Source organism: Epinephelus fuscoguttatus, linkage group LG9 (assembly GCF_011397635.1).
Source record: "Epinephelus fuscoguttatus linkage group LG9, E.fuscoguttatus.final_Chr_v1".
In the NCBI taxonomy this organism is placed as follows: Eukaryota; Metazoa; Chordata; class Actinopteri; order Perciformes; family Serranidae; genus Epinephelus; species Epinephelus fuscoguttatus.
In genome coordinates this window covers 37,743,957-37,807,820 of record NC_064760.1, presented here as the reverse complement: position 1 = coordinate 37,807,820, position 63,864 = coordinate 37,743,957, and the positions used below count along the sequence as shown (strand labels likewise).

Here is a 63,864-nt window from a genome sequence, read left to right as displayed (position 1 = left end):
CAACAGAACTGGAGAAAGCAAAACATAAACGGGATTAAGAGCTTAGAGGAGTAAGGTAAGCATCATACAAAGTAGGTCATGTAAAATGGAGGCAGGTAATACAATTAACAGACAATTGGGTTGTCATGTCATGATCTTTGGTTTCTTCCACTGTGGAGAACAAATGGTACCAAAGCCCTGCAAGAAACATTTTCTGTTCGTAAAATAATCAGTTATCAGTTTAATTTCTCATACCTGCTTTAGACACTTCAGACACTTTAACTATGATGAGTTTGTCAGTGCTCAGATTTTCCTACATCTTTTTGTATTTTCAGCCTTCTTCGCAACTTTTTGATAGGCTATTAAAATCACTTGTGCTCTGTTTCCAATCAGTTGTCCGTCTCTTGATAGCAGACTCGCCAAACCACATAATCCGCTCCAAGAATGTTCCCCCACACAATGGGCCTTTCTGGAATATCTCAACATAACTAAATTTATAACATGCCTCAAAACCCCCAAATTTGAATATCTTACCATATTCTCTAAGATGTCATGGCACACATTTTAAGACGTATTCAAAGACATCTGTAGATGCAGTTTGTCTCAGTGATGTTCTTTCACTGGTAGATCCAGAGGGTCAGTAAGACAAAGAAAATAATAATTTAATGAAAGGTTATCTCTCTGATCTCCTCACACACACAACATTCAGCTGCACTCATCTGCTACACCCATCAATGGATACATGATCAGCTTGAGAAGTTAATTTTCTTGCCAAAGACAAGAAACAAGCCACATGTTTGGAGACAGAGATGGAAAGGTGGAGACGAACAGTGAAACTGATGCAGAAAGTGTGATAGAGGAAGGCAAAGGAGGAAATTGAAATTATTAGGGGTCACTGAAATAAGGAAGCACTGACAGTGAGATATGAGACAGGCATGGAAGGACTTAAAGGGATAAACTATAGAAAGATTAGGACAGAAATAGAATGAAAGGGCAGGAGAAACAGTGACAAATGAAGGGTGAAATAAGATACAGGGCAGAGAGAAAAGAGAACGGAAAAACAGACATGAAATCTGAAGTTCCTGTGTGGGAGGGAAACCAGCTCTAACAGTAAATATCAGGACACATGGCCAAAACAGACATATAACTGAAAACTTCATCATGTTAATGCTTAGGGGGGTCATAATCTCAAAAGTTGACCTACGTTTAAGGATTCAGAGAAAAGTTTAGCGCAGAATGATTTAACTGGTCTCCAAAGAATGAGGATCTGAGTCAAGATAAGCTTCTTCAGCAGTTTTATCAGAAGTCCCTTTGTGAGATTGTAACAACAACAATGTTACATATGAAACATATAGAAGAAGACAATCTGATACAGTCCAAAACAATAAACTCACAGCCAGAAAACATTGTCATCTCAGATTTCACAATTATCATAAAATGATGACAACATCATAAAATCAAGTAACACCACTCTTAAGGCTTTTGTTAAAGGAGTAACTTGGTAATTTGACTTTCTATCTGAAATGGTTTGTAGTGTTGACTAGGTAGTATGTACTGCGTTATAAGGATGAGGGTGCGAATCCCCGTCGGCAAGCATCCATCGTGCTGAAGAGTTGTTGAGTAAGGGCTGCTGCTCTGTAGCTGACTGACCTCAAACTTCTGTGGGTTAAGCAAGCAAACAAAAATATATCCATTTTAACTCCATGTTATGTAGATTAACTGTTTTCCATAAAAATGGCAATAAAAATAGAGTTTAGCTATGGAGTTTAGACCTGCGTCAATCACGCAGGTTGCTACAGGTGGCCTCCTGGCACTGAACCCAGCCCCTTACAAAATAGGCGTTTGAAAAAACTTAACCTTAAAACTAAAAGTTGAGGAATAATATAAAAGCAGATAAAAACTCTTTTTAGTCGATAAAATTTAAAATTTGACTTGAGTTTAACTTGGCTTTTATGTACATTTTATATTTTCTGATGGGATTCATGTTGATCATTTTAAGGTCCAGTGTGTAGGATTTAGTGGCATCTAGTGGTGAAATTGCAGATTGCAACCAACTGAAACTTTTCCCGTGTGCCAAGTGTGTAGAAATAATTATAATGGCTGATGTGAAAATGCAAATGGCCCCATTTGCAGCCAGTGTTTGATTTGTTCGTTCTGGGCCACTGTGGAAACAACATGGCAAAATACATGGAAGAGGACCCACTTTGTATGTAGATATAAACGGTTCATTCTAAGGTAAGGAAAACAAAATGATTCTTAGCTTCAGCTGATTATACACAAATGAGAATATAGTTATAAATATTGCATTACATTTCTGCCAATATATTTCCTGAAATCCTACACACTGGACCTGTTTCAACATTTCATTTTTACAAAATTATTTCTGCAGTTAATCTTTTCTAATTGTGTTTTTTTTTTCTCATTCTATTTTTGCACCATTGCGCTCAATGTGACACCATAGACCTCCTCCTGTGGAGGGGAAAGGAAATGTCTCCACATACATTAGTAAATATTACATTATTAGAATTTTTACCAAGGGGTAAAGGGGTTAAAATGATCTTGAAATCAATGACAGGACAGTTTAAGTGAAAGCTGAAAATAGCTAGCTCACAATCTAGCCTGCACCAGCACTATTATATACATTACCTAATGGTTATGTGTATAACAGTTGCCAAAGGTAATGCATATAGCCAGTGTTCTCTGACTGAGGGAAACCCTGCTGATGTGTTGTACCCTGTAGCACTACAACGACCTCTTATTTTTATTACTGATTTATCTCACAACTATTTTAATCAATGAATCAGTTAAATGTTTGGTGTATAAAATGTGAAAAATAGTGAAATATGCCAATCACATTTTTGCAAAGCCCAAGTTGACTTATTTAAATGCCTTATTTTGCCATTTTGCCTGACCAACAGTTAAAGACACAAAGATGTTCAGTTTACTGTCATATATGACCAAGGAAAACATGTGAGAAGCTGAAACCAGAGAAAATTTTGGCATATTTGCTTGAAAAATCAATGAATCCATTATCAAAATAGTTCAAGGTTAATTTTCTGTCATTTGCTCTCTAGGACCATCAACAATTCATCAAGGTTATGATCTGATTTCACAAGGTCCCATTCCCCACATGGACATTTTTTAATGGCACATATAGGACCCTTTTCAACATTGTGAATTTTTGCAGATGAACAAAAATACCAGGGTAAATTCCAAAATGTCAAGGCATCCCTTTCAGAGCAAATATGGGTTATTAAAAAAGGCAACAAAAAAAAAACCTGCACCCCCTCCCTACCAAAAAAATACCCAATATCAATAATAACAACAAAAATAATAAATAAAAGAAAATACAAACAAACAAAAAAGCAAAAGATAACAAATAAAACATTGTATGTACAGTACAAGGAAACGGGAAGGCAAGCAAGCACACTGTACATTTGTATTCTTAACTTTTAGATCTGGATGAAATACGAATTGGACATGATTTCAAATGTTTCAAAAACAAAATTTAAGATGGAGCTTAATGTAATATATGAAATCATCGCTATAATTATGAGTAATAAATGACATTAAAGACTAACTGTTTACTACCTTTCTTTTTCTCCTTCAGTCACTTGAAACCAAATGTTATTTCTCTTCAGATCTGGAGAGAAAACAGGCATGTTCTTCTTTTTCCCCACAGCACATTTTTCTTCTTATTAGGCTAGTGCAGTCAGTAACTTCATTAGCCCGGTTATGCTAACTCAATGTTAAACAGAGCCAGACAAATGTTAACAGGTAAAGACTTGTAGGGTATACCTGCCCTTTCCCGTACCCCCCCCCCCCCCCCCCCCTCACAACCCTGAACAGTACAAGCAGTTCAGAAAATGGATGAATGAATGTTATCCTATTTTTCATGAGTTCTTTTGCCCAGCTTTTGTTTCAGCTATGGCTCTGGGTTCCATGCCACAGATTTCTCCATACATACACTAAGAATGACTAGAAATTTTCCTGGTACTTTACAGTAATGCTATTTCATTCACCTGTGACGGCTGCTTGATCCTGCTGCCTCTGATACAAACATGTTTGAAACTCAAGAATGTCTGAATAAAAATCAACAAAACCTGATACAGCTGAGACAATAGCCTTATGGATTTCATTAACTTCATCTTCACAGTGTTTAGGTTGCTCAGTGGAATATTAATTAGGTCATCAGACTGTCAGCTTGGAGGGAACACTGGTCTGAAATGCTCACTGATCTGAATTTTTTTACATATGGCATCCAAGTACATTAATAGGATTGCAAAAGTAGGCTACAGTGTTAAAATAGGGTAAGATATGGTGAAAGTGCTGCCGTAGCAAAGTGACAGCATTATGGTCAGACTTGTGAATTGATGCCTTATTACAAATGCTCCATAGCTTCAACACTGAGTCATGTACAGTGTTCTTCCATCCACAACCCAGCTGGAGCTCTCTGAATGTAAAACACTCTGCATCTCTGTGCACATTAAATAATGAATATGGCTTTCTACAATGTTTCATGCAGCCTGTGTCATCATGGACTCGTTCCCTTATACAGACACCAAGCTTAAAAGTCACTCATACTGTACCATACACCTGGGCTCAGGATGTGTCGCAGTATAAATGTATCCAGTATCCATACAGGGGTCACAGTTTTCTATCATGTTTCCTGTCCTCTCCGAGACTGGAGGCAGTGATATTGATGAGGAGAGCACATTGTCAAAGACAGACTGAAGGAAATCTCAGAACAATGTTTTGGGAGATTCAGTGAATCCAGCCATCTCAGTCACCAGAAGGAAATGTTGGCATTGTAAGTTTCTGCAAACCACAAATACGTTACATTTCAACATTTCATAAGTGACGTAGTTTATAAGCTGACTGTGTCATCAGGAGATGAAGGGAATGGTGGATGGCTTGACACTTAGGTGAGATGCCTGCAAAACGCTTGCCAAGCTGCAGACCACTGTTTGACACCAACAAAACCAGTTGTTTTTTAGCAAATCATCTGTTCAGCCACTAAACGTAGGTGTTTTTTAGTGACCCCTCCCTGTTTTTCCATCAGGGACAGTGACACAAAAAGCGGTTGTTTTTTACCGAGGTATCAACAGCTTCTTCAGCCCTGACTGTACCATCAAAACCAGTTTTTTAAGCCCCTACATGATCTTTACTTAACTAAAACTAATGTTTTTTGTTTGTTTTTTTTGCCTAAACCATAGACTGTAAAATGAATGGACGTAGCTGCCGTGATGTCATCCATTGGTTGTGGACTCCTGTTTTGAAGCCTTGAGTTTGGCTTTCAAGCTGTTTCGACAGTTTGCAGAAATGCACAATGGCAACATTTTTTTCTGGCAATTGGGTTGAGCCAGTGGATATCCAGGCCAAGACTTCCTCTTTCATGCACCGGCCATTTCATCTATTCTCTATCTGCATATGAATACAGACACATTTCTTAAAAAAGCTAATAAAATAAATCTTCATCAGACAATAGCTGCTGGGTTCAGAGATTGCATTTAGGCCAGTGCATTCCGCCTCTCCACACAAACTGTTAACCTGCAAGCAACTAAAGCTTGCTCAAACATGATTGGTCAATACTACTCCAGAATGTTTCTGATACCAAAATCTTGTACTGTTGTCTACAGATTCTGCATACACATGCAGATATATGTCTATACATAGTAAACAGAAGGCCTTTATTTTGAATAATGGTCATTACTCAGTATGGAATTGCTGTGGCTGACTGGCTGACTGGCTGTCTTGAGGTCACATATGGCAAAGACTGGATGTTTTTACATTTGCACACAAAGGGAAAGCTGGATAAGCCACTTTGCCAGAGGGTAGCATAGAGAAGATATGTTTACATCAGGATTAGATGAGAAAACGGAGCCTTGCTTTGATGGCTCTTCTTTGTAGGAGAGTGCATTTCTCCTGCATAAGGGTAAGAGGATCTTACAGCCTCTAAATCAATATGTGACATGCTGCCTGACAACCTCTAAATGCTCTGTTTTCAGGAAACCTTGTTGTCAAGGTCTTCCTGTGTAGGTCCTTTGAGCTCACCTACACTTTTCCCCCGTATTTCAGCCATAGTTTGTTTGAGAGGTGTTTTCTCATTTTTCCTATGTATTCTTGATCTCACAGTAATTTTAAGTCAACTTGTGAAGGACTGACCCAGATAGATATCTGGTACATTAAGATTCTGAGACAAAAAGAGTCTCATTCAACCTCTCAAGTACTTAGCCACTTAGGAGACAAGAGAGTGTTTGGTTGTTTGTACAAACCAAGATCATCTCAAGCAATTAAAATACTTAAAACCTCTCTGCTACTTTTGCCTGAATGAGTTCTTGAAACCAAGACAGATGTATCTTTTTAAGGCAGTAGAGAAGGGTTGGGAAATCTGGGTTCAGCTAGGATGTGGATGAAATCAATATGAATAAGGCAGCAAAAATAAGACTGCTCTAATATGTTGCCTCAGAATGTTCCTGATAGTAATGGCTGTCATAAACACCAAACCAGGGCAGGAAACAATAGCCTCTTACATCAAGACTGTTTGTTGTAGATCCCCAAATGACTCATCTCCTGTGTTTGCCTGTTCACTGGGCACACTGAATGTACTCTGTTTCTGTCTATATTTCAATAAATTGGACGAATCTACACTATGCTGCAGTTTAAAGACAACATTGTCTCATTTCTGAATTGTTAATAAATCTCTTGTCCTCTTTACTCTCCATCCTCACTCCTAATCCCTATCCTCATCCTTGAGAACAAGAATATTGATGATGTTTCAGCCCCCTTGAAAAACGTTGCTCTTAGTGTCAGCCTCAACCCCCCCATTCCTTCTCCTAAACCAGGAAAGTTGCACTTAATTTAAAAGACTCTTGTTGTAACCTCACTCTCCTATCATCCCTCTCCTCCTCTTCCTTGACATGTACAGCTACTCTTCTCTCTTCCCCTTCCATTATGCCTCCCACTTCTCCTTTTCCTCAACACGGACAATTACTCTTTGTTTCAGTCTCTTGTGTGAGCCGGACTCTCCCATCCTCTCTCTCCACGTCTCTGTAGAGGAGGGATTTCTGGGCTTTCAGACGGCAGGCCAGAGACATGAAGATGGAGTCAACGTTCTGACTCTCCCTCGGGTCTTTGGCCGACGTCTCAAACAGCAGCATGTTGTGGGAGTCGGCGAACTTCAAAGCTGTGTTGGAGGGCACCTGGGAAAGCACAGATGTTTGATAGTAAACCCTAATTAAATCTAAGGCAGTAAATATATTGTATTGTGGCCTTCACTTGAGTACACTCACCTGTATTTGGTCCACAAGGTCGCACTTGTTTCCCACCAGGACTCGAGGTACTGATGCCGAGACCCGATGGCCATTACACTCCTGAAACACAACAGAATATGGTTTTATAAACCTTATAAACTGTAGACATGTTTATGTGATATGTGACAATAAATATAAGCAGTTAAGTTGCTCTTAGCTGTAATTATGAGGAATTTATGACAACTACTATATTTACAACTTGTTGAAAAGATCTTATCAGTTCCAAAATGGCTGTGATTCAGGGGTGTCACTTTTTATTTGAAATTCAAACTATGGTACAAAACTAGAACTGAGTCAATTGCCAGCAATATCACTTTTGATGTCAGAGTTCAAAGGACCCCTCTGAAATGGCCATGCTAGTTGTTCCCTTGCTAAAATTTAACCTTTGGAGTATCATTTAGCCCCCTTCCCCACAAACTGTGCCAACATGCTTGGTACCAATGCCTTAGATTAGTCTAGTTTCACAAGACAGATGCGTTCCACAGCCTCTCGAAAACAGTAATGTCAGCCTCCAGTTATTTTCACCAGGATGCAGTGGGTTGGACAGCATTTATATTAGGGTGGCCTAGCCTCCCCTTAGGGCGTCGCTGTTGGCTCCGTGTTGACATGGATTTGTCAGCAGCTGGCACTTTCCATTGCATCTTTGTATCATTTGGCAACAATTCTGCAAAATGAACTACATTTCTTGGCAGAGAAATGATTATTAGTTAAAAATAAATGATTGCATTTTTATTTGCTGCATTTATGTTATGAAACATGCCAGATATATGTATCACCTGCTTTATAAAAGCAATAAGACACTTGAGGTTCAAGACACAAATCCCTTGGCTGTTCTACAGTTACTGTAAACCAAGGCCTCTCGTGGCTTATTGCTTAATCCAGCTAGTTACAGTGCCTCTGCAACCATTTGAAGTTGCATGTGGTCTAGGGGTGTCACTTTTATTTGAAATTCAAACTATGGTGTGACCTGGGAAGAAAACAAAATATCCGTCCATAATTATTATCATTTCAGTGGTGGGTGTTGGTTAATTAGTTAGTCAAAACACAGAGCCCATGTCCAGTTGTCCACAGCAAATTCAGCTTTTTTTTTTTTTTTTTTTTGAATTTTTTATATACTTTTAATAATCCCCCGAGGGGAAATTCAATTTTTTCACTCTGTTGTCATTAACACACAGGTCCAAAATACACACACATGCACAAACAGGACCTATACATGCACAAAGTGGAGAGATGTCAGAGTGAGGGGGCTGCCTTGGACAGGCGCCTCGAGCAGTTGGGGGGTTCGGTGCCTTGCTCAAGGGCACTGCCATTGCCATTCTCTTTCCTCACGCAATGACGGGGAAACTAGGTAGTCATAATGAACACACAATCATGACACTAAACATGTAAAAAATCATGTGTAAACATTTTGGATTCAGTATCATAAATGGAAAAGTCTTAGATAAAGGCCAGGCCATTTGCTGTCTTTTCGATGTGACTGCCTCAGAGTAGCATTACCACAACAACAAATCTTAAGTCACCTGATCGCGTGTGACTCAAGCGAAGGCTAACAGAATCAAATTTACAATGTAATATTACATTAAAGACACTATAAACTGTGTTGATGTCATTTTGACTCGTCATAGCAGGAAAAGCACAGGTTTAGCTGATAACATTAACAATGACTCACTTCCCAGTAGGGCCATAGTAAGCAACATGCACAATACCAGGATCCAGAAAGTGGCAAAATAAATGAAATGCAGCTGTTAATCACCATTATTAATAACAGCTGTTCTTTTATTGTCAAAATGTCTTTCATGAAAAAATGACTACTGACCATTTTTCATATTAATTGAAGGAATAGTAGTAGTAGGGCACACTGGGAAGAGTTTTCCTACATACACAACGACTTTGAATAATCCATTTTCTAAGTGAAGCCACAGTGCACCTCTTTGTTGGCTTGCTCACAGCAGTGGTTAACATTCATAGAAGCAAACCATGTTTTGTGATGGAAACATCACAGTGTCGACCCACAGTTAATAAATAGTCTTGGGGATGAACCAATGGGAACACCAGAAACTGTGAGATGCTGCTTATTAGGTAGTGCTTGTGAGAAAGATATGGGTAGTGCTCCATCAACCCCGTACTACACTGACTTAGACTAGTTGTATCACAATACAATGAGTCAGTTACCAACCTCTATCCATGTCTGTAGGTTGCGGAAGGAAGCCATCTTGGTGACATCGTACACAAAGACCACAGCATGAACATTGCGGTAATAGTGTTCCACCATGGATTTACGAAATCGCTCCTGGCCTGCTGTGTCCCATACCTGCACCTGTGGAGGTAGACATGATCAGACTGTGTTTAATATGACTGGGGAAAAGTGTATGGTTTGATTTTGTGGTTTTCAGAATATCCAGGCTCGTCATAAACATGTCATGCCGCAGCAGAGTGACAGAATCCAGATACCCAAACTTATTACGTAGGAAAATCTCAGTAAACTAGAAAAGAACTCCAAATATGAATCTGTCTACAATGAGTTGTCTAAGCCTATAAGAGTTTACAAGAACCAGTACATGGCACTGTACCACGCCAACAGGAGAGAGTGTTCACATATTCCTGTCTATAGGGTCTCAGGAGAGCACTGCTCTAAAGCACTGTGGGCTTTTCTGCTAAATTATAAACTACAAACTTAACAAATTACCATTATTATTACTAGTTGTTCTAATATTATCGTGTACTGCACCTCTGACTGTGGTTGGTGCAGGTGGTGTTGCCATACTCCAACAGAAGCTGTTGCTCAACTGCTATTGGTACAACCAGTGTCAAACACTGTACTGTCTATGTCGTTACTTTCACATGTATCAAGAAGTGGAAAACCATAATGTGATATGAGTGTAATGTAGGCTTTATCACTGTCAGCTGTTATAGTGTTTGTAAAGTGTTGGTATGTGATAAAAAAAAAAGTCATTAGAGTCATAGTATAGCACGTCATGTAAAAAGTCAATAAATTGTGTATGTCCTTTAAAGATAGTGAAAAAAATCATAGTGTATTCACTTTTCCTGTTCAGCCTTCAGTCATACGCTGGCTCCCTAAAATGGCACTCGAAAATGTTTTGTTTAAAAATGCTCTAAAATGGTCTGTTTAGCTTTAAAGTCTCTGAAGATTTGTCTTGGGGAGAACTGTCCCCACACCCGCCTGGAGGGTTGGGTCACAGAACATGAAGTCTGAAAATGGTCCCCCCTCACCCACCAATGATAACTACGTGATAAGGGCCCTGCTCTGTGCTGTATACATTTGATGTATGCCAAAATAAATGTAATGCCAAATACCCAATTGTAGGTTTAAATTGCCACAATGTACGCAGGCTGGGTAGCCAAGTTTATAAAATGTGTGTGTTATGCACTGCCATGGGCAAAAACGTCAAATAACTGACTGCATTTTGTACTGCCTGTTCTCAGTTTACGTCATACTTTGAGGAAATGTGTCAGATCACACTAGGACTCACATGCCAATATGTGTAATGGGGATGCAGGGGACACGTTGTGTGCCAAGAACATGTGCCATTGCCCCCCCCCCCCCCGGTAGAAACATGAAAGTAGCAGAGGACTGTGTCATAATAACTTGTTTGGTGACACTTGACTATTATGATTTGCGAAATTCAGATATAGTAACTACATAAAAGGGCTGGATGATCCTTCAGTTCTCACATCTATAAAATGGGGATAAGATGTCATGATTTACAGCTGTATGTGCCAATCAGTGTGCTGGTGATCAGTGGCACTGATGATGATCATGACTGATTCTGAATGACGTCACAAGCACAAGATGGCAGCAGCTGTATCTGAGATATTTTGTATACCTTCAGCTGTTTCTCCATGACTTTTTTTCACTCCTTGCCTTTACATCCTATTATTTTTTGGGCATTAAAATGGCAGCTACAACGATAACACCCTAAACTGATGCAGAAAATCGATGCATACAAAATCACCAACAGGAGAAAATGAAGTGTCAGACAAAATTTTCTGGCAGAGGACCCCCAAGCCCCCCCCCCCCCCTCAAACACAAACACACACACACACACAGACACACACACACACACACACACACACACCCTCTATCCCTCAGCCAGCACACATGTGCACCATGTGGAGCTGCTCTAAAGCCATGTAATTTCATAATTGCAGCATTTGATGGTCCAGATTTAACCAGATGGACAAGGAGGAAGTGAGCTTTATTTTCCTGCACAACAGAAGTACTAATATCGATTTCACCTAAAAATAAAATTCAGCCACATTAGAATGCAGACAGAGTAAAAAATGAGTAATGGCTTATGCTAGGTCATATATACCGTACTGTATATTGTGCTGTCAGCTTGCTGAATGTCTCTGTGTAATCAGTAGCACTTTGTGTATCAACATGGACATCTCCCAACACTCACCCCAGACCAATAATGAAAAAGCACCAGTGAATTATCTGCTTTTATCATTTGAAAGGACAAGCCTGGCTATTTAGCATCAGATGTTGGATGCTGCATTTAACACAGCTGGTAACAACATAGCTTAATCCATGATGAACACTGTGTGCCCCATAATTTGACAGCAAGTTCAGGAAACTGATAATGCACAAAACAGATCTTAGATAATGATAAGGCTTCTATGTATTTTATATAGAGTGTGACGGCCTCCTGCCTCTAGAGCCTGCTGTTGTGTTCTGTGTTCCCTCTTTTGTGTTGTCTTGTCTTTCCCTGCAGGTTGTAGGTGGGGCTTGCCACACCTGGGTGGACCTGGCCAGTCCACAGGTGTATAAGAGCTGGCACTACTCCTCACATTGGTTCTTTTCTTCTCTGCTCTGCTCCGTGACCAACCTGGCGCGGCTGCATCACTGCGCCCGTGATTCCTCAGCGCATTATGTTGGTTAGTTTATTTGTTAGTTCAGTTAGTATTTGATTATGTTGCCAATTACCTAATTTTATATTGTTTGTAATAAAATCATTTTGTTTTACTTTAAAAACCGTACATCTCCTCGTTTTTGTCATGGCTTTGAGCCAGGTCATGACAAGAGAAAATGTCTTTTTAAGTGACATGAAATAAATGGCAAAATTAAGTCAAATATAGACAAAATCATTGTAATATCTCTGCTTGTGGATTGAAGCCTGCCTGCCAATATTGATGAATCTTAAACTTGAGAATCATTATTTTGACACCTTGCTCTGTAATCTATACTTAGTGCTCTGCTATTTTTAGTCCTCTGCTGCTCATAGCATTTGTCGTTGCCAATCTGTGTGCTACTTTTATTCACCTGCCAGAGGAACAGTCACCCAGCTAGAGTAGATCTATGTACATTTAGTTTAATATATGATGATGATGATGATGATGATGAATTCTTCTATTGTATAATTATCCTGTTATATGTAAACTGTGAGTGAAATTTGACTTGTGCTGTTATGCAGTTGGTTCATAACCTGTTTTAAAGCCCTACTGCGCCAGTGAAGTAGCATAGTTTTTAATCCAAAAATAAAAAAATTATCCACTGCAGAAGTCATAAAATTACCATCTGGATGACACAAGAGTTTAGCTGCCTGTATCAGCTGAGGCAATAAATGATCCTGGAGCCTGCTGGATTTAAAACACCTGCCTGCTTGTAAACCTTCAGTTCTCACAGTACAACCACCAGTACTGACAAGATAAATCCTTGACTCAGAAGTGCCTATCTCTAAATACATACAGTACTCCAGCTTGTTGTTAACAGCCCTTGAAGCTGCAGTGTTAAACAACACGAAAACAGAATAATCAACACACTGACAAATATAATACTATTAAATGCCCTGCTGTAGTGGGGTGAAAAGTTTTCAGTTTGTCCTAAGAACTTCTGGGATCATTACATGAAAAGGACACACTCCCATGGCCAGTGGTAGTGGTAGGTGGGTGTACTGCTATTTAGATGGGTGAGTTCCTAAGGGGGAAATGGGTATACTCTCCTATATATTCCAGTGGCTTTTTGGTTGATAGGTGAGTACACTGTAAATGGCTAGAAAAAGAGGTGTATATACCCCGAATACCTGCATGCAAGACACCATTGCCCATGGCTGGCCCTAGACTTTTGGGGGCCCCAGGAAGGATTTCATTTTGGAGCCCTCATTGTAATGTGTTTAAATAGCATTGACCCAATTTCTGTATTGTAAATATCAGTTTCAGCACACTTAATGTACAAATAAGCATACAGACTAAAGTGAGAGTTATTAGCCGCAACACTATTTTTAAATAGACTACTGTTACTACAGAAGTTATCTATTAACCCCAAACCCTATGACTGTTTTTTTCCCACAAAATCCTAGGAGTTCGTGTTTGTAGGGAACAGTACATTTTTTACCAAGCCGTCTTAAATTGTTCATTTGGCCTGTCATTGAGCTTTTTGTTTAGTCAGTATCTGTTGGCAAAAACAGCACGATATGTTGTCTGCTTATATCACTTTATAGGTATGGCCAGCTTTGCGTATTGTTCCTGTGTGGGAGTAAATCTGACAATTAGATGGACAGTGTATATTCCTGATAGTTCTTCTGTGCAAGCAGAATTGTCTGCTGCATTAAAGGTCAGAAGGTCTGGGACCATATCCACAATGAGATAAATGAACAGTAGGCATTAAGATGTTTTGCTCTGGACCAAACGGATAAGCCAATTATTTTCTTAGAATACATTTTTTAAGGAGTATTAAGAAGAAGACGCTGCCTGCACTTCCAGCAACTACAGTAGAGCTGCAACAATTAATCGATTGATCAATTATTTGTCAGCTCTTAAATTAATTGCCAACTAATTTGATAATCAGTTAATTTGTTAGGTTCATTTAACAAAAAAAGTTAAAATCCTCTGATTCCAGCTTCATGTAAATATTTGCTTGGCTCCTGTCCTTTATGACAGTACACTGACTATCTTTAAGCAGTGGACAAAACAAGACATTTGATGACATCATCTTGGGCTTTGGTAAGCACTGGTCATTGATGATGATATTGCTATTTTCTGACATTTCATAACTGAACAACAAATCAATTAATGGAGAAAAATAATTGACAGACTAATCAACAGTGGAAATAATTGTTAGTTGTAGCTCTAAACTACAGCAAAGGGGTTAATTAATTGAGCAGGCTTCATCTAGATAACAAAATCTTTGCTTATTGCTCCACCTTGATGTATTCACCAGCATTACCTCACCACTTATTAAAGTAGAAACAGAGCCAGGTGCTTAAACAATGAACTTACAATGCTCACAATGCTGTATGTGTTTTAAAGAGAATTTCAATGATTCAGACATGCTGACCTAGTGTACAGTGTGTGAGTCAGCATTAGGGGGCATCTGGAGGTTGCAGACAGACTATTCCACCGAGACAGAGAGGGGGGAAACAAGCACACATGTGTATGTGTGACGTAGCTACCAGCTGAGTGAGGAGGAGGGGGAAGGTATGTACATTATTCAACAGACTAAGAGCTCTCCATAAAAAGCCTTTTATTCAGTCACAGCTCCTTCAAATTAATACATGATGATGTGACTCAGTGTTCAACAAATGAAGACTTGAATCTGATGGTATTTGTCATGATACAACTAGGCTGTTATAGTGTTGCACTAAATTTATGTTGCTACATCTGCCAATGAGTACTGTTAGAAGGATGTTGGAAATCATTAAATTTTAATTAAGCAATTACCAGGATACCATTACAGTACTATAGACTACATTTATAATGCTGTTGGTTGCACCTGTGTGGAATTTGTTAGGAAATGATATGATATGAAATGATATGATATGATATGATATGATATGATATGATATGATATGATTTGGGGTTGTAAGTTGTAACTTTTGGGGCTTTTCCCAAACATAGGGAGTCTGAAGGCATGCTCCCCCGGGGAGATGTGTTTCCCATTTACAGCAGCTACATGCACTAAATTCAAGCCATCTGAGATAATAGAATGTCTAAAAATCTCAACATCATTTGGAGAAAAACACAATAGTTGGCATGGAAAACACATCCTCCTGTAGCGCCTACATCCCATTTTCTATCTAACTGTTGTCCAACTGTCTTCATCATTCTGAAACAAAACATAGCAATGTTGAGGATGACTCATTTTCAGTCATCTTAAGAGGCAAAAATTTCTTGATGTAACTATTTTTTAGTTAGATAACATAGGCAGGGCAGAAATTAGGCGTAAACAGCAATACTTCTCTTGAAATTTGTTTTTTTTATACTATGCTGGAGTAGAGATAAGAGTATTAATGTACAAATCTGCTACATCTGAATCCATACCGTAATAATCTGGGCTGCTCTAACTCCCCAATAATGCCAAGTACATGTGGCCCCTAATACTCTGAATGACACAAAGTTGACGGTATTCTAAAAACCTTGAAAGATTTGAGGCTTTTCAGAGAACATTCAGAGCTCCTCCTGAATCAGTGATGCTTGAGCTGGACGGGGGCCCTAAAACATACCTGTAATAAGAGCTGCAACCGTCAGTTATTTTCATTCCTGATTCATCTGCTACCTTCTCAATTATGGCCATTAAGTCTGAGAAATGTCTAAAAATAGTGCCATCACAGCTTCCCTGAGTCCAAGGGGACATCTATAAGTTGCTTTTGTTGTCCAACCCACAGTCTAATACCCAAAGATGTTTACTTTACCATCATAACACAAAGAATAGCAGCATATGTTAACAACCGAAGAACCAGGTGATGTTTTAGCATTTCCTTGAAAACTTGTTCATAAAGATTGGATGATGAATGGACTATCAAAATAGCTTCAGATTAATTTTCCAGTCCTGTTGTCAGAAGAAAATGTTGGCACTGTACATTTCTACAAACCATGGATAGGTTACATTTGTGCATTTCATATGAATCATATCAATGTTTCTTAAGTGCCCTTAAATATGAATTGACATTGTCATCGGGAGGTGGAGGGGATGGTGGGTGGTGTGACACCTACACAAGACGCCTGCCAAACTGCAGACCAGTATTCGAGACCAACAACCAACAAAACCAGTTGTTTTTCAGCGTTTCCAGCAGCTTTTTAGCCACCAAATGTGAATGTTTTTTCATGACCTATTGCTGTGTTTCCATTGAGGTTAGTGCCAATGAAATGGTTGTTTTTTTTTACCAAGACGTGACTGCACATCCAGCCTGCGTAGTGTTATTAAAATAGGGTTTTGTTTTTTGAAGCCAAAACATGATCTTTTCCTAACCTTAACCAAGTGATTTTTGTGCCTAAACCTAACCGCAGTGTTGTTGAAATGTAAATGTAAAAATGTTTTAATGTGTCCACTACATAATAACACATGTAGGCTACATATCCATGGTTTGCAGAAATGTACAATAACAAGAATTATTCTGGCAACTGGGTTGACATTTTCTGTCACTAACAGATTAATCCACTAAACCTTTCAAATCTTCCCAGGATTTAATTGTTAATTGTTTTATTGTTATTTAATTTCATTTGAATGGATTTAATTGTTTTCTAAGTAACAAAGGTTAAAAGGTTTGCCAGGATCAGCTGAGATTTAATTAACACACCAAAAACATGTAACATTGAAACATCTGATGTCAAACTTGTACACTCATATTCTTTTTTTCCTCAAACAACCATTGGACTATACAAAAGACATTCATTGTTTTGTCTTCCTTTCAGCTACAGGGACGCACAAAACCAGTGTTGTCAAAACGTGTTACATTTCTCCAGCATGTGAAATGACATTTTGAATTGAAAATTATCCCTAAAGAAAAGTGCTATGATATTTATTCTGTGGTTTTGTGGGGATAAAATGAAAGAATAGGCCCTGTGTGATCCACTGGCAGACTTTGAGCTGCAGCTGATCAACAAAAAGAAAAGAGGAGGAGGAGGAAGAGGAGGAGGGGAGGGAGGGAGGAAACACCACTGATGAACATCCAGCCCCTCTGTTGCTTTTACCTTGATAGTCTCCCCTTCAATCTCCACCGCCTTCTCCCTGAAATCCACGCCGATAGTAGCTTCGGTCTTGTCGGGGAAGCTTCCCCCGGTGAAGCGGAAGGTGAGGCAGGTCTTCCCCACGTTGGAGTCCCCGATGACGATGATCTTAAAGATCCGCGTCTGGATGCTCAGCTCCAGAGAGGAGGTGCTCAGATCCACGGAGGATGTGATGCTCGGGGCGGGATCGTTGCTGCTGCTGGCTCGGCTCCGGCTGGCTCTGTGTAAATCCATGGAGGATGTCAGGATGGTCACATTGTCGTCCGCTCGGTTCCTTCGAGTGATTACTTTCCCACCTCCGACACCTCCTCCGCCGCTCGGGGCTCGGGTCTCCTCCTCCGGAGAATCGTTGGTCATTGTGCCGGAGGAGGCGATGCGCAAATCGGTGTGCGTGTGTGGAGAGGAGAGGGGGTGGACGGATGGATGGATGAGTGAAGGGAGGGGAAAGGAGGAGGGAGGAAGGAGGAGACCAGAGATGCAACAATACCAACGATGCTCTCCTTCAGCAGCTGAGTGTGGCCTTAAAGGGAGAAGCATTGTAAAAGAGAAAAATCAGTTTATGTAGAGTGAGTTTTATTTGTGTAGATGATAATAAATATAATATCGAAGCAATTTAAAATCATTATTTTATGAACTCCACATGAAAAAAATATGCTATAAGGGACAATAAAGTACCCATAGAAATCAAAGCAAATATTGCAGTGATACAATGGGAGGGCCAAAGTACCTTAGATTACCATAAACTCACCACTGACTCACACAGATATATAAATCTCTACAGAAATATGTAGAGTAATTTAAGTATCATAAAAAAAACATTAAGTTCAATAAGATCATTATTTTAGCACTCCTGTGTCCATCAGGCACACTAACAGTGGTGAAAAGTAACTGAGTATAATTACTCAAGTGCCGTAGGCTAATAGATATCATTTTGAGGCACTTGTATGTCATTTGAACAGGAGAGACTGTGTATGGTTGTAACAGCACCACCATCTCCAAAAAGGGAGACGCATGAGTCATGTAATAAATTTATTATATGACCACCTCCTTCCTGACCCTCACTGTGAAATTCCATCGCTGTGTGAAGAAATATACAGATTTTACAGCCAAAACACAGATTGGATTAATAATGATACTGATGAAAATAGAATTATGTAACTTGCATAAGGTTAGAGAATATTGTCTTAGGCAAATTGTGAGTCATTTAATTAAACCTTCTTGCTGCCACAGCAAGTTAAACAATGGCTGAAAGGGGTGGGGATGGTTGTATCACCATTTTAAAAAATGTTACAACTAACTTCAGTGACAACTAAAATCACATTTGTATCTGTGCTTCTTGTGTATGTGCACTCCCACTAAAGTTTGCATCACATGAGGTGAAGCAAAGAAAGACAGTAAGGTCTGTTGCCATGTAATACTCTATCTGCCATGTGACACTGAGCGGATGCTGCAAAAAATAAGAGAACTTTCACAAAAGAGGATCAACACAGCTGCCCTGTCTGGTTGTCACAGCGATCAGGAAGTCTTTGATGTCTTGACTTGTATTCTGGACTCACTCCAAGTGAGGTACTAAACATCTGACAGGTATAGATTAGCATGTCAGGAATTGGTTATTAGTGTATGTATAATTTTTTATGTGTATTTTTTGTGATTGTGTAATTTTTAATTCCCCACCCTTATTTATTTTACAAATGACCACTTCAAGAGTCATTTGTAAAAATAAGCTCCTTGTGTTTCACATCAGTTAATGAATTCTGTGCTGTCGTTGGAGAAGCTGAAAACATTCATATTTGCAGTAGACAAATGAGGTTATTTTGTACCAGAATTTAGAAGCTCTAACACAAAAAAATCAGCAAGTTGTAGCTGCCAAGATTAAAAAAAGAAAAAGAAAAAAAGTTACAACCACACCCGGTCTCCCTTATTTTAATCTTACGCTACATTTTTCTTCTACTCCACTGCGTTTCAGAGGGAAATATTGTCCTTTCTACTCCACTGTATTTATCCAAAAGCTATAATAACTGGTTACTTTTCAGATTAAGAAAAAACATGATGAGCGTATAAATATAATGCTTTGTGAAGATTAAACCAAAAGATTTCAACCTTTCTTGGTTGTGACCCCTTATAATGAAACTTAACATTGTTGTTGGGACCCTTTCCACCTTTTAGATCTATGAGATGTTTGCATTTCCACCAAAGAATGATTCCTCCTCCAGACTTCTTCACTGACTTCATTAAAATACAAAAAAATGAAGTCCAAAAAATGAATGAAAAGTAGTGTAGCAGGACTTTGTTTTATTCTCTCCTGTCCAGTTAACCATTAAACAATGCATCTGTCAACTTTGGTGCATCAGTACTGACAAAATGATAATGTTATAGCATATAGGCTAGTTACAGAGTTCATGTATTAAAAACTGATGCATCAGTCCTTTAGGCGTGATGTTCCTGAAACCTTTAAACTCACCAATAGCAGATTCTTACTCCAGATAAATAAACTAAAATATCCAAAGAGTGCATTTTTAACTATATTTCAGCTGATAATGATAAACCATTAAATCAATGTGACTGTAGCTTTCAGTGAGGGTTTTAACAAAGAGAGAGAAAGTGAAACAGATTTTCTCACACTATCCAGCCATGTGATCTGAGCAGCTGGTCATATTATCACATTCCATAAACCAACATGGCTGTAATGCAAGGGATTGCAGTGTCATCAGGAGGCCTGATTAGGAAAAAGAGAAAAAAAACATAATGCATATGTTTTTTTTCCAATAACAGCTGAGGAGTTTCTTGCACAGTTCCCTGACAGGATTTGTTTGTCCATTCTTATTTAATTTTATTTTTAGACCAAGCAGGTGTAGTGATGCAGAATCAATACCAGCTCGTCTGCGTGGCGACAGAGTGGGCTGCTGGGTAAAAGTGAATAAGAACTATAGAGGTCAAACAGCATATAGGGCTAACACATAATCTTATTAACATCTTATGTTAGGTTGTGCTGAGCAGCATAAAAGAAGGAAGACAACTACAGCTGAACCCAGAATGAATGACCTCCTAATATCTAGATTATGAAGAGTATGCTTGCCAGTGTGAGTTGGCTCATGAATGATGAACTCTTCTGCCGCTCAAAAGACAGCTATAAACATGAGTCTTACATACAAGTCTTGTAGATTTTAAGAGGAATTTACACAAAGTGACTGTTGGCATGTAAATGTCTGGAGTCAAACATCTGAATTATGAGTTATTCTTGGTTATAAAAGCAGCACAAAGTCTGTAAGGCTGTAATTTAATTAAATGATATTATGCTTACAATTAGTTTTGGGAAATAATTAATTCCATGCAATGGAATTGCGTAAATTAATTACTAAATAAATGTAAATGTAATCTGTCTGAGTTACTGGGAAAAAATATGTAATTAAATTACAGTTACTGATCAAAATGTTGGTGATTACAAAGGGGTTACATCCTAAAATATTATTTTCAGTAAACCTATTATGCAGAGTATAACATTCACTATGTTGCTTTGCATCTTTTACCCATGCAGGACTGTCTTCTTTTGGCAAAAATCTGGACAATGTGGGTCACAATACCATCAGTGGTCATATGGCTTACAAGGAGCTGTCTCTGCGTTCTGACAGGCTCCATTCATTTGGCAGTATGAATTCAGTGTTTATGATTGGTCCTCCTGATTGAATTTGCACCACCTCTTGTCTGCCAATCAAATCTAAATGCATTGCTCTGAGCAACCTGCCTTCAGTGCTGGAATTTCAACAATATTTTCCTTCTGCAACCAGAAAAGGGCTCAGACATGACTGTATGGTGTAAAGCTTGTTTATGAGAGGTGACAGTGCTGTCAACACTAAAATGCAAACCACAGGAAACAGATTTAGGTAAGTTAATGTGACCACAATCAGTCACATAAGAAAGAATTTAGAAAATAATCTTATGTAATAAGTTACATAACTTTGATGAAGTAATTATTATAGTTACATAATCAGTACATTTTTAATAGAGTGACTAGTAATCTGTAACTTATTACATTTTAAAAAAAACTCTGAGCAACACTACTCACAATGAAAGTTTAGCTGATGTTTGGCATAATGTTTACGATGTTCAGCATTTTAGATTAGCATGTAAGCACATTACCTTCTACTGAAAAGCACTGAACACAAAAACTGAAACTGATGGAAATGCCATTAGTTTTGCAGATATTTGGTCATAACCAAAAATATTGGACTAATTGAACATTTTAACCTGACGATGACAAGAGTAAAAGTGAGAGGATCACCAAAATTGATTGGATTCTTCTACCTCTGACCATGAATATCTGCACAACATTTTGTGGCAATCCACCAAATAGTTGTTGAGATATTTCATCCTCGACTGAAACTGCTGACAGACTGAAACTGCCTTCACAAGAGCAACGCTGCTAGCTCTGCTAAAAAATAATATTACAGCTGTAGCATTTGGCAGCTTCCTTCCTTGCAGCTTTCTTCCCACTCTCACTATTAGCATGTTTCTCCTTGTGATCACTATCTAAATGGCACACGGACAATTAGCCTCCACTCTTTCAGTGGTGCAGATTCCATCCATTGTGTTAATATTTGATTATGGGAGACATGTAATGTGGAATCAGACAGCCAAGTCATAATGCCTGAAAAGCTGATTTCGGAGGTAAGAAACGCAATGCAAGAAAACAAATCAGTGTTACTTACCGTATGAAATGTAGCCGTGCAAAGTGATGTCATGTGTTAGAGCTGCTTTGCTTCCATTTTGACTAACAACAGCAAAAAAACAACAACATAAAAAGCACACGCACACATTGACTTGTGCACTCACACAGACTGCACGTGTACACACACTCCCTGTCTGTTGATATCAGACTGAAATGCAGACAGAAATACCAAACACTTGTCCCGTTTTTCCTCTCTAAGTCAATGTCTCTCTTACATACACACACACACACACACACACACACACACACACACACACACACACACACACACACACAGTATCACAGTGACACACACACACATATATACACACACAGGCACGCCACTCACTGTGTTGAACAATCCTCCTCACACAGACACAATCTCTTCCTCACAGACATCCACACTGTCTCAAAGACACACACATAATCTCTTTCTCACACACACGCACAACAAACACACACACACTCGTGTTGTGTCAAACAGTCCCAACGTTTGTGTCTGACAAAGCTCCCTTCTTCCTCAGTCAAAGACCTGTTTGTCTGGAGGCGAGGCCAGTGGGACATTCACATTCTGGTGAATACAAACCAACAGTGAAATATAGCATGCATTTACATACATACACACATTTGGATGCATGTGTCCTACACACCAAAATCATGTCTTGGTTTCACACTTTATATGTGGTTCTAGCACTACGAATACGTGTGCCACATCCAGGCATAGGACAATAAGTGAAACTGTCATCATTGCTGTAACTTTTTCTAATTTGGGATCATCTTTGTTGACTTGATAGCAGGATGAAATATGTTTGTGATGTACTTCAGTAAGAGTGAAAATAAAAACTAATATGCTAATATATGTATTTAACACATTTAATATATTAAATATATTTTATAAATATATTAATATATGTATATTGGTCTTTGCAAAATATTTCATTCCACAAGCTTGGTGACGTGACTATGCTGTGCTAGTTGGTGAACTATGGCAGCAAGTGAGTTAATCATGAACACGCTAGCCAGCTGCGATCATGTAAGTCAGTCACAATAGCTTTCCAAGCTTCTCTCTACATTCTCTGCACTATACTGTTTACTCCACCCAGGCAGTTTGCTTAGGCTACCATTGTACACCATTTCCTTCAACAAAAAGTTTCCAGAAGTTTAAGAGCTAACGAGCGTTAGCAAGCTTGTTAGCTCATCAACTTTGTTCGGTCACTACAGGCAATAATTTAAAAAATGTATTTGCACTGTAGACTCTTGTCTTAGAACTATGTGTGAACATGTCTCTATTAGAGCAGTTGTATACCATTTTGGACTAGTAAAGTAATATGTTGGTCAAAGTTCGCTCAAGTTGGACTAGATGTGAAAAAATTTAAGTGGATTTCACCCCTTGACCCTAAGCAAATTGCGTGACTGTCAATGCTGGGGTAACAATTAATGTCTTTACAGCTCAGCTGAGCATTAGAGAAGCTTAATTTAAAATCTGTGAATACTCTTCCTGTCAGTATGAATTAGGTGTTTTTATACAACAAAAATGAGGCAACTGACGGTTAAAAAAACAAACACATACCTGTATGTTTATTTTTTACTTATAAATTATATACCTACATATTTTTTTGTTGCACCTTCGTTTTGTATTGTGTCCCTCAACGGTTAATAGCTTCTGTGAGCTTCAAACATAGATATTACAGGCTATTATTTTTCCACCATTATGAAGATGAATAAATGATATTGATACATACAGTCATTCATTCGATGATACACACTGCAGAGCAGCAATAGATGGTATTTGAGTCACCGCTCACTAAAAGTTCATAAAATATGGCACTTTATAAGCACATGAGTCGAATAGTTGATGATAAACTCACGTTCAATAATAAAGACACTCCACTACTTATTACTGTGTGTTGATAGATTGTAAGGTGGTAGAATTTTGCTGTGAAGTTCACAGGGAATAAAATCTATTACGTGTTTAATTAAGTATCTATTTTGTGATGTGAGCAATGTGCAATACAGCTCAGATCACTGCAAACTGTAATTCTACCAGCACATAAACAATAATAATCATATAAGGGGTACACATTATATATCAATCCAAAGAGAGAAGAGTCTTAAGTTATTTCAGGTGCAGAACAAGCATTGTCATGTTAAAGTAAAATTATACTGTGAGGTAAAATTTTACAGTTTGTATGGGGAATGTGAAATTACATCTACAGTGTAAGGCTGGAAAGCAGATTTGTGTTTCCTAGGATAGCAAAGGCATGACCTGCCCCACTCTCCTTCTGACTGGCAAGTACTCATTGCCTTCACTGGTGGGCTTTGTTAGGTTTAGGCAAGAGGAGCGAGATTGGTTAGAATGTCAGGGTAAGCCACTCAGAGACGGGTAAGGTGGATCACGCCTTTGCCATCTAAGGAAACGCAAATTGGTGACTAGAAAGGCAAAGCTTTGAGCAGTGAGTTAAACTGCACTTTAACAAGTGAAAATACACTTTAAGGTACAAAATGTAGAACTGAAGGACTTCTGCAACATCTGCACCATAAAACAGACACACAAACACAAAAATGGAGATAAAATCACAAAAGGTGAATGCTGTCCATGTTGTTTTGTCCACATATAAAATGTCACTGTTCAGTGGAAACTATTTTGCAAGGTGTGTCAATCCAAGCTGCCAGTCAGGCAGTTCTAGGTCTCTCTCCAGAGTATCTTTATTATGCAGAATATTCTTATCCTGATGGAAAAGTCCTTATCCTGTCTTAATTCTGCAATGACATTTTCTCAATAGAATAATTATAGCTGTCACTCAGACCACTTGTAGGTAAGTGGATTTAAAGTCTGTTCCGAGTGCATTTTTAGCATTGCATTTGTAAATGCCGGAGTTCATGAGCATAGGGTTCTGTATGACCAGACTGCCCTCCTCTGTCATGTGAATCCCTCCCTGTGCTGTGAACCGGTTATGCGGAACCAGCGTTGTGCGTCCAGGCAACGTCCATGAAATGTCTGGCTTGGGAATACCAGTTGCAATACAGTTTAACTTCACTGGTGATCCCCGGTTGACTCTTGTAATTGAGGTCAGCGTATTGGTGATACGTGGTGGGAAAACCATCACTGCAACTGGGTAGGACAGTGTTGACGAGCCAAAAGAGTTGGAGGCTTTACAGATGTATGTTCCTTTGTCAAAGGTGGCAACCTGCCTGAGTTGGAGGGTCCCATTGAGAAGAAAAGATACCCGGCCAATAGTTTGAGGTTTGTCCAAAACAAGACCATTAGGCAGGGTCCATGTGACTGATGCCTGCGGCCAGCCATCCACAGTGCAGGGCAAGTTAAGATTGAGGCCATAAGTGATCTGCATTCCACCTGGAAAAGCACAATCATAACAGTAAGTAGATTTCATGCAAGAAGTTTTGATACAACTAAAGATAGAATACAAGTGCATTGTGGCCAGATTTCCCATTGATTCTTCATATGTTTTAAGGTATTTTCAAACCTGGTGGTTAAATTGGACTCTGGTTTAATTTCCCTCCTTGGTACAATTAATTGGGCAGATCTGAACACAGATATCATCCTTGGGTGCACCAACTGCACCAAAGCCCTATAGAAGAAATGGTCTTGGACCAGTTACAAAATAATTCTGGAGCTGTTTGTCTGGGATGGAAATCTGGGAAGTTACAGTCTTCTGCAGGCACTTCTTGCGCCAGCTCAAGACACATTGAATCAGTGGGTGAAGTGAATGATCTTGACTTTTGGAGATGCATTTTTGGTTCACTTTTCTTGTATGAGGACCAAGGGGGAAAACAAACACAGTTTACCAACCCTTTCACTAATTTGAACCAGAGCACACTAAAGGTTTGAAAATGCCTTCAGTCACTTTATTGACCAAACCAAGGAAACTGCTGCTTCATTAGTTTGAGATGAAAAAACATACCTGTAGATCCTCTGATCACTGGCTTTCTGCCCGCCTCCAATGAGTAACGTTTCTCTGCTTGCCCTGCTACATTTTTTGCTATGCAGCGGTACACTCCCTTATCACTTGCAACTGGTTGAGAGATCTGCAGAGTACCGTTACCAAGATGATGTGTGAAGCGCTGAAGTCTAACACCAGGTGTTAACATCATTCCATTTGGTAAAATCCATGCAAACTCTGGGTTCGGCTTTCCTCGAGCAGGGCACTCCAGGATTAATGCTCCACTGTCTTGCTTTATCGGTATGATTTCAATATTGGGAACAGCAAAACTTGGTTTCTCAGCTATCGATGCGACGTCCAATTCAACCAAAAGTGAGGCTTCACCCAGATTGTTTTTAGCCAGACACATGTACCTCCCTTCATCTGTTTTCCTCACCCCTCTCAGCTCCAAGCTCCCGTTTCGGTGGACTTGGAAGCGACCGCCGAGATAGGGTGTTGGGAGGGAGTGGCCATAAGGAGTAACCCACCAGACTCTTGGTTCGGGTTTCCCTTCCACTTTGCAATCCAGGAGCGCTGTTTGGTAGGAAACAGCCAAAACCTTTGTGGTGCTCCTCCCTTTCATGCCATTGATAAAAGGTTCCTGGATCTCAGCTTCAAGTTTCATGTTTTTAACATCATCACCGGCAGAATTTCGTGCCACACATGCATATTTGCCTTCGTCAGCCAGTATTACTTTTTTCACCACTAGCGTCCCATCGCCCATGATCTGAAATTTGTCTGATGACACCGATATTACATCATTCCTTGGTGAGATCCACATGATTTTTGGTGTTGGTTCACCTGTTGCCTGACAACTCAGTTTGGCTGATTCTCCTAATTTTACTGTAACCAGTGATTGTGATTTAAATCCAATTTTTGGAGCATTCGGGCCCACTTTGACGCTCACTTTTCTTTCATCCTTGCCCAGTTTGTTCTTGGCATAACAAGTGTAGTCACCCTCATCTCTTTTGCCCATTTGCTGGAGAAGTAAAGTTCCATTGCCAAAAATAACATAGCGGCGATTGCGAAGGCCGCTATCGTCCGATTGAAGGGCATTGTTGATTAATGTTCCATCTGGGAGACTCCAGGTAACTTCTGGGTCAGGGAGGCCAGTTGCAACACAGTCCACCTACAAAAGGAAACAAAGGAAGAAAACCAAGTATAAGAATTAATCTGCACTCATTTCTGAATAAAGATCTTTTTGGTTAGGTGTTGTATTTTAAATATGAAATGTTCAGAAATTTTTATTTTTGCTCTAAGGTTATAAGGATGATTAGTTTTTTTTCTTTGAAAAAATGTTCTTGGATGTAAGAAAGTTAAGCTTTATATCGAGGGCAAACGCAATTGACACTAGAATCCTTTCAGTGGCTGTATGTTTATATACTTGTTCACTGTGTTTTTACTTTGATTTAAAGCTGCACAAATCCATATTTCTATATTGACATTTGGTTAAACTACTATGTGTAATTTTAAAGGGGTTGCTACTAGATTATTGTAACCCAACTCTGCAGTTCCCCTCAGCTTTACTGAGCCTTTAAAATATTGTCAGCTTATTTCTTTGTATAAAAGGTACAATCATGGAATAGGGGGGCAGAATTTTCTAAGCAGTAGTAACGCTGCCGAATCAACATCTCTGTAAAAGGGACAGCTGGCAGGACGGGATGGGTCTAACATTTTGATGCTGCGTTATGTGTGCAACGCACCACTGGGAGATTTAAAAAGCAGCTAGCCACAGTTTGCAACTAACTCAAAGATGAAGAACAGTGGCCGAAAATGTCAAATTGGGGAGACAATGAGGTGTGCAAGCTCCTCACCCTCCATGTGGAGGACAAGATCAGCCACCATATGACAGGGTGATGACATGATTGTTATTGCTATCTTATCTCATTGCTATTGTTTAGAAAGTGCTGCCTGATGCACTGTTGTGTTACACATTGCACCCATCACACCTCTTTTGCCTCTGGAACACTAGCATGCTATATAAAATCACACACTTGGAGGCATTATGCCTACGTTGTTTCTGTTCTTTATTAAAAAAAAGCTGGGGTAATAAAGTGTCTTCATTGTGACTCTATATTAGTATCTCTGTATAAAAAGGGCTTTTTGCTATACACACTTTATAGAGTGTTAATATGTCAACGTGGAGTATACTGCCCCCATGTGGCCAAAAAAAACAACAATCATCAATTAATACTGCTAAGGTGCTTTTGGGATATGAGACCCTATTGCCTTATCACAACATCAAATGTATTCATAGGTATAATATCATGAAATGTAAAATAATAAATACAATATGCAAGAAAACACAGGTGATATAAAAAAGGACTTATCCTACTTTATATAAACTTTAAGCTAGCTCCCCAAATGTACCTGGAAATTTTCTCCAAAGGTGACCCTGGCCTGTGCAGTCCTCACATGTTCGATTCTGGGAGGGGTCATTAACACCTCCACCTGTGGAAGCAAGAACTTTCAATGTGAAACAAAGTTTCATTGACAGCTTGGAAACTACAGAGACAGTCAAGTATTGAATGACCTGCTGCAGCAACTTTTCCCAGCCCATATACACAAAAATTAAAATCCTATTTTTAACTGGGAGCACAGACCATATCTTTGATTCTTGAAGGCAGGTGTAAAGACATGTAAGACATCTTAACAACAGTGTCTTTGACACTTAATAACAAAGCAGGGATTCTTAATGAACAAAAAGTGTTCTCAGCCAGAAATGAAATGAAGACTAATCGAAAAGAGTTGGCAGCTAAATGAACCTGCCTGAAGTCATTATCTGTCCTGTTCATACCTGGAAGAGCTCCATGTCCTCCCCATTGGGCCGCTGAAAGACACACAGATAATTTCCACCATCTAGCTCTGTTAGCTGAAGTATCCTCAGAGTCCCATTACGGAAAACTTTAATGGGTCTCTCTGGACTGAAGGCAGATGGGGGAGAGAAATGAGGCTGACATTAAAGGAGTCAGTGAAGTTTAATGGAAACTAAAACATTATAATGTATTTATACTATGGTCAGTATTGTACTGATTCATAAATGTATAAACATTAGTTACCTGTATCGATGTTCCATGATGGTTTTGGAAGGTAGCTGCCAGATGGTGCCTCTTGTGGATCCGGTAGACTCTGGACAGTGGAGGTAGACAGCAGAACCGTACATAGCTGAGATAGAGTGCTGTCGGGATGGCACACCATGGCGCTGGGTTGGAGGGATAGGAACAGGGGGAGGAGGAGGCTGGTGAGAGATGGAGGGGGAATCTGCCCTCACCTCCAGCTGGACGGTTCTTTTGGTAATACCAACAGCATTAGTGGCCAAACACTCGTACCTGTGGAAAGATTAACAGCAGCCTGCTGACTTTAAAAAAAAAGAAAGAAAACCTCACAGCTTAAGAACTCAGATCAGCAGTCAGAGAAGAATATTTCAAACGGCCTGATAACTTCGCTACTATCCTTTGCCATTGCTGCATCGGAGGCATCCCAGAGCAGGGTCCATGGCCACCCTGATACAATTGCTAGCCCAGTCCACTGCCTCCCTGGTGCAAATGATCGGAGGTCAATATTATTGTCTTTTAGAGGCTATGGCTCTTTTTAAGCTTTGAGCTGACACAAAGGTAGTGGTATCTTGTGAAACCAGACAACCCAAGGCATTAATTGGTACCAACCTTGTTGGCATAGCTTGTCCGGAGGGAGGATAAATAACACTCTAACTTTTTGTTAAAATTACAAATTACAAATAATGTACTCCTTTAAATTAAAAGTTAATGGTTCTCTTTGTAGGGAAAAGGGCAATCACCTTATCTGAATAACAATGAATCACCTAACATATATAGATACATAACAAAATACAACAGGATAGCTGTGGAACTCAAAATGCTAACTGTATGGGTATCAGTTTATACTCATCAGATTATTAGTAAACTTAATTGTAAAATAAGAGATGTAAATATATCAGTATGTTATTTCATAACTCTTATATTGACATTGTTTTCAAGTAGCCTATATAGTCCAACAGCATAATAGAATTCCTGAAATTCAGTGATGGCTTTGGTTTTGGTGTGCCACCACAAGATTTTCAGTAGTCCCATAAAGCCACCCCTATGAAAATTTCTGGAGGCATCAATAAAAATTTTCAGTTGGCAAGGTTGTAGATATTTGGTCAAAAACTAAAGTATGGGACTTACAAAACCCATAAAGGGGAATGGGAAATCAAACCTTAAGTGAGAGGAGTACTAGTCAAGGTTATAAGAATACATCCTGACTTCCCAAGTTAGGTCGACTAAAACCAGAACTTTGGCTTATGATAAAGGAAGTACACATATTCTGATCAGTGCAAAGAAAGAAAGACTTAATCATAGGGAAAAAATATAAAAGAAATGCACATCTCATACCTCCCAGCATCAGCTGGTGAAACATTCTTCACATACAGCGTCCCATTGGGGAAGACAAACAGCCTGCGTCCGAGAAACTGTGATGGCTTAACATGGACGCCTGCTGGGAGCGTCCATTTCACAGCAGGCACTGGTTCCCCCTTCACAGAGCAGTGGACATACACACTCCTGCCTGGTTAAATGTGATTTTATTAGCTTAGATTAAGAACAATTTATTGTCTTTTACCAGCCATGTCATGAGGAAGACTTTCAGTTACGGAAATTTTAGGGATGTTAAATTTCTGTACTCTACCTGGCTGAATGATCACAGTATCTGTTGCTCCTTCACTGATGCTTGGCGGCAGAGCTGCCACATGGAGATGGTAAGTAATTGTGTCAGCACCTGCTGCGTTGCTTGCAATACATTTATAGTCCCCTTTGCTTGAGAAATTGAGAGAGTGAATTTGAAGGGTTCCATTTTGAAGCAGAGATATCGGTGCAAGGGGAGAGTGAACAGTCCCAATGTCTCGTACAAACATCCTGTCTGGAAGAATCCAGGAAATTTGAGCAGGTGGTTTTCCTGAAGCAAGGCAGTCAAGAATCACACTTTTTCCGAAGTAGGCTGCTATCTCTGTGGACTTGGGCGGCTGGATCTTGGGTGCCTGAGTCTGTACAGCTAAGGTGATGACCATGCGATCTGATCCAAAGCTGTTCTGGGCCGTGCAGAGGTACTGGCCTCTATCCTGAAGCTGGATGTTTTTAATGACAAAAGTTCCATTTTTGAAGACCTCAAAACGGGGACCATGCTTGGTGTTGGCTGGGATGGTGGCACCTGAGAGGAGAACAAAAGGATATGAAGACAATGCGGAGGGACAGATTTAAATTCGGAATCATGATTCTCATGACTGATTATGCCACATTTGAAAATATCAGTGTCTGGCATTCCTCAGTGATATAAAAATAGACACAGCAGCAGGCAGATATGACCCAGGACAAGTGAGATGTATGAGCTAAAAGCACAACACATAGACCTGGGATTGTCTCATATTCCTACATTCTGTAATTATCTTATTGTGCTTTTTCCTTTTCATGTCTTCCTCTTTTTTAATCTCTTTCTCCCTTACCTGTGGAGACTTTGGTCCATGCAATGTTGGGTTCAGGATTCCCTGTTGCTTTACAAGGCAAGAACACATCACTCTCTGCCAGTACTGACACGCTAGCTGTGGTGACCGTGGTGATACGAGGCTTCTGCCCACCACTTCCAGCTCCCCACACCCATGGGAAAGGAGGGGCAGCTGTGGGCCGCCGAGAGCTGATTCGTCCTGCTACAAAGACACATTCAACCAGCAAAAAAAATCTATCATGATTACAGATTAAAATATTAATTAATATTTTAATATATCATTAAAATAAACTGCTCATTTTCCTTTAGAAATACTAGCACTTAGCCTATATTGTTGCGCTAGTGCACCTACCTCCAACAGGCCACTGACCTCCATACAGAACCCCAGGAGTGGTGTGTGGGTAAGGATGAGGGGTTGGGATGAAATCAGAGAATGACGATGAATGTTCAGCAGAGTTCGGAGGCTGAAGGGTGTAAGAGTTAGAAGCAGTAGGTGCTGGTGGTTTGGGGTTGTAGGGTCTTTGCGGAGAAGGAGGTTTGGGTTTAGGTGTGATAAGGGATGAGGGATTGTAGCTAACACGAGGTTTGGGTGTAACCATCTTCCCCAGCTGAGCAATGCGATCAAGCTGTGCCTGGAAATATCAGAATGATCTATTATTATAGTATTAAACCATTTACCTGGAATTAAATCCCATCTCTCAGAGCTGACTCATTATCATCACCATCATTAGTAACTGGGTTGCATACAACACAAGGAGATAATGATGACATGGATTATATTCTGCACTCCCCCCCCCCAAAAAAAAACACCCATCATCATACCTGTCTGTATCTGTTCCTCAGCCTTGATAGAAACAGTTGGTCTCTGGTTTGGGTCCTGCCATTCACATGATGATTTTGATGATGTTGATGATATGACAGATGGGAGTTAGAGGGTGTAACTCTGGAGCTTCCTGTTGTTCCAGACTCTGCAGGTGTGGGCTTCACTGTTTCAGCTGTGATCTCTGGTCGGTTGGTGACAACCGGGCTTTGAGCCCATGGGTGGGGGAGAGGCCAGGGTCTGTGTGTGGGCAGAGGGTGTGACCCAGGACCTAGGAGCAGAGAGAAAACATTTATTCAAAGACATATCCATGCATTCCAACCAGGATTAGGTTGACATGTCATAACCTAACACCAAGCCAACATAATATTGACCTTTTTTACCACCACCATCTGATCACTCAAACCACATGCTGAGGTGGACTGGCACGCGTTGACCACCTAACTTTGTAGTGTAAACACTAATACATCCTAATACGTCTCTGACAAGGTCAAGTCTTTACTACAGGACATGGTGGTTGTTTTGCTGACAGCACACTGACATTCTATAGCTCCACCTTTTTACGACAAGTTGGACAAAAGTGTTGCATGACTGTCCATTGTTTTGCCCTATGGAAAGAGACATGTTGAATTCTCAGCAATATCTCCACCTGTACCAACACAACTGCTAAGATGACTAGAGAGTATGCTAGCAAGCAACAAGCAAGAGTGTGGAGGTAATTCCTGAGCACAAGGCCCTTTGACCTCCTAGTGTAAGTAATGAAGGCAGTAATGGAATCTGAACACAAGTAGTCAGGAGGCATATGATAGATGAAGGTGTGAATGGTGATGTGTTTCGGCTGTCCACTTGTGTTGAGATTACCAAAACACATGTTAAAACCAGGTGTAAACAGACTCAATTTAATCGATTTGTTCTTTATCCTTTATCTCTTACACTTTCTGGATCATCATACCTAATTTCAAAACAGTTATTTAAGACAGAAATCATGACACAACAGTTTTATTTACCTTGCCTTGGATGAGGAAATGACCTTTGACCTGGCCAGGAAGGGTAGAGTGGGTAGTAATGGTGATAATGATGGTGTGAAGGCCAGCGGGAGGTTGGGGAGACTCTAGGAGCCTGGGAATGTCTACCTAGATTCACTTCTCCTTGTCTTCCTGTATTTCTGTTTTGGTTTGTATGTATCGTCCTGGGAGTTGTGGTTTGCCCTCCTCCCTGTCTGTTCTGATGGAGCCAGGGGTGAACCGGCTCTATTATTGGGAATCTGTGGATCTCAGGCTCTGCTTTTGGCTTGTTTACATCTTTATCCTCTTTCTGTGTGACTCCTGCTGTTGTTCTGCCTCTTGTTGAATGTGAGGTAATGACCTTTGAAGATGGAGTTCTTGCTTGGGTAGGTGTATTTTGTTCCGGTGACGGTCGAGTGTTAGGTCTTGGTCTATTTTGTGTTGTTAACTGGATGCTATCCAGCCACTCCTTTTTAGATGTTTCTGTGTCTTTCTCACTGCCCTTTGAATCTATTTTATGTGTTTCTTCACTTTCCATTGCTGTAATCTCCCTCTCACTCTCTCCTGCAAGATCTTTATTGTCTCTGTCCTTTTCTTTAATTTGCGTTCTGATCTCCACCCTCTGTCTCTCAGATTCCTTAAGTTTTAAAGTATCATACTCCTTTTCTTTAAGAGTCCTTTCAGTTGGATGAGGGGTTCTATCAAGCTTTGGAGTGACAACTGTCTCTGGATTAGGTGGAGCTAGATCTTTTTCTACAGCTGATGGAAATGTGGTTAGGGTACTGTCAAGATAATGAGTGGTATGGTGGGTTTCATTGTTTAAGTCTGTCTTGGCATCTCCGCCATCCTTGTAATTATATTCATCATAGTAATCTTCCTCTGTCTGATACTCAGCAGATAAGTTTTCAGTGTTTTCCACTGTGGTTGGAACAGCTGTAGTAGTAGTAGTAGTGGTGGTGGTGGTGGTAGTAGTGGTTGTAGTTGTGGTTGTTGTTGTTGTTGTTGTTGGTGTGGTGGTGGTGGTTGTTGGGGGGACAGTTGTTTGGGGCTTGTTTGATGAATGGTAGAAGGGGTGTCCGTGCGGACGGACTCTCCTTATTGGGGGTTTTCTACGTCTATAAGGTGGCCTTCTCCTGTTTGGCTGACCAGGAAAGAGGTTGTTGTTCCTTCTCCCCTCTCCAGAGTACTTATTTTCTAACTGATCCACTGGCTGAGGAGTTCCAACAGCAGGAGGGTCTGTTATAGCGTCAGCTTTTTCTGCAATCCCACCAACATGGTATGGGGTTGGTTCTGTACTTCTGGGAGGCGGAGGTTGTAAAACCTCTAGCAGGCTTTCCGATGTTTTAGAGTTATCCTCTTTCTTCTCTGTAGAATAGGCCTCAGTCTTAACATTTGTGTTTATGGGGAAATGTGTTAGCTCTGTACTAATATCAGGAGGGGTAGTAGTAGGGGGTAGGTTGTAAGCAGTAGTAGGAATTGTTGTTGCAGTTGTAGTAGTAGGCTTGGGCGTACTTGTTTGGACAGTTACAGTGCTGGGCTCTGATAGTGACTGCTCTGTGGGCAGAGCAACACTTGGTTTAGCATTAGCTTTTGCCAAGATCTCTGCCCAGCGATTTGGATCTAATTCTTTAACAGATTTATTTGGTTTTCTCTGTGAATCTTTGATTCTTATTCTTTTTGAAAACTCATTAGGTTTCCTTTGTATTGTTCCTACCTTCTTAGGAAACTGCGTAGCAAAAGGCCGTATAATTTCCTGGTAATCTCCCCCTGAACCCTCTCCTTCCTCCACACCAGCTGGCAAAATCGGCGACTCTTTTGCAGTCTGTACTTTGGAGCTATCAGAGGCCTTTTCTCCTGTCACTTCCACCACGTGTGACAACATGTCAACTCCATACAGATTTGAGGCTAAGCAGGTGTATTCCCCTGCATCGTCTTGTGTCAATCTCCTAACCACTAAAGTCCCATTTTCCATCACTTCTGTCCGTTTTGTCTGTTGTGTGGGAAGAAGAATTTGGTTTTTGGGTAGGTACCACATAGTCTGACTGGGCTGGACTGAGGTCACCTCACATGGGAGAGAAAAAGAGTGTCCCTTTTCAACTACAATTTTCTGACCATTGAGAGCGGTTGGGCTGAGTGAGAGTTCTTTGATGGTGAGCCTTAGAGGCATCAAGTCCACGCCGGCTTTGGTTCTGACCATACAGTGGTAAAGGCCTGAGTCAGACAGTGTGGCATTTAAAATCACAAGATCTCCTTTTTCAGAAATTTCTATTTTATCAGTTGCATCTTCCACAATGGACAAATCTGGTAGCATCCACTCCACTTTCACCTCCGGATTTGAAGTGACAACACTGCACTCTAAATTAACTTTTGAACCCTGGAGAGCAGTCTGAACCCGCCCTGCTGTCCCTCTGCGAATTAAAGCCCAGGACATGGAGAGGTCATTGTCATCATCTGGCCCCCTATGGCTGTTGAGTTGCTTGGTAATTACAGTAGTGAAATCCATTACCAGTTTCTTGGTTGTTGTCTGCTGCCTGTTGAGCCTTAAAGTTACTCTGGGTTGAAGCAGCCATGAGGGTTCTGCTACCAAATACCCTTTTAATTCTGTGAAATATGGGGAATTTTCATTTACAGCTTGGACATATTGATAAGTTATTCTGCTATCATTTCCTCTCTGTTGACCTCTCTCCAGGATAGCAGGGCTTTCATAGTAATATGCGACCAATTGCCATAGATTTTGCAACGTCTCCCGATCAATCTCACACTCAAGGACAGTTGCCAGTGACACATTGACAGAAAACTCCCCAGGTGATTGTGGATTTACTGTCCAAGTCATGGGTGAACTGTCTCCAGGGTGTCGCACGTCGCATGCCACATGAGCACTGTTTCCATGGCTGTCGGAGAGAACGACAGTCAGGTGGCCTAGTGGCTTCTCAAAGTCACGGGTGTACGGGAGGTCAGGCTCCGCTTCAGATTCAGCCCACACAGGATTGTCCCACTGCTTGAGGGTGGAACGAAGAGCTGGTCGTTCACAAGTAAGCTTGTCCGGAGTCAGCCCTAGGAAATGTGTCCCATTCAGGGGTTGAGGAGAGGAGCACTCAGGGCAAGTCTCACTAGAGCCACGTTCCTTCTTGCACTTTATTACACCTGGGAGACATATTTGGAGAGAGGAAGAGAGGGAGAGTTAAAAAGGAAGGAATAGAAGGAACAGGGGAAACAATCCAAGGAATTGGAGGGAAAGACAAAGGAGGAGAGAGGTTAAGAGGGAAGGGACAGTGAAGAAGATGTAGGTAAGGACAGAGTAAGGGAAAAGGTAAGGAAAGATGTAAGGTGGGAGATAGGAATTACAGGGAAATAGATTTCAGTCAATGTTTATGCATCTACTAATAAACACAATGATATATTATCAACTGCTCTGTTGATACAAACAGCCAACATATGGGACTTGTTAAAGGTTATTCACGAAACTCCGACAAAGCAATGACAAATGAGACAAAGCACATGTGTCATGAAAAATACTGAGTGAGACATACGGATAAAGAAAAGTAAACAATGTAATTGATTTTCTAGACTCCATGTGGATCAAATATAGTCCATTTATTAAGAGTGGCTGTGTCCTTCATATGTTGTGCAGAAGCTGGATGGCACACATGCAATATTTTCTGCTGGTGCTTTGTTCTACGTCTGGTCAAATACATGTGTCTGTAAGCCAGCAACATTATTCTTTGTGTACATATATTAATAATATAGAAAGGGTACAACCAGTTATTAAGCTGTCTGTCTTGCCCTTAGATTATTAATTTTAGCGGTGTTCTGATGAGGATTTTTGGGGCCTAATCACCAATAGCTGGCAGAGTATTGGCTGACACTGATCAAAGGGTCTATTTGAAGCCATTCGTTCATTATGTAGCACAATTTATTTATTCAACTCATTCATTCATCTTCTAACCGCTTCATCCTCTTGAGGGTCGCGGGGGGGCTGGAGCCTATCCCAGCTACATCGGGCGAGAGGCAGGGTACACCCTGGACAGGTCGCCAGACTATCGCAGGGCTGACACATAGAGACAGACAACCATTCACGCTCACATTCACACCTATGGACAATTTAGAGTTATCAATTAACCTAGTCCCCAATCTGCATGTCTTTGGACTGTGGGAGGAAGCCGGAGTGCCCGGAGAGAACCCACGCTGACACGGGGAGAACATGCAAACTCCGCACAGAAGGGCTCCCACGCCCGGGATCGAACTGGCAACCCTCTTGCTGTGAGGCGAGAGTGCTAACCACCACACCACCGTGCCGCCCCTATTTATTCAACTGTTCTTAACAATGTTGTATTTTAAGTATTAAAATTAAGACATGAGAAAGTATTGTGAACTGACAGTTGTTTATTTACAGGCAACATGTGCGACATATTTCACTCTCTCTCATAGAGACACTCTCTCCATTGGAGACACAACATAAACCATACCAGCGTATGCTTGATTTGAGCTGCAGCTGTTTTTTAGTGAAAAAGCTCTTAAAACCCACTGTACACGACCTGCAGAAAGACACATGTAGAGACAACCTGGTAAACATAGTGGAACCTTTAGCAACCAAAAAGCCCCAAAATTCCTTGGGAGTTAGTGGAGACCAAAAGTTAAAACAGAGTGAATATTGGACTCACATTTGCCATGTGATTAGGGATATGATTTTAAATGAATGATGATGTTGCTCTGTAACTGCTGGATGTGTGAGTACCTGTGGAAACTGTTTTTAACAAGTTCAACATTTCAACTTAAAGGTGATGATATGTCAAGCTTGTGTTTACAAGTTGTTTCTGCTGCCCCTAAGTGGACAAAAAAAGAACAGTAATTGCAGGTTGAAAGCTGCACAAAACAATAATTTCATATTTTATGATGCTTTCATATGTAATGTGAAAGGGCCTGTAAATAGTGATGAAACCAGAAAATTATCACGCGACTCTGCAGTTCCCATGGTGTATTTTAGTTTCTATTCGCTCATTGTCTTGGTTTAAGGGCTATACCTCTACTGTTTTGGTTTACTCTCACAGCTCTAATAAAGTAATTTCCAGCAGCAGCAAGCAGCTGTTATCAGCAACAGACCATTGACAAACTTAATTGCCCAGCACCAAACAACACAAACTAAAAAAGCAACAAGCTGGTGAGCACAGCGGTGCATTTAACAGGTAAAAACTCAGATATTTAAAACTAAGCCAAAAGGAGAATTCATGTCTAGTGGATACAAACACAAGTCCACATTGCTTTATAAGCTTTGTAAGGGGATAATATGTCACTGTTGTTGTTTTTTAGCTCTTTCCCACAGGTAGCCCAAAAATCAATTCATGCTTTTTTAATTTTTTTGCTGTCCCCCTATGAACCTTTACATAGTAATTTGTCATCCAGTTTAGATAAAAGTATTTGGTACCACAGAAGTGAAGAGGTAAGGAATAGTGGTCTACTGCCAGAAAATAAGATTTGAGTATTAATTGAAGCACCCTTACCTTCATGTGTGGAGCTCCATTCTACCAACCAGTGAAGTTGACAATCACAGGTCCAGGGATTACCATGTAGAGAAAGGAGTTCAAGCCTGGGAGCACTCTTCAGTACTGCGGCAGGGAGCTGCTCCAACAGATTGTCTGACAGGTGTAAGTGTCTGAGACAAAAACATTATATCATTTCCTTCACTTACTGGTCTGCAGGGTGGCACTGGGATGATGCCTACACTTGAATGCATTGTGCAGGAGACAGGGAAACAAATATACTGTAGTATGAGGTGCATAGCAACTTTATACCTATAAGCAAGTCTTGGTATGTATGCATATTTTAAAGGGAGGGAACTTTTGTTAGGAGCATGCAAACTCCATTAATTTAATTTCAAGCAGTTTCCTGCAAGCAAGGATACATCCTCTCAGACAAGTCTTAGTTCTTTCAAACTATCATTCTTTCCAAGATATATTTACCTTCCATTAAACGAGATAAAATTAGTTAAATAGCCACTGTCTTTTTGTCTTACTTGAGTCCCGAAGTCCAAAAGCTTCCTAGTAGTGACACTGTTATGAAGGTATGAGGGTGGATCTCTTTTAGAAGGTTCCCCTCCAGCTGTAGGAGTTTTAAGGAGGTTAGGCCAGAGAAGGAGTATGGCTCTATAAAGTCAATGAGGTTGTGGTCCAGATGGAGACGGATCAAACCAACAAGGCCCTCAAACAGACCAGGGTTCACTGATGTTAGCTTGTTGTAACTCAACTTCAAAATCTGAAAAAAAGAAAGAGTTAGTGTTATTCAAATATTCATTGAACATCAAAACTAAATTAAGCAATGAGCAAATTAGGGGTTTGATAACTGGAGACAGAGGATAGGAGGGATGTGACTACTGTAAGTCCATAATTAGCAACCTCCATCTCTTGGTAAGTCCAATAACCTATGACAAAAAAATACTGTCATCTTTAGCTTGACAGATGCCTTAATCTTTATGCAGCTGCTTGTTTATTCTGTCTCTTTGCTTTTTTCATGCTAGACAGGCCATGAACACCCAGTTTGTCTGAACTGTTTTCTGTAAATGGCTGCCCCAGGAAACCATGAACTAAAAGTGACAACCTATGGCTGGTAGATGTGCATAGATACAGAGAAGGCACCACTTTCTTTGAGGGAATTGCAACAGTGCTCTCAGATCAATTCAGTCTTTTTATACTGTGTTCCAGAAAAGTGATTGTGATGACTTTTTAAGAATTCCTCTGGGTGAGATTTTCATTTAGAAAAGTTATCAGTTGACATTACAAAAGAACATCCCATCCTCATTATAATAAATTCTTTGGGGACATTTGTTTCTCCAGTAACTTGATGACTCAACCCAACCCAAATTGTGACTGTTTCATATCCAGTTTTGATGTACTGGCATGGATCATCAGTCTGTTTAGAATGCAAATTCAGGCTCTGATTGGACCCATCTGGACCCAACAAGACTCGCTGCATTTTCAGTCAAGCAATCAAAGCGCAACTAATTATTGGCTCAAATGTGGTCTAGGTAGGGGGAAATTTGATTTGGCTCTCCTACACCATACAGCATACATTGTGTGTTCCTCTGGTGTCCCCACCTGGTTCACTACTTTTACATATGCTTTGCTACGATGCTCCAGCTATGATTTAGAGCCAGATATGGAGAGGATAACAAATGCAACACTCAAAAGGGCTGGACTCAAATTGAAGACACCACATCAGCAACCAAAAGTATTTAACCACTTAGTCTTGACTTGGATCTGTTGGAACCATTGGATCTGAACAGAATGTTAGAGAAACCACACACCCTTGCAGAATCAATATCAGTAAGTTATGGGACTTAATTGTTAATGATGAGCCATGATTAGAATTAAGTCAGTACCTACAGTAGGACTTAAGATTTTTAAGTCCTACTGTAGGTATAGGTTCACTTGTTTGTATTGTCCTGCAGACCGTGAGGAGATATTTGCTGAATTTGACAAACAGTGTATTGGATTAAAAGACTTCACCTTTAACTATAAGTACTATGGTAAAATTACCAGGATACACAAACACACAAACACACACATGTTCACTTTCATCAATTTTTGGGACATTACACTGACTTACATTCATTTTCTAGACTTACCCTAACCCTAACCACTGCTTGCTTAATCCTAACCCCCACCATAGCCCTACCCTAAAGGTTCTGACATATTTTCTGCATTGAACGTCCGTAGACAGCTGTGGCCACGTGTGCAGGCTTCCATTCATAGTACATTTTAGGATCTGCATCAGCCCCAAGCAGTAACAGTCACAAAAAAAATGGGCTGCACATGAACATCTGCAATCCTCACCGATATGGGTGGATGTTGACAATTATGTCATGCAGACCAAAGCAGACCCTCGTGCAACTTGGAATTGGCCTTCACTTTGATTGCTGACGTACACCTTAGTTGTTTCTCAACTGGGGACATGGCTCTTGTCCTCAATTGCACAAACTGTCCCAATTTAACTTGTCTTTAGTCTGAAATGTTTCCCTGAAGGTAGCCTAAATTAGGCGCGCGCGCGCGCACACACACACACACACACACACACACACACACAAACTCTACCTGTAGTGATCTCAGGCTGTAAAATGCCCCAGGGTGGACTGTGCTAATGTCGTTGCCATGCAACATGAGCATTTCCAGTTGCCGTAGTGACCTGAATTCTGACCCCTCCACGTCCGTCAGGCTGTTATAACTGTAAGAGAGAAAAAAGAAACAGGACCAGTTATTGTGATGAAAGAGTAACAGGGTTATAAGGAGGGTCAGAGGGAAAGGAAACTAATATTGACTAAGAGTCATGCTTGCATGTGTGTCTAGGCAATGTGACCTTTAAAATGACGCCAGGTGGGGGAGTGGGGATATATAAAAGGAGAAACCTCAGTCAACCTTTGACCTGCAGTTATTTTGTCATTTGTCAGAGGAAACACATGCGCACACGCACACACACACACACACACACACACACATCAAGGATTACCATGCTGCATCTACCTCACAACCTTTTAGAAAAGCAATGCACAGTAGTAGTCATTGGCTCAGCATATCTTTAGAAATTCAGTAGTTTTGCCCCCGTGTAAACAACATTAACATAACACTATAAAGTAGCAGGGGTCTATGTGAATAATGCCCTGGTACATCATTAAATCAGCAATCAAAATACAAAGACCTATAAAAAACCGTCCTTGGAGTCTTCAGGTTTCAACACATTACCGCAGACATTCCGTCAAAGAGTCAAACTGATTGCCAAGTACAGTATAGAAAGGTAGATGACAGAGCCAAAGACATTATTCATCAAAGGAACGCAACACAGCACGTTTTCTATTGGTAGGGGCCAACGGCATCTGACAGATCTCAGTGAATGAGAGTCAGACCTTCCAACAACAGGAATTATTATTGTCTAAAGGAGTGTACTATCCTGTAGTGAGTTCCTAAACTAAAACACGCAGCATTCCCTGGGTGCAGTTATCCCAATTGAACACACGTGGGAAAATCCGTGTTTTTCGACTGCTATCAATAAAACAGCCAGCTCACAATATATCATCTAGTGGTCACTTTGATCCAGAGTTATTTTCAGTACCATGACGCACATATTTTTAGTGTAGGTTTCTCTATTAGGAACCAAACTTTAAACCCTGGCAGTGTTGGTGCTTTGGTCTACTGAAAGGAAAGCATTTGCATTCCATCAGTAGGCTGACCAAACGTCCTCTTTTGCCCGGACATGTCCACTTTTCACGTCCCGTCCGGGGCGTCCGGGTTTTTTTTTATAAACTGATGATAATGTCCGGTTTTCTGTGTGTTTGTGTGTGTGTGTTAGAGCACGGGCCGCATATTTCTGTCCTAACCCGAACCGAGCCCGACATTATTTAATGACCAAAGCACTGAATTTGTGTCACACAGTTGTTATGGTTACAGGCTATTTAACAGGCCGGGCGTGCCTGCTCAGCGGAGAGGAAGACCTCCGTGTTTGAGACGGGAGCAGGAGGCGGGCGACGCTTCTAGCGAGAGGAGAGGGAGAAATAAAACAAAATAAGATAAAATAGGAAAAACCTGTCTCCCTCTTTTATTTTCAGCGTTTAATCAAGGTGGAGGCGGGCGGCTGGAGGTCCGAGACTTCCAGCGAGGGGAGAGGTAGAAACAAACAGCCAATGTGTGTCTGTGTGTGTTATGTTCAGGTGTTGTCACGTAAATAACAGTGCCCAAGCAATAAACAGGACAGACAATAGGATTTATTTATTTTTACACTACATTTTTGACCAAACCCGCCTGACCCGTCGGGTACCGTCGGGCTCGGATCGCCACACTCTAGTGTGTGTATGTGTCCCCTATTGGGGCCTATCTGAATTTCTGCCTTTGAGAGATATTATTTTGTAATATAACTGAATTTTCTATCCATACATATAAATTTTAAATATATTAAAATTATAAGGCATCTTTGATTAAACTGCGAGTATCATTTAAGTAGGCTATGTTGTGGCCGGCCGCATGTCCTCTTTTTTGGAAATCAAAATATGGTCATCCTAGTATACAGGAGCTCCAAGCATTCAAAGAGTACATTTCATGCACAATGAAACTGGTCTAATATTTGATGGACATCTCTTTTTTTTTTGCATTATAACGGCTCTGACACACCAAGCCGACGGTTGGCCGTCGAGCAAAGTCGGCCTGTCAATGAGCGTCTGTCTGCCTAGTTTTTGCGGTGTGTCCCGCAGCCGGGGCTAGCTGGAAGCAGCTAGCAGAGCGTTAGCCGCAGCATGACGGAGGGACGCACAGCCAGTTAGCCTCTGCTAGTCTCTGAGCTGGCCCCGGCTCTCTGTTGGGATCCAACCGGAGCACCAAGCCCTGGTTTGTTATTCAGGTTAAAGTGGGAGGAAGCAGCGGGTTTATCAGGCAGCTGAGTGAAGTTGAGTGAAGCCTGCGGAGGAAACACCGGGACCATCTGAATGTAACAGTCCGTGGAGGTGCTGCAGTGCTCAGCTGCACAGATAGGTCACACCTCGGCCGTCAGGATGTACCACTCTGTCACTCTGCTCTCTCTCATGCAGGCGCAGAACGTACGTGCCACTTGGCCATCGGATGTAGTCCGTGTAGTGTGTTCAAATGCAACTGACACAGGGCGATGTGAGGCGATGCAGATGACGCAACAATTGGCTTTTGTCGCTGCTAGTTCTTTGATGTCGGTTTGGTGTGTCCGCACCTTAAGCTATATGAAGTGACTTGTGACACAGCTTTGGGTACTAAGGGTGCTTTCACACTTGTACTTTGGTTAATTTGGTGCATTGTTGTATTTAATTTTGAGCTGGTTCCTGTTCACACAGACTTTGTACATACGAACCGAGAGGAATAAACATTAAGTTATACAGATTGACAGTTAACTCATTCATTGGATAGTTTTGGTCATTGTCGTCCTGCATCATAAGTGCATCATCTGGACCCACATAGGGAAAATCAAAGTCTGGTGACTAACAGAAGTTTAACCCTGCTTCTGATGTTTATATTTATGTTCTTTGGTGTCACAAAGTTCACAAAGAAATAACTGATATAAACATGATTAGTATTATTAGACTACAAATTGACCGCGAGTTTTATTTATAATTCGTATCTACTATCGTAAAAATCCCATGGCTGGTTTGTTGGCATTCACACCACAAACATACCACACAATTTGGAAGCAGGCTGAGACCCACCTTTTCAGGTGGTCTCAGTTTATTGTTTGGTCTGCACCAAGGTTCGATTGACAGCTTTCACACCAGCTCAATCCAAGCGGACAAACTGGGCAAATGGACCTGAGTTTGTTTTATTTGAACCAAACGGATGAAGTGTGAAAGCACCCATAGTCATCTGGGTTTTCATTGGTGGTTATACGTGTAAAATACAATCTGGTTAATATATATTTTTCTGTCTTTATTAGATTAGTTTATATATTTGTATCAATAAGTTGGTATTCTCAAAGATGGAATGCAGCCTAAAATGAAAAGGTTGGCTACTGTAGCCATTTTTCACTCTAAAGTACTGTTGCTTGCAGTATTTTAGGGCCTTTAAGCAACAGTTGTTTGTGTCTTCGGCAAATCTTTGCAGTCTCTATGCAGGTAATTGTACAAATAGGAGTAATGGCTCACACTTAGCACACTCAAAGGCATTCATGGTGGTGCACTCAATTGCACACACAAAGTAGTAAAGAGAGCTTGACCATCTTACTTTTTTTTTTTTTTTTACTTCTGCACACCTGGCCAATCACTACACATAGTGGGCATGCATTTTGGATTTCTTTTCTTTTTTTTGAAACGTTACAAAAATTGCTATATGCAACACCCCCAAGTCAAATGTTGGAAATGTTTGGGGGGGTTTCAGATGCTGTTAGATGAGCAAGCCAAGCATTTAGTTTGGATTGTACCGAGGCTCTAAGTGTACAGCTGTACCTTCACTTCGTTGTTCTCAGACTTGTTTCCTTTGTTCCATTGTTTGTTTCCACAGCGCCCAAATACAAGTGAACTAGACATTGCAATATGCATTCCCAATATGACAAAACTTGATCAGAAATCCATGGAGGAAGTTCATTTGATTTCAGCTTTAATCATGGCAGACATGTTTGTGGTGTTTTCCATAGTTCATAATTACTGTATCGTGACAGAGCACATGGAGAAATTGCTGAATCCTAAGTCTCATTGTCACTGTGCCAGGTGCTTACAGTAGGTGGTCCATACCATTCTTCACCCCACTCACTGCACAGTTCCTTTGAAAGAGGATGGACACCTGCATGTATTTGAGGGGTCTCCTTTTGAAATTCAAAGTGCATTACTCCAAACTAAAAGGAAACAGGCCCCAGAGTGTAAATAAAACACTCCAAACATGCCTGGTGTGAACATATACCAACAGTTTTGCATTAAGAGACTAAATCCCCCTGGTCTGCACCCCAGTGAGCAGGGTGGTCTCATGTCAGAGCCTGTTGGCTCCCTAAAGGTTTGTACCCCTTCCAAATGTCTGCTCTGCTGAAATGTCTTTGAGAAATTCCCTATATTCTCATTATAACAGACACTGGCTTTACCCCACACAAACATCTACCACCAGGAATCAATAGGGAATCAGAAATACACAAAAGTGCAACATCAAACAGTTGAATCCATTAGCAAAAGTGACAGCAGTGTGTTCAGTTTTGCATTTGACAGTTTACGAAGCCTCAGCCCTCTTAGTTACTGTTGCTATGCGTGTCAAGCTGTCTACTCTCACGCAGCACAAATGTTGTTTACAGTGATGATGGTGTCTCAAATGTTTTTTTCATTTTTGAAACAATGGGTCCTTCATTTGAAACAGAGATAGAAAATGCAGCCATCTCTTTTCTGACTGGTAACTGCCAACTGAAATATCAACTGTCACTGGCACCTGGAGCTAGATAGCTAAATTAGTTAACATTAGCTCCATAAGTTGTTTTGAAACACTATCTTTGACAAACATTTTATATTTCCAGTTAAAACAAGAATCCTGAAAAGGAGTCTTAAACAGGCTCTTGATGGTGAGCCTACATTCTTGATACCATATTAAAGATAGAGAAACAGCATTGCTCTTGTATTGCCATGTTGAGCTATAGCCTACTGTAGTTAGTCTGGGGGAAAATACAAGTTTGCTCTTTCTAATATAGTACCAGTTTGTTGCTTAGCGTACCTACTTCAGCAAGAAAGAGAGGCCAAATCTATGCGTTATTCATTCTTATTTTCATATACTAGGGAAGAGTTGCCTTAAATGTAACGTGTTACATATGCAACATGCATGTTTTCTCTTGCTATGTAAATGTCACTATGATGTCATCATGTAAATATGTGGCCAGTGCAGTAGGAAACATCTCATGAGAAATTGCAACAGGATTCATCCACTCTGCAGGGAACAGCAGCTGGAAAACCAGTTCAGCACATACAAAATGAAAATTAAGATCAAGGGATATTTTTGGAATATAAATCTGTGTTTGCATGCCGTAGAGCCAGAATCCACATGGTATCTGCTCTCCATCAGTGAGCATAGTTTTCACATGTCATGCATGCTGGTTCTGGTCTTTAAGGAACATCAAAGCACAAGTGCAACCAACAGCTCACTTGGAACACATGTTACATTTGTAACTGCTTAGATTTGTGAGCACAACTTGATTACTTAACATGTATATATATATATATTTATTTATATATATATATATATAATTTGTCTGTCAGTTGTTTGTCAATAAAACTTGCAGATATAAATGGACTGTGTGGCTGTAGCATAGAGTGTAAAGCGTAGTGACTTGGGGTGTTGCTTCATGACCCCCCAGGGGTCAATGCAAAATTTTACAGAGGCATCCCCGAAAAGCACGCACTCTGTGTTCAGTCAGTTGTCATTCATTATATTATAAAACAGATTAGGGTTGTATAGTGTTTTTACAACTTCAACTAAACAGGTTTGCTAATGACAGAGGTGTAACCAATGTATTTGCCAATGAGGAAGGAAACAAATTTGCCAACTGTTGCATCCGTTAAGTTTTAATAATATCATTATGTCTTTGAGATCATCTGATCACATCCCTGGTATTAAGTCAATGTAGAAACAGTTGCTTGACTGAAATATTGTTGATTAGCCATGAAAATGTTTTGTTTAATGCTCTTTTGTAGCCTTATTACAACTGTAACTCACATGCTCCTCATTTGTATCACTGGACAGTGACCACTTTGACCAAGTGTTTTTTGATAGAAGACATATGTAGGTAAAACAATCTCTTAGTAAAAGTATGAAAAGAAAAAGAAACACTTACGATTGAGAGGACCCTCCCCTAATTAACATTACCCAACACGTTCACACACAGTGAGGACCTAGGCACAAAGTTGTAGAATGAAATGCTGCTTGGCCTTGGAAGAGACACTGTGTTGTGTCACTACTGTAGGTAGTTAGCTAAATAGTTCAGTGCTAACTCTTGCAGCTTACATTTGAGCAACAACACTGTCATTAAACCACTCCTTACACTTTTGCTGTTGTGTTCCTGGTTTTGGACAGGCCAAAAATAGACACCATTCTCCATATTCTTTATCTTTATATACAGAGAAGCAATTTTACTGCAACCCCATGCACATGGGCCTGCACTGGACAATCACTTTCTGGGGGAGGCTAAGCAACTGGTCAACAGGAAGAAGCCAGAAATGCACAGTCAGTCTCTCACTCATGTTGTTGCCATGTGGAAATCACGTAATTATGTCATGCATCTGCAATGATATATTATATTCCATGTATCTGTTTATGTGTGCCGTGTCTGTTTTTGGGCTGTTTCCACCATGCAGTATGTCTTTAAAATGGTTAGATCAGAGCCATAAAGCAAAGGCAAGAATGACCTATAGTTGTAGGAATCTATTACTTTATTCAGTTTGACCTGAAGGGGGTGGTGTAATTTAATATAAAATAACACTTACTGTTGCCAAACCCTTCCTAATGTAATCCCTGCAGTGTAATACTGGCCATTTAAATATTATATGAATTCTGTTTTGGTTCAAGACGCAGATTACCTGGAATTCACTGATAGCTCCCACAGTGCAGAAGCACATATGGAGACAGTTTACCTCCTGCGGACTGAAGCTTGGCAACGCATTGTAGCTTTTGTGATCATGTACCTACTGAAATGCTTTATCACATCCTTGCATTAGGCCTATAGCCAGTCATGAAGAGCTGGAGAGCTATTTTAAGCATAAATGTAATGCACCTGAATTGCAGCGATAATGTAGCTGTTTCCACACGCAAATGGAAAGCCTCCTGTGAACAATAGTGTAGCTCTGGCTGCTGCTTGCCAAGTAGTTTACCATGTAAATATGTATTGTTTAGAGCCAATTATCAGACAAGGATGTTTGCTACATACAAAACGCTGGCTGGGCTATTTCTCTGCTGTGCTGGAGGGCAGTGAACGCTCCGTCCTCATGGAAGCGATTAGGAGATTTATTCCCTCCGGAGTCAATTCAGTACCACATGCTGGTGCTAAGCCCTTATCTTCTGGGTTAAAAGCAGATGTTGTCACATTAAATGCACCATAGGCTGTGTGCTGATTACCCTGCTGATGAGACTGCTGTCTTTGGTATAAAACTGTCTTCTTTTGTTCTTAAAGAAGGCTGACATATGATAAACTGATGGCATGCAGAAGCAATGTTTTCATGATCTCACCCTCTAAGGCAAAAGATAAATCCTCTGTTGAATCCATGGAATAAAAAAGTGATCTCAAAAGAACAGCCTCGACAACCAAAAAGCACTTGCTTCAGCATTTTGGTTTGTGAGTTATTAGAGGCAGAGTTGATCATTTGTTAGCCAAAGAAAACATTTCTCTGACAAATCACCTACTCCACATTCCACACTGTTTCCTGTAGAGTGTTTAGTTTTCCTCCCCATGGGCTGTCACCGATGTCAATGTCTCAATGCTTCTGTGAGCATGTGTGTTTATGTATAGTGATTGAGCCTTACCCAAGGTTGAGCCTCTCTGTGTCTTTAGGGAAGGTTTTTGGTATGGTAGTGAGGTGTCTGAACGTACAGTGGACCTCTTTAACACCCGGACAGCTACAGCTCCGTGGGCAGGATGGGATGGCCTGTATGGGGGAGATCTACAGAAAGGAGAGGAGAAAGAAAGGGCCGATAGAATGAAAGGAAAGGTCAATAACAGAGAGCAATCAGATGGAGGAGGTTAGACATAAAATGAAAGAGAGAGCAGAGAGGATATATGAGAGAAGGTATAATAGAGGAGGTATGAGAAAGCAGTAAGTAGAGGCAAATTCAGAAATTCAAAAAAGATGAGATAAGAGAAGGAGAAGCAAACAGATGAGTTCAGGCCTGTGTAGGCACCGGCAGTTTGAAAAGAAATCAATACCAAGTGAAAGAACTTGAGGCTTATATAAATAAACCAGGTGTGCTAATATTGTGCGCTCCTGTGCCCAGTTTCATCAAGATGAATTCAGTATTTCCTTGGATGAGCTGTAGTTTGTTTTTTGTTTTTTTTTGTTTTTTTTTTTTAAAAATACACTTTATTCACATTTCTACCCTTATGATATGTTTTTGTCTAACCCATAACTTTACTTAACTTACCCAGCTGGCACCAGATGTCAACATGATGTCAGAAAGACGTTGGACTCTTACATCGAACAGACTTTAACTTTTGGTGGGCATGAAAATCGGTTTGATGATATTTAGTTGGGTAGTCAATAACATTCTGATTTGCAGACATTGGGTTTTGTTCTCCATCCCTCATGACTATATGTCATTTATCTACATCAAGATGACGTTGGCATGAGATTTTTGGAAGACGCTGGAGTTTGGTTATTTAACAACACAACTTAAAATCAGCAAAATATCAACATCATCTGTTGTCAGTATGTCAAATTGACATTGGCATTAGACACCCTGACACTGAATTTTTGTCACTCGACGTCACAATCTAAATTCAACTAAATAGCAGCATCTAACAGTGTTGGCGGCCAGATGGGTAATAAGACTGTGACTTCTGTTTGGAGTGGTTTCCCAATAAAGTAACACCTACAGCACAACAACATTTTTACATTGTCTTCACAGCCAGTAAACAGCCTGTAGTAGGCTGGCTCTTTTTTGTAGATTGACAGGTGGGTGAATTCACAACCCGTAGATTATGGTCACTGATAGCAATATTATTTGTGCATCACTTGCAACTGCTATTTGCCCCTTTTCAAGATCCAATTCAAAGAAGATATTGCACTAATTATATTAGAGCCCAAACACAGTCATAAAGTTTTGCAGCTGAGTGCCATTTCTTTGTCTAATTGCAGTTATTCATGTGACAAAGTATAAAGTGTTGTCTTCGCACTGAGAACACAGCAGGCAGATCAGTGGTGGAGAGAAAAATAAACCAGAAATGTTCAGACTGTGAGCTACAGGTCCTGACTAACTGTGTGTGTGACAACTAGAACTGATCTTTGTGAATTGGACTGTTTTTGTAAAGAGTCATATTTGCATAGAAATGAGTCAGATTTGAGCCAAATGTATGTGTATTACCTCATTTAAATATGTGCAAATAGCACAGGAGCCCGAGATGTTATTTGCTTGGTAGCGCAGACAGGGGTGCATTTCACCATTTGTGGATGCTTTTGAGAATTACACATTTTTGTTTTTATGAATTTGCCCCTAAGTGTCACAATGTAAGTGACTTTTATCAGTCAAGCTTTGCTGATTTAAGCAACTAAGCACTGGCTTCTATAAAAAGAGAGCTTCTGCAATGAAGATATACCGTTAGCCATAGCAGTGATGAGAAGAGCAGGGGAAACCATGCTGCGGCCAACCTGCAGATGTTGGCGCACCACCACAGCGCCATGACTGGATGGCTGTCTGATGGCTCACGTCATCAATACACCTGCAGGAAGGGATAAAGTGATTTAGATGCACAGATTTATGTCCAAACATTAGAAACATAGCATGATATAGTGTAGTGATATGGCTACTGATCTATGCGCACAGTAGATAATGATGTACATAAAGTGACCCACTTGCAACCTGTACAAAGTATGCTCTATAATACCTCTTGCTCATTCCCTAATGGGATGGGCTCCAGGCTCTCATGACCCTGAACAAGATAAGCAGTTTATAGAATGGATAGATGGATGGGACAATAAGTAGAGTTATAGTTTGGTTCATACATCCAGCAGATACAGAGCAAAAATGAATCTGTGTGGGTTTTTGACCTCCAGCAAGTCTTGAGGGAAATATCTGACTCCATTATGTTCACCAACTATGTAGTTGCTAACTATGAACTAAAACAGCAAAGTTACAAACCATCAAATAAAAACAATGAGCTAAAAGAGGCTAAAAATCATCACAGAGTTGAGGGATGTGTGGGTTTATCACTACAAGCAACCCCTTTCACTGATACATATGCATACGATCTATTGGTAATAAACATGTAAGTAAACACGTTTCTGAATGAATGAACTTTATGACTGAATGAATGAACTTTATTCATAAAGCACCTTTCATGCACAAAATGCATTATGATTTAGTGGAAGAGACAAACAGCAAAGAAATACAAACATATATATATATACAAACATATTAAGAATATTAAAACAGATAGCTGCTAGTTATAGGCTATGTTAGAAAGATGTGTTTTCAGTCGCTGTTTAAAACTGTCCACTGCTCAGATTGCAGTTACAGTACTTATATGTATAAGCCAAATGCACAAGCAGGAAGCCCTTAATAGTATACACATAGTTTTTAGTGCATGGGCGTATTGTGTGTATCTGCACACACACACACACACACACACACACACACACACACACACACACACACACACACACTCAATACTCAGCAGATATCTCTTTTAACCTCTGATACCTGATGAGTTCTTTAAGCAGCAATAACTAACTCTCAGATTAAGTTGTTAGCTTTGGCTAGACATGATGAAAGAGAAAATTAACATAATGACTTGCAAAATGCAGCACATTAAGAACCACTTTACACATGCCCAAGCTGGTACACTCACAAATGTTAGGAGGAAAGAAAGAAAGAATTCAAAAAGAAAGAATTCACATGATAGCATTAGTAAGACTGAGAGAGGTGAAAACTGTGAGAAATCTCCATGGCTGAGTAAGTTGACAACTGTAGCAGCTCTCCGAATACCAAACTATTCACCCTCAAGGTTGATAAAACACATCAGAGAGGTTTGAACACTCGATTAAATCCTGCTCGTGTTCACTACACCTCTCAGAGACTCTCAGACTCAAACTCAGCAGTGTAAATCCTCTTTTATCCGACATAATCATGTCCAAAACTACAGGAAGGCATATGTGTATATTTGAAGACACACAATAGACACATCATCTGTCATCACTGGGGATTAATGACTCAAAGTCACACTCTGGTAGGTCAAACAAATACGGTACAGTGCAACACAATACAAAAGACAGCAGAGTGGAAAATAACCACTTAACATTGGCAGTTGTGGTTTGCTACAGCGCCAGGTGGTTTGGCACTCACTGTGTTGGTTTAAATGTTAACATGCTCCTCTGAGGGAATTACATACCAATTACATACAGCCACACACACACACACACACACACACACACACACACACACACACACACTCACACACACCCACTCGTCTGATAGTTGAAAAACTCAGAGGGGAGAGGGAAATGGGTGGAGCAAGAGAAAGAGAAGTATTCACAGGTAGACCCAAATAAAACACTGACATATTTTGAAGTCACTAGAGGCCAGTTTGGGGTTTCTGGTTTCCACGTCTATCTCTGTGTTCTCTCCACTCAGGGAGGCTAATTTACCTAACAGCTGTGTGTGTGTGTGTGTGTGTGTGTGTGTGTGTGTGTGTGTGCTTAGTTTGTGACATTTGCGACAGGAAGACAGGAGGAAAGTGTCCTAAAATTTGACCTGGATCATGATGCATTATTGATATTCATGCTTTCTCTCTCTCTCTCTCTCTCTCTCTCTCTCTCTCTCTCTCTCTCTCACACACACACACACACACACACACACACACACACCGGTCTGGACTTCCTGATCTGACAAACACATTAACCTACATAGAGGTTAGTCAGACTTGTTGTTGACTTCAGTGATGAGAGCTGAGATCAGACGAAATGTTTCCAACAGAGAGATTATCTTCAGATTGTTACAAGTGAAAATTGGTGAAAGGAATAACAAATATAACATTCTCAATGCCAAGAAATTCATGTTACTTTAACATGCGGGTCTACAAGGTAGAGGCCAAAGCCATGTTGGCTCTGCAATATGACACCCACCACTGTGATGAATGTCGGAGCAAAAGGGAACTCAACGTGTCCTACTGTGTTTTACATTTTTGTCTGGGTTGACATAACAAGAGTCTACAGCCGTGCTAGCAGCTTTGTGAGGCCCTGATCACACAGAAAGTGACAGAGTATGAGGCGCAACACATTGCTTTTTTTAAAAATTGAATGCCACTAGTAAAAAAAACACACTTGCTGCTCCTGTCTATTGTTGCCAGGCAATCACCTCATCAAATCCTTACCCTAACCTTCCCGTGTTATCAGTCTATCGGTTGTTTTTTTCTTTTGTATGTTTGTTTTAGCTTTTTTATCATATTCATTTCACAGTAAATGTAGTAGTTACTAAAATGGACAGAGGGTACTTGCTGTAGGTCTGGTTGAGGGTGAGAGGTTGTCAGCAAATAGTTTGTTGGGCACAGGGAAACGGAGATCTATGTGGGTACATGAGACCCTGAAAAAGAGGGTGGATCACTGAAAGTACCAACAGTTGGTCCAGGAGCTTCACCTCAATGATGGCCATGTCTAGGCATATTTTAGGATGACTCAGAGTTCAGAGTCAGTTTGACAACCTGCTGTCTACCATTGGACCTAGCATAACAAAAATGAATACTAACTACAGGGTGTCCACTGATTCTGCCGTCGTTCATCCTGTCACCTTGTTTGCTGGGAGTTCATTAGCCTATTTTGTTCTAGTTTTGTACTTTGGTGATCGTACATCATTGTTAGCTGTTGTCCATAGGGCTCTAGTTAAGCTAACGTTAAGTTCTGGAGCTTAGCTTCATTAACTTATCTGTAATCGCAGAGATAACAAAGGTTGGCAAACGTGGGGCTTAGCCATAGGTCAATTACAAAAAGCTGCTTCCAGCTGATAAAACATTTTCTGTCTGATTGGGGCCTGAGAGCTCAATTTAGGCACAGCAGTGCCTTGAGCTTAATGCTAATTTTGACTCACTAACATGATAATGTTTAGCAAGTAAAATGTTTATCAAGTTTATCATCTGGCATGTTAGTTTGCTAACATTTGCTAATTAGCACTAAAGACGCAGTAAAGCTGAGGCTGTCATTAGTATTAAATTTTGGACGAAAAAAAATGGCGACACTAGATCAAAAGTCAGGGCCTCACCAAAATAAGTAAACTTCATCCTGAGGAGGAGATGAGTATGTGTATGAAATTTTATGGCAATCCACCCAATAGTTAAGATATTTCACTATGGACCAAAGTGGAGGACCAACGTTGCTTGCCAAGGTTGAGAGTTAATTTTAACATTCACACTCAAAATATAAGAATATGCTTTTGAAATATGCTAATCATTTATTTATCCACAGAGGGGAAAAATAAATGATTATCATATTTCAAAAGCATATTCTTATATTTTGAGTTATGATAATCATTTATTTATCCACAGAGGGGAATCCTCTCATCTTGCATTCTCCACAGGGAGGTCAGAGGTCAAAGGTCCACTAACAGAAGTTCATTGTGCAAGGACAGTAGGAGCTTGAACTTCTGCTCTCAGGTCTCTAATGACTTTGCCACATTGTGGCCATGATCATAAAAGTTTATGCTCAACATTTTTAAAAAGTTACTATTTGACATTGGTCATAGGATATACTATATGACTCACAATGAATGTCCCATATTGTCTGCGTAAAGGTGGTCATCAGCTCTATAATTTAAATAACACGTTGAAAGGATACTGGATGCATTTTATTAGGTGTTACACAGAGCTGTTCAGTGACCCTTACTTATAATGTGATTAAGTATGACTAGAGTCTGTAGCTGCAGCAGCTCCTACCTTGACTTTACACAGCAGTAAAGGTGTCCATTCAGTCGGTCTCCAGTATCAAGAGCTATGATGATCACAGGTAGACGCTGTCAGCCAGCTAGTTTTCTGCTCCTGCTCTCCTCTAATAATGGCTTTACCAGCTCCCCTGTGTTAGCACTTTGGAGACAGACAGAGGACAGCAGAGGAAATGAGAGGAGAGGGGGAAACAGAGAAGAGGAGAAAGGAAAGGATGTAGAGGAGGAGAGGACTGCAGAATAGAAAGAGAAAACAGATGAGGAGATGAGAAAAGGGTTTTCCTGTACATTGAAATCACTTAGTACCCCTCCCAGACTCTCACCTGACAGAGATAAAGTACTTCCAGTCAAGGAGCCAGAGCATTACACTGTCTGACCTACTGCTTATCAAAATCATATGTTCAGTGGCACATAGTGTTTTTCCTCTAAATCCTGCCAAAATACATCCCTGACTCCTTTGTTTGCTTCTATATAGTCTTTCTTTCCACCTCACAATCATCCACATCTTCTGTCGTATACTTTTAAAAACAGTCAGTGAATGAACTAACTTTAATATGTTAAAGTCAAATAAAAATAAATATTTAATGAATGAAGGATGGGCAGAAACAGGAAAGGCTATACTGTACCTTAAAATATGAGAACATAGAAACCCTACCAGTAGATCATTGGATCACTGACTAAAATAAGCATACAGTGTTTTGAATGATAGCAGGAGTAGCCAGTGTGTAGCAAAATAAAAATGAAGGTTAATATCTTGGTGGTTAAAAGTTGTATGTTTTTATTTATTAGATTTAACTCAATACAGTTGATGTGTAGGTTGAATTTGAGAAGATGCCCGAAACTGTCACTTAAGTAACTTGCAATGTAAACAAACTAAAAGAAGATATTTATTACTTATACCCTGTAATTTCTAACGAGTTTTGGTTTCACTAGTCAAGGTTTTAAGATCTCCAACCCATAGACTGCCACCACCCAGGAGCAATGGAGCTAAATGGCCAGGGTAGGCCTACGTGCAGGTATACAGGGAATATTAACTTCTTTTTTGGGTCGTTTCAGAGTATATCCACTTCCTCTTCAGTAACCTGCCCATCTACCTGGTAGCAAACCCACCTCATCAACTACCACTACACCACTTAGCTACTTACATTTAAATTACATTAGATAAACTGAAGCTGATGGTGCCACTGCAGTTGTACTATTATAGCACATACTGTTCATTAGAAGTAAGTGTCTTCTGAAATTCTGGGTTTTATCTGTAATTGCATGGCAAACAACAAGCTCTGTATCTCCTTGGCCTCATTGTTGACACTGTTTCTAGTGCAGTGTGTGTGTCACTTATGGGTGCATTCATTCATGCGCTCGAACACACCCTTTGTCTGCAATTATGGTGGTAAATAGGGTGTTATGCTAACCTCTGGTTATAGTAGCCAAATTGCAGTTAAAAAAAGTTAAAAAAAACCCAAAACAAAACAAAACAAACAAAAAAAAACAAACGCCAGTTTCCGTTAATAGCTTGTGACATCATCGGGTAACTTAACTTTAGTCTGTGAGCAACCAAAATCTGCTTTACCTGGAGACAAAGACTAGTGAGAACCTACACCATATTGTTGTGGAAGTCTTGTAATCTGTTACCTTTGCAGAACCGTTAGCATTTCGAGTGTAGCCTATAATTTCTATTTATCACTAGCTTCTGATAGCTAGGCTGTTTGTGTATGCTAGCTCAGGACTAGCTAATGCTTGTATTTTACAGTGTGTATATCTACAATGTCTACATTAATGGTGGTAAGTACAATGTTATGCTAACCTAATTTGACAGTCAGAGCCAGGTTAATCCAGTACCAGAATTTTAAAATCCATCCTAGCTTTCTACCACTAGCTAGCTAAGGAGATATTTCACACACCTTTTTTGTTTGTTTTTTTGCATTGTAGTCAGTGTGATTGAAGTGGTTAGCATGCTGCTAATGCTCTTGGGGCATAGGCTACCCTTTTTTCACGAACAATGTGTCTCAAACTGTTGGAGTTTTTTAAGTGTCTATGATATTAAAAATGAAAAATTTTGAGCAAATGCTCTAGTCTATGCCATGCTCGCTGTCCAATAGGCCTTTTCTTGGCAGACATTTTGACTTGCCATAGCAAGAACAAAGGCACAGGTGTAACAATTAGCATAGAACTAAGTGATAACTCTTCCATTTTGTCCCAGCTATTGTTTATTGTATTAATTACGCCTGTGTTTTTACTGCTAATATATGCTATATCATCAGTGGAAAAGGTATACATTTTTACTGATAAAAACATGGAGTTATATCATCTAATAAACAGAAACTACCATAATATAAAGAGTTTCGGTTGGCTTTTTCGACTGCCTGAACCTAGCTGTATTACAGATTGCTGATGTTGTCAGCTGCAGCTTCCTAACACAAGCAAAACACACTATAGCCTCTCACAGCCTAAAAAACATCAGTGTAAACAGAATAATAGTTGCAGTAAGGAAATACATTACAATGTGTTTTTGAGACATCCAGTATGATTGCCCGAGTGTGGCTAAAGCTTGCATGCAGCACCATCAGTCAAAAATCTACCAACCATGCAAATCTTGGTGTCTTTACTTAATAACTTAAAACAGATCAAAAGCCAGACCAGACTCCTTAATACATGGTGTGTTCCTTTAAGAATGTCTGACTGAGGCCAATACATCTTCATGTCAAAAGCATTACGCTGACTGCCAGCCAAGTCAAAGCTGCTCCATTCAAGATAACACATGTCAAGAGATGACTACAATATGATTCCCACATGTTTTCATGCAAGTCTTTAATATCATGTGTTATCCATATATCCTCATTCACAAATCTCTTTTAACATAATATGTAGAGTGTTGCTATCGGATACTAACCTTGCCTTCCAAAGGTTATTTGGCAAGCTTAACAGCGATGCTTTATGATTGACAGACACATATTGGAACATTTCTAATTAAAATATTCAGGGTTTTAACATGATGATCCTACTTATTTCACCTGCGTCTGGATTATGGTAATTTATTTAAATTTATGACATAGAGATATGACTTTTTCATATTCTGAAGAGACCTCTGAGGGTAAAAAGAGTACACTCTGGTTTCATAAGTCTGTTTTATTTATGGTCGTTATAAAACCTGTAAGGGCTTAAATATGGAACAAATGTGTTTTTTTCTTTTTGTGTCACAAAGCAAAGGTTTCACTTACACCATATATTTAGGATAAAAACCAAAATCCTCTGACCTTAACTGATCGCTTAAACTATTTAATAGGCAGATTCCTTTGAGAATTCCTTTCCAAGTAGTGGCTGTAAATCTCTCAAAGTTTTATCATGGCTTGCTGCAGTGGCACGGAGAGAAGCTCAGGTGGCTTTTAAGTAAATCTAGAAGTACTCTGTACTCTCTATGTAAAATCTAACCAGCTTTCATCCGTCTGTTGTTTGTTATTACTGAAAGCTGGCCGCCTTTAGTCAGTAAAACAAAGATGCATGTAGCTAATAAATACTTAAGAGTATTTATACAGAGCGTCTGTTCGCTTCAAGTCCTCATTGGTACCAGTATGACTGAAATGCACTTTGTCAAAGGACCTAGTTCTACTAAACAAACTTTCCAAGCAACAGGCTGATGGAGATTTCTATGTCTTGCACACAGTATATCAAGTATAAATATTTGCTATTTCAGATGCTCTTTGAACATAATCATATGGCAATCTTTTGCAGACTTTTTTAGGTTACATATAGTCCAGAAAAATCCAAGAGCTTTTGAAAATGAGCTGTATTTCACAGTTTTCCTGGTACTTGTGGACAAAGAGTTGCTCTGTAGACCAAAGTAAACAGCACTGCACTGTGTACTATGCTAATTCTACTCAATTAAATCAGGTCCATGTCATTGGTTTCGACAGCCCATTGGTTCGACATCCCATTAGTCCGACTGTCCACGGTGCTGAACGGCTCGCGGCGGGCGTATGGTGCACCACGACCGGCTTGAGGTGGAGCAGGCTCACGGCTTATGAGTTTGTCACTTTCTTTTTCATTTTAACCCACACCATGATCTTTTCCTGACCCTAACCAAGTGGTTTCTGTGCCTAAACCTAACCACACCTTAACCACAGGGCATCATGATGATTTCGGAACGGACTTCGGAACAATGAGTTTAATACGGACGGAACAATGGGATGTCGAACCAATGGGCTGTCGAACTAATGGGCAGTTCCCATTAAATCAACAGATGAGTTACTGTGACACCAACCACATCTGTCACTACATGACAGTCAGTATGAAATCAGATTCCAAAGTGAGACGGCACGCTCGGAGGTTGCAAAGACAACTGCGGCTCTAAAGCTGTCATTTTTACAACCTTTTGACACTCAGTCATCAACCTCCGCTTATTTAACTGACACTTTCAGATGAGGACAATTAGTCGTCAGCCATACATCAACTTCTGTCAGTTAACTGTTAAAAAATGACACTCAGCCCATGCAAACGTTGAGGCTATTGCATCACTGCATGTGAGAAAAGTTTTAAATGAGCATCTCTGTATTAAAACCAGAAATCTGCACAGAAAACTAACAAACCTTTAACCTAAACAACAGCCTTTGTTAAAATTACTTTTACATCTGGGAGCATTTAACAAGTTCTCATTATCAAAACCACAAGAGACTCACCTGGAAATTCCTCCAGTTAAGGAAAGGATAAACAGTTGAAGTAAAAAAATAGACTCCAAAACAAAGTCCTTTAGTTTTCACAGCAGGCTGGAAAGACCAAGTTTTACAGGGAAACAGGCATAAAAAAGTATCCAGTTTATGTATTAGTCCTTTGGATGTTTGCTGAGTTGTAAAGCCACTGAGGTCCTGAGGTCTGTGAAAGAGAGAGCAAGAGAGGGGATGGAGCGCTCTGTGTGTGTGTATGTCTGTGCCTGTGTGTGTGTATGCATTAGTTTGACCCTCTGTTGGTCCTTAAAGCATCTGGATTTCAGATTAACTTCTTTCCCTCTTTCTCGTCCCGTTCTGTAACTGTGCGGTCAGGAATGCAGCTTCTCCATCCCCTCCTACACCTACGCTCCTTCCTTCACCTCCTCCATTCATCTCCATTCCCTCTTTTTGCTTTAACTATCCCTCGTTCTCCCTCGCTGATAGTCTTGACTTCCATTTCAAAAAATCAATCCTGGTGGAAACATTATCACTTTCCTTTCCGTTTCCACTGTTTTTCTCACTTTCCAACTCCTCTGTGTGTCTTTCTTTTTTGCCTCCTGTCTCTTATCTCTGCTTTCTTTCTCTTTCCCCTCTCTGCCTGTTTTTCTCTTCACACGCTCTCACCTTTCCAACCCTCCACCTCCCTCTTTCTCTCTTTTCTCCCTCTTGAGGTACATTACAGCTTTTGAACACAGACAATTATAATAATCCGCCTATAGATATGGAGCCTCTGCCGGCAGCTACACACACTGACACGTACTTTGCAAGAGTTGGCAGGCAGTCAATATCATTCATGTGAGCTGCCTGGATAAAATTTACAGTGAATCCAATAGGATGGGGAGGTTTTAACGGTCCAATTGTCTATTAAGCCCTGATGCCATATGTAATACCTGCAGTGTTGACACACTGTGGCACCATACCTTGTCTGTGTTGACATAGCAATTTACAGGACTGAAGGCAGTTTTTGCCATGCAGAAATGTAAAGTCTGGGCTTTTCAGAACATCACTGGTGGCATGCAATGGCTAAATACAAGTCATTTTGCTTGTTGACAATGTAATAGGCTTGATCTTGTGGCTAACATTTGGAAACACTTAAGTCACTGACCTGCTCATTTGTTGTTGGAGTCAAACTCTAAACAAATCTATATAAATAGGTCTTTTGTTACAGAGCTCTTTTGTTAATGTGCCCACATTTATGTAGTTTAGTTCAGTTAGAGAAGAAAGAGATGGAGCCATTCATGTGTGTGCCACAAGCCAAAGCTTGTAAAACATTTAGCAAAAGCCTGTTGGTATAAAGCTGGAGCAGTTGAAGAGTTGTTTTTTTCTTTTCTTTGTTCCCACAACCACCCCCTTATTGGAGGACACTTATCTTTTTATTTTCGATTATAATTGTGTCTAAAAGCTATACCTAGGAAAAATAAATTACTTACAATCTAATGCTTCAGTAAAAATGAAGAAAACAGGAGCAAGCTTCCATCTAAGAACATTGACATAAAATCCTGGAGCCTATCGGCTATTGGTCTGATAACAGTAAGCCCCTGGCGCCAACGGCCAACATTTCAGGTGTTCTGGTGTAGCAAGCAATTATCTAGGCCAAGACTTTCTCTCCCATGCAGCAGCCATGCATCAAAAAATGCAGCTGCCCGGTGTGTCTTATGCAGACGCTAAAGGGTGCCTGGGTAGGTCAGTATCAGACACTAACCATGCGTCTATATTTGAAGAGTTGGGAGTTAGACCAGGTTGCTGTGAGCAGAAATCTGTGTCGAATGCAAATACATTTTTTTTAAAAAAAAAAGCTAAACTGTTGTCAGACGATAGCCAATGGGTTCTGAGATTTCATTTCGGCCAATGTTTCACCTCTTTTGCTCTCCACAGAGACTGTTTACCTGCTGCTCAAACGTGATTGGTCAGTACTACTCATACCACAGACTACAAAACACTTCCAATAGCAATATCTTGTCTTCTTGCCTACAGATACTTAAGTTTACCACCCGCCCTTTGCCAATCCCATCAAACTGCATTGATATCTTTTACTAGTAATTAGTTTGTGCAAGTAATACTCATGCTGTACATTTTACAGTCCTTTAAAGCATTTAGTCTGCAAGCTATTCTCCATGTTTGTGTTAAAAATAACGCTAACATATAGCACAAAATGTCGCAACGTTCTTGCCGGTCATTTGGGTTCAGTATAAAAGTGTAATCTCTATTAAAATATTAGCACATATATATTTTCTGATCTGGATATTCTATCCATCATGATTGCTTGGTATCAGACCTTGGTATCACTGCCCACTTCTGTGATTTTTTTAGCAACTCAGCTAAGTAAGGTGTTGAGCTCACTTATTGTTCCCTGGTTGGAAAAAAATGAGCCAATCAGAACTTATACATATAAAGATAGCTTTGTGTATTATTAGGGAGGACGTCATATTCCTTTGACACAGCCTGAATGATATAAAAATAAGTAAACTGACACATGAACTCGATGTCAGGCTGAATATTGCATCGAGATGTAAGTTTGACAAACTCGACAGGATAGAGAGGGCATTCATACCAAAAGAAGGCTCACTATATTTAGATGAAAAAATGATGCGTTTATATTGAATGACGTGTTTTTTCAGACCTGTGCCAGATTCAATATATGAATTCATTCATTCTTTTCTAATCCTCAGTTGTCTCACACAGGAGACAACTACACTTTGACATCACTCAGCACTTTCTCTCTGCATTTTCTCTGGTATCCAACACCACTGTGCGCGCGCACACACATACACACACACACACACACACACACACACACACACACACACACACACGCGCTAATACACATTTTAGTCATCAGCTTATCATAGTGATGATGGTGTCTGGTGCCGGTTCCATGGGCCAAATCTCATGGGCATTTTCGTGCCACCTTCTTTTTCTAACACACACACACACACACACACACACACACACAAACACATAAATGCACACACATAAATGTACATACACAAATACAAGCAGGGTCATTGTAAGCAATAACAAACTTTGCGTCCTGTTTTGACAGACATCTTTTCTCCCTTTCTGTAATGTTTTTTGATGTGTTGGGACCATGTGTGTGCATTTTGGAGCAATATGTGCACACCTGAACATCTCTAAAGCTCTTCCACGTCAGTGATAAAAATCTCCTTTTCTCTTTCTGTCTTCTGTGGCACCAACAGAACAATGAGCAGAACACTGAACACACCCTGAGCAAACTGGTTCAACACTAAACAGGTCAGACATTTTGCTGAATAGATTAGATTGATGAATTCCAGGTAGAAAAGACAAAACGCAAGCCGCTGACACTCCCAAACCCCTTTAAAGCTCTCCCAGATTGTCTCTCTAAGTACACTGAAGTACAATCTTGGAACCCATCAGCTATTGGTCTGATGTGGATAGAGCCTTTGGGGGCAAAAGCCAGTATTTCAGGAGATCCAGTGCACGTATCCAGGTCAAGACGTCCTCTTCCATGTGCTGCTCATTTCCGCTAATCCCCATAAACACATATCTGTGTATGAATGCAGAAAAAAAAACAAAAATCAAAAGCTAAATCATTGTCATCATTGATGTCTGCGATGAAGGCAACCTCCAGTAATTCCTTTTAAATCTCTTACCGTTGGTCTCTTATTCTCTTAATCTCACATGCTCTGAAGTTCTTTATCATACAGTCCTTCTCAATACTTAATCCCTCCAGCTCCATATTTCTATAATCTGCCTGCTTTCTGTCTTTGTTTCCTTACCCTATATTATAGTCCTGTAGGCTGACAAGAACATTTCAAAGCCTATCCCCTTTGAAAGGAACTCTGTAGTTTATTTGGGGAGGCTTTAGTGCAGAGGAGG

General features: G+C 40.2%; 2 protein-coding genes across 7 annotated transcripts; both read right to left on the bottom strand.

Moving 5' to 3' along the window:
* Nucleotides 1-3,806: 3,806 nt before the first annotated feature.
* rab33a (RAB33A, member RAS oncogene family) lies at nt 3,807-22,357 on the bottom strand. 2 transcript variants are annotated; one of them, XM_049585839.1, is made up of 5 exons: nt 21,965-22,357; nt 17,223-17,778; nt 9,469-9,609; nt 7,272-7,352; nt 3,807-7,181 (listed from the first exon to the last, which is right to left on the bottom strand). In XM_049585839.1, the coding sequence occupies exons 2-5, from the start codon at nt 17,613-17,615 to the stop codon at nt 6,957-6,959; spliced, it is 840 nt and encodes a 279-aa protein (XP_049441796.1). In that variant the 5' UTR covers nt 17,616-17,778; nt 21,965-22,357; the 3' UTR covers nt 3,807-6,956. The 2 variants fall into 2 exon arrangements, with proteins under 2 accessions (XP_049441796.1, XP_049441795.1); XM_049585838.1 differs by lacking the exon at nt 21,965-22,357 and having other exon boundaries at nt 17,223-17,795.
* Nucleotides 22,358-22,716: 359 nt separating this feature from the next.
* Nucleotides 22,717-60,675, bottom strand: si:ch211-159i8.4 (matrix-remodeling-associated protein 5). Of its 5 annotated transcripts, none has more exons than XM_049585824.1 (18): nt 59,980-60,675; nt 55,302-55,539; nt 50,979-51,101; nt 49,193-49,329; nt 41,306-41,435; nt 39,232-39,470; nt 38,720-38,871; nt 33,225-36,365; nt 32,220-32,488; nt 31,768-32,029; nt 31,399-31,599; nt 30,588-31,106; nt 30,296-30,467; nt 28,964-29,233; nt 28,702-28,828; nt 28,275-28,355; nt 25,887-27,033; nt 22,717-25,318 (listed from the first exon to the last, which is right to left on the bottom strand). In XM_049585824.1, the coding sequence occupies exons 3-18, from the start codon at nt 51,060-51,062 to the stop codon at nt 24,765-24,767; spliced, it is 7,485 nt and encodes a 2,494-aa protein (XP_049441781.1). In that variant the 5' UTR covers nt 51,063-51,101; nt 55,302-55,539; nt 59,980-60,675; the 3' UTR covers nt 22,717-24,764. The 5 variants fall into 5 exon arrangements, with proteins under 5 accessions (XP_049441781.1, XP_049441776.1, XP_049441777.1 ...); XM_049585819.1 differs by having other exon boundaries at nt 22,718-25,318; nt 31,750-32,029; XM_049585820.1 differs by having other exon boundaries at nt 22,718-25,318; nt 31,750-32,029; nt 55,302-55,448.
* Between the last annotated feature and the right edge of the window lie 3,189 nt (nt 60,676-63,864).

Excerpts from the sequence above, each read along its gene's own strand:
- rab33a (XM_049585838.1), bottom strand. The coding sequence starts at position 17,795 with ATGCTTCTCCCTTTAAGGCCACACTCAGCTGCTGAAGGAGAGCATCGT. Across the intron at positions 9,610-17,222 it reads TTGAAGGGGAGACTATCAAG|GTGCAGGTATGGGACACAGC; the intron begins GTAAAAGCAACA and ends CTACCTCCACAG. Across the intron at positions 7,182-7,271 it reads ACCTTGTGGACCAAATACAG|GTGCCCTCCAACACAGCTTT; the intron begins GTGAGTGTACTC and ends GTGCTTTCCCAG.
- si:ch211-159i8.4 (XM_049585819.1), bottom strand. The coding sequence starts at position 51,062 with ATGGCGCTGTGGTGGTGCGCCAACATCTGCAGGTTGGCCGCAGCATGG. Across the intron at positions 29,234-30,295 it reads TCACCAGCTGATGCTGGGAG|GTACGAGTGTTTGGCCACTA; the intron begins GTATGAGATGTG and ends ATCTTTCCACAG. Across the intron at positions 27,034-28,274 it reads CCTTTGGAGAAAATTTCCAG|GTGGACTGTGTTGCAACTGG; the intron begins GTACATTTGGGG and ends TTCCTTTTGTAG.